Below are 72089 nucleotides of genomic sequence, written 5' to 3' on the forward strand. Positions count from 1 at the left end.
TGCCACCGCTGTAATGCCTCCTTAACTCTGCCCTCTTTGAGCGCTGTCCCAACATGCCAACAACACACTTAGTAGCACTCTATCTTAACGTATGCTACAGAACTCTCTGGGAAAAGAGCATATGAGAACTGTAGGACAAAGCCTAAGACCTTCTCTTTGCTATGGCAAAAAGCGGGTTTAGGTGAAGTGTAGCAAACTCTAAGCTACTTATACTTGTCCTGCACTCAAACACTGAGCCAATTCTATACAAACCACCGCAGGCTTACTAAATGTCATCACCCTTTCACCTTCACTCTTGCTCTAAGGAGTCCTGCTGAGACATTGCCTTCACTTACTCCTCCCTAAACCCTGGAGACCAGTGTCCTATGGGTCTGGTGGCCAACAATCCCCATGGCAAAAAAAAACAAAAACAAAAAACCCCTTGCACACTTCTGTGGCTGCAACCTACAAAACACAGTGCTGAAATGAGGCATAATCAATGCCTCAAGGTACACGGGGACCTCTCATTACCTCACAGTCATAGCTCTGCCAAGTTGCTCCAACCAATCCCTCCACCAGTCAGTAGAGTGACATCTAACGGTGAACGCAACTGAAGTACATGCTGATAAATGCTGCAATTCAAATCTGTGGGCCATAACAAGCAATAACACATTCTACTACTGCTTTCTTATATGTCCTTATTATAGATTCATAGCCAGAAGGGACCGATAGGTCATCTAGTCCAACCTCCTGTGTGATACAGTTAATAGAATTTCATCTAGTTACTGTTGTATTGAGCTGAATACCTTGTGGTTAGCTAAAGAATCTTCCGGAAAGACATGACTTGTATTCTTGTCCAAAATCCATCATTTTGAATCCATTTTATAAAATGCTGGATTCTTGTTTTGTGGCTGAATGAGGTGGCCTGTATCTGAGGAATCCCTTCTTAAGCAACCCCAAATTTGGATTACTAACACTACCCCCATGAGGCATAGCAAAATTCAAGTCAATCCAAAGAAGCATACAGTTTTTAGAGCTCTTAGAACTGTCCACCTTTAAATTGAAAGCAGTGGTGAACTGTAACTCGGGTGGAGTTGGTGCATGTTCATGTTGGTGGCATATGGATTAATTTAATTGAACTTCCCTTTCATTTTAGTGGAAGGTGGTTTCTTTAGATCATGATTTGGGGTCCATTGTGAAGCAGATTGTGCAGAAGCCCAGGAACAAAGAGACATGGAAACTGAACTCCCCCATCATTACTTGGAGAGAAGGTAATCCCTCTAGGGCAGGGTTGAAAAGTTCTCTCTGGTGGGTGTAGAAAGGAGACCCACATTATGTCTGCCTCTCTCATGCTTTTATCTAGCATGTGAATAAATAAGTTTATCTCTCCGGTCCTTGTATTTCTTCACCCAGCAATCTATTCACCACTCAACCTCCTCCGCAAAAAGTAATCAATAAATAGCTATACTAGTGATTCTGATTAAATAATGCAGGGATTGCATTAGTCTGTATACCCAGCGATAGCCTTCATAGGCATTTTCAGTAAGTGGCCACAAGGGGCATCAGTGCCTCCCAGGAGAATAAACTTCTTGTTAAGGCCTGGATTGCGACTTGGGAGACCTGGGGTCAGTTCCCAGCTCAGCCACACACTTCTTGTGTGCCCTTGGGGCAGTCACGTAATCTCTCTGTGCCTCAGTTCCCCATCTGTAAAATGAGGATACCACTCCTTCCGCCTGTCTTGTTTGTTTCTATTGTAAGCTTTTTGGGGCAGTGACTGTCTCTCACATTGTATATATATACAGTGCCTGACAATTGAATCCTGATCTCAGATGGGACCTCTAGGTGCTATCATATTAAAAAGAATATTTGATCATAGTTCTGCCCCCTTAAACCAGCAGTTATGGATGTGAAAAATCCGCCTTTTCCTTATGCACCATACCTCAAATGCTAGCTTTTGTTTTTCATTAAATAGTGAGTGAGATTTGGCTCGTCAGGGAATTCGTGCTCTCATGTTACCCAACAAAGCTTCCTATTAAAGCTGGCTGAAATATTCATAATGAATAAATTATTTGACCAATGTTTCCCTTTTCCTGTGCACAAAGTGTGAGGAATTTCCCAAATGTGTTCATTGTTCAAAGTTGTTTGTTGAGTCAGTCATCCAAATAAATTGCAGCCTGTGGTTTACTGACAAACTGAGCACTAGAATTAGCAGTTCAATGTGATTGGGTGCATAAGTCACATGATAGTGTTTCCATTTCCTAATTGGATGACTGGAACTTCTTAAAAAGGAACTTTTTAATAAGTGGCAAGTAACAAAGAACAAACAATGGATAGTGAATAGCTTCCTCATGCATGAATATTATCCAGATGTGAATACAGATATTTCTATAATGAACAGCATCTCCACAAATATCCATGTGAACAGAGACTGAACTTCTAGACGCTGAAGGAAAAATGAACAGCAAGTGGCAAAACTATGGCTGAATAAAAACATTTGCAGAATCATTTACCCATCTGCCCCTCATCATCATAGTAGCTCTGTACCTCACAATCATTAATGGATTTTATCCTCCCAACATCCCTGTGAGGTAGGGAGGCATTATCCCTATTTTGCAAGTGGGGAAATGCAGCACAGGCTAGATTAAATGACTTGCCCAAGATAATGGAGGGAGACTGTGGCTAAGCCTGGAACCAAACTTGGCTCTCAAGGTCCTGTCCAGCAGCCTGTCCTCTAGACCATCTTTCCTGTCCTCCCTGAATACATTTTCCCATTATTTCAGCATTTCTGCCTCATACTAACATGATTCCTTTTGGGGACAGAAGGTCTGTTTCCATTGTGAACAGTACACCAAAGCATCAGTGGCCATTTGGCCAACCAGCAAAGACCTTCTCTGATAATTTTGGGGGGGTGACTTGGCATTTCTTGCTTTTCATTGTGGTCTCCACCAAAGAACTAAAATGCTAAACTCCCTCTGCACGTGTTAAATTGTACAAAATGTTTCTCTTAAGCCTATCCTCATTAGGGCAATACAGCTAATGGAAGCTGTTTCCCCCAGAAGGAACAGAGATTGATTGATCAATCTACCTACCTAGTTGTTATTTAAAAGGTACCTACCACCTTCGTATCTGAGAGCCTTTGCACCAGATCCTCAGCTGGTGTAAATCACCATTGCACAATTGACTTGAGTGAACCTATGCTGATTTACACCAGCAGAGAACCTGACCCTTAGTATTTAAGAAGTGCCAGGACTAGAGAGAGAAAACCTGAGAGGCTGCAGCCAGATCTTAGGCTCAGAGACTCATACATTTTGTGACAAGAAGGGACCATTATGGTAATACACCTCTACCCCGATATAACGCTGACCTCGGGAGCCAAAAAATCTTACTGTGTTATAGGTGAAACCGTGTTATGTCGAACTTGGTTTGATCCGCCGGAGTGCGCAACCCCGCCCCCCCGGAGTGCTGCTTTACCGCGTTATATCCGAATTTGTATTATATCGGGTCGCATTATATCGGGGAAGAGGTGTATAATATGATCTTTTGCAAAAGACAAGTCATAGAATTTCTAACAGTAATTCCACCATCCCCATAACTTGTGGTTGAATTGGAGCAGATGCTAAGGCATCATACAGTAGATACAAAAGGCCAACAGGTGGGCATGTGGAGTGTGTTGAGGGTAGGGCAGTGGGAAGGGGGAGGCTGAGTGGTACAGACTGAGCGGCACAGAGCTTTGCTGCAGATTGGGATTTGGTTTTCAACATGTCTCCCTCTATTTTTGGCAAGAAATGTCAGTGTGACTGGATGCCGGAAACCCTGATCATTCCTCTGTGCAAGTCTGGATATGTTCAGTTTATTCTTGCCAGGCTTGCTGAATGAAAATGACTATCACATGACCCTCCCTACCATCCCCGGACAACAATTCGGCACCCAGCCTCTTACAATAACGCAGCAGCATACTTAAACGTTACCTGGGGGGGGGGAGGACATTTTCTTTTGATCAACCCTCCCTATTACCCAAATTGATTCTGTGTAGAATTAATTGTTTATTTTCCACCCCTGGGTAAATTTGGTGCTGCTGAAAAGGGCTGGAAAGTAAAGTCCTTTATCCACTGAACAGGTATATCATGGGCAGCTCTACACTACCCCATTCCTCTAATGTCATAGAGGGACCAGCTCTAGGTATGAGAGTAATTCAGATTTTATGGCCAAATCCATTCCTGGACTCTCTGCCACAAGCTATAGCAGAATTAATTGTTTCAAGAAAGATCAGATACGTTCCCTCCATTCTGCCTTGCTGACTCCAGCAGGTCTTCTACCTTTGCTGAGGTTCAGCTTGGGCCTCTGTTAGGCCTGACAGTCTCTTCTGTGCTGGCTAGTATCCTCCGAGTTTACCACTTCCAGGGCTTCTTCAGTCTCATGAATTCACTCTGGGGCACCTCTGACCCTGGAATGCTCTACAGAGCACAAAGCTATGACCACAGTGCCATTACATAAATCCACATCTGGAATGCTGCCTGTAGTTCTCGTTGCTCTATCTCAACAAAGATATATTAGAATTGGAAAAAGGCAGTGAAGGGCAACAAACACAGTTGGGGCTATGGAACAGTTTCCATGTGAGGAGAGATTAAAAAGATTGGGACTAGTCAGCTTGGAAAAGAGATGACTAAGTGGGATATGATGGAGATCTATAAAATCATGAATGGTGTGGAGAAAGTGAATAAGGAAGTGTTATTTACCCCTTCACATAAAAACAAATAACAGGGGTCACCTGATGACCTTAATTGGCAGCAGTTTTAAGGAAATACTTCTTCACACAACACATAGTCAACCTGTGGAACTCATTGCCGGGGATGTTGTGAAGGCCAAAAGCATAATTTGCTTCAAAAAAGAATTAGATACATTTATGAAGGATAGGTCCATCAGTGGCTATTAGCCAAGATAGTCAGGGATGCAACCTCATGCTCTGGGTGTCCCTAAACCTCTGACTGCCAGAAGCTGGGACTAGATGACTGGGGATTGATCACTCAATAAATTGCCCTGTTCTGTTCATTCCCTCTGAAGCATCTAGTACTAGCCACTTTTGGAAGACGGTATACTGAACTAGATGGACCATTGGTCTGACACAGTATGGCCATTCCTATGCTTTTATGAAACTATGACTTAGGACACTGCTTGTCAGAAGCTGTATTCTGATTGGTGAGTTGGCCCTTTTTGATGATGTCACACCCATGCAACAACTCTCAATGGTGCACAATAGGGACTTCATCACTGAACACCTCTGTCTATGTCTGACTGTAGCTTTGTCCAGATTGGAATATCTGGACAAAGATATGGTGGGGTGTGTGTGTGTTTGAAGGGCTTAGAGCAATGGTTCCCAAACTGGGGTTCGTGAAATGTTACAGGGGGTTCTTGGGAAAAAATTCCCTAATGTAGGACAGAGCTGTCCCTAGGGACCCGGCACAGGGCCAGCAGCCCGAAGCCCCTGGACTTTCAAGAGTTAAGCAGATCAGAGCAAGATCTCTATCACACTGAGGAGATTTAAACTTCAAGACTCCTTATAAGAAATGGAAAGGGAGGTGGATATTTTTGCTGTTTTTAAAATTAAACGCGCAGCTAGTATTGTTTTTAAAATATTATGAAGAACAAGTTTAAGCTTTGTTGTAACATGCGTTGTTTGCCTGGACTGCTCAAGACCTGAATGCTTGTGTAGGAGGAACTCTTTGAGTTGGCTTCTTAAATACCTTCATGCTGTCTCACATCTCATACTCCTTGATGAAACATAGGAGCCTTGTCTTATAACAGGCTTATTCAAAGTGATGCAAGCTTCAAAAGTGAGATCTTGGAAGAATGTTGCCATTTTCATAATGTAATAAAAATATTGTAATGATTAATAATAATAATAAATAGTGTGTAATAAGCAGGTCATAAAAACAAATTTTATATTTCCAAGATCACTGCTTTTGTAATTTATACTCAGGTAAAGGAGAAAATCCCTGGAAATATTCATTTTTAAGAGGGAGTTCGTGAGACTTGACATTTTAGTGAAAGGGGTTCACAGGTTGAGTAAATGAGAGAGACTTGGAAATTGGGGAAAGTGAGATGGGAGTCAGGGGAGATGAAGAATGAGAGGTGTGGAGGAGGGTGTAGGAATTCTTTGGATTGGGAAGAGGAAGATAAGTAGATGTTCAAAAAACTGGTGACCTTAGATGTACTTTTGGCTGCTTATCCAAACAGAAGTAAAATTCTCTAACTAGTGCTGGTGGAAAAACTCATACAATTTTCATGAAAATTTCATCCCTTTCTTTCCATCTAATTTTAAATGTCACTGACATTTTGAATTTCAATTTTCAACTTGTAGCCGTAGCTTTTTGAAAAAATGGTGAAAATTTTCATGATAACACTGCTCTACAGCCAAAATGCTTCTGAAATAAATGTAGTCAAACTTTACTAATTCTGGGTCACTGAGAACGAAAATGATGCTTAAAATTGTTGATTGGCTCTGGTTTTCAAGATATGCTATTGGGTCAGTATATACGACCCTTGACTTGGGAATGGCGGAGGATAAGTGAGTTATAAAGGGAAGGGGTCTCAATTTAAACCAGAAATGACTAAAATACATCTTTGACTGGATCTATGAATAAATCTATGACTGGGTTTGGACAGTACTTGCTTTTTAGGCAAAACAATGAATGATGCAATCTGAAGCTGGTATTGCGTCATACATGATATGAATTGCATCACGTTATTCCTAGAAGTCATGGATGATGCAATCATAACGAAGCTTACATCACTCTGCTGAACAAATTGCCCTATATCAGCTCTAGAAATCATACAGTGTCGTGCTCTCTTATTTGTCAGTGTTTGATTCTGCAAAGGGACACATTTCTGTTTAGTCAAAGTGAGCAGAGATGCCTCGTACTTGTGTGAACAGTGCAGATAACTTCTGCTATGTTTGTGGTGAAGTGACTTTTGCATCACAAAAGCACAGTATAACCACTATGGTTAAGAAAGCCTATCACCTTTATTTTGGCTGCAAAATTGGAGATCAGGACAAGAGGTGGGCCCCACACATATAGTGCAACACTTGTGCAACAAATCTTCGCCAGTGGTTGAACAGGAAAAGGAAATCTATGCCTTTTGCAGTGCCAATGATTTGGAGAGAGCCAACAGATCATACCAGCAATTGTTACTTCTGCATGGTGCCTCCAGCTGGGAAAGGTGTGTCAAAGAAGAAAAAGTGGACTGTGCATTATCCAAACATTCCATCAGCTATACGCTCAGTACTCCACAGAGAAGGACTGCCGGTTCCTGATGCACCAGAATCATTCTCACTTGAGTCAGACGAGGAAGAGGATGAAACTTCTGGTCCTGAACCATCAATGTCACAGGACCCACATTTTCTCCCATCCTCCTCCTCTGAACCACACCTCATAACACAAGGTGAACTGAATGACCTTGTCAGGGATTTGGAACTACCCAAGAGTAAGGCAGAGCTGTTGGGCTCCAGACTACAGCAGTGGAATCTCCTGGCAGGTGATGTTAGGGTTTCCATGTTCCGTGACCGTCAAAAGGATCTTGTCCCATTCTTCTTCATGGAAGGTGATCTTATAGCCTGCAACAACATCGATGGTATGATGGCAGCCCTCAACATCGTTCACGATCCAGATGAGTGGAGACTGTTCATTGATTCATCGAAGACGAGTCTTAAAGCCGTTTTACTGCATAATGGCAATGTTTTGCCATCAATTCCAGTTGGTCATGCAGTCCATATGAAGGAAACCTATGACAACATGAAACAACTTTTGAGGTGCATAAACTATGACTAACATCAGTGGCAGCTTTGTGGCGATTTGAAGGTTGTTGCTCTCTTGCTTGGTCTGCAGACAGGATACACAAAGTACTGCTATTTTCTCTGTGAATGGGATAGTCGTGCAAGAGATTCCCACTACATCAAGATAGATTGGCCACTCCGACAGTCATTGGAGCCTGGGAGGAAAAGTGTTCAGCATCCACCACTTGTTGAATCAAGGAAGATTTTGTTACCACCCTTACACATCAAGCTGGGTCTGATGAAGAACTTTGTCAAGGCCATTGACAAAACACAAGCAGCTCTCAAGTACCTCCATGGAAAATTTCCAAGGTTAAATGAAGCTAAGATAAAGGAAGGTGTCTTTGTTGGTCCTCAGATTTGTGAACTTCTTCGAGATGATGCATTTGACCATGCACTGCGTGGCAAGGAAAAGACGGCATGGAAAGCCTTCCAGTTAGTGGCAATAAATTTTCTCGGAAACAAGAAGGCAGACAACTACAGGTTGTTGGTGGAAAACCTCTTCAAGGCATACAAAAGCCTTGGTTGCAACATGTCACTAAAGATACATTTTTTGCACTCTCATCTAGATTTTTTTCCACCAAACTGCGGAGCAGTGAGCAACGAGCACGGCGAGCGATTTCACCAGGACATTTCAACAATGGAGAAACGCTATCAGGGCAAATGGAGCCCATCAATGCTTGCAGACTATTGCTGGACAGTGACAAGAGATGCTCCATTTAATGAATACAAGAGACAAGCCAAGAAGCGCCGAGTAGACACTGAATAGGACTAAACTATGTACATAATAGTTTTTTGCCTTTTGTTTCATAATACATTTTATTTATATAACCCTTTTGCTGATTTTTAAAGTGTTACATAAACAGGACAGGTGAAATATTATCATGTAAAGCAACCATAAACACATGAAAAGACCTAGGTTTACAATTTATGAGTAAAACTCTACTATCTACACAATATACATAGACATAAAATGTAAAAACTTAAATATCTTAGAAACAATAGCCAATCAGTTGTTTTAATTGTCATATTTGAATTCAGCACATCAAAATACATAATAAATAGCACATTTTATCTCTGAAGCAGACGACTTCTCAAAAATTGTAGACCAGTGTAATTTTATTGGTTTTCCATTGACATTTAGAAATGATTAATTATGAAAATTTCACCAAATCCTATTCTGAACTTTTGTTTGTTCCGTATATCTATTTTACCACTTGAGGTATAGCGAATTCAATAGACAAAATGCTATGTCTCTTTAGCCCTAAAGAACACTATCTGCTCTTCCTTCTACTTTGCATCATATAGATCCATCTGGGACCGCCAAGATCCGTTAGAACTAGGCAAGTAAAACGTTTACCGTACCAAGGTGGAAGAGAAGAGTTAGTTTTCTACAACTGGTTGGGCCATTTGGCAACTACCAGTTAATCAAATTGTTAAATATCATGTCCTCTATAACTGAGATCCACAGTCCTCTGAATTTAATGGGAGTCTATCCACTGGCTTCAGTGGGGTTTGCATTAGGTCCTGAAAAATGTATACAATTAAAAATGCCAACTGATGGGGAAGGAGAGGCGAAAGTACAGATTGGTGGTGCTTATATTTTATTTACTTAATGTTTCCTGCATTTTGCTAACTGAGAAGAGGAACCTGGCTGCTGATCTGCAACCACAAAGGGTAATTAATCTCAGCTCTGGCTGGTTTAAATTCTGGCCAGATGAACAGGGGAGAGATTATACATGGTTCTTAATAGTGGGCACTCCCCAAACCAGCCAACAAAAATGGTTCTACTGCTACCTACTTTGCCTGGAATAAGAGGAACAAGAAGACCCTCGATATTTTGCCAACTTCCTGAGTGGAGAAAAACTGGATTTACTGAATTGGAACCTTTTCTACACCGTTATTGCAGTGTTTTGTCAAAAGGTCTTAGCACTTTCCCATTACTTCACATTTTTGGTACATGTTAATACCTCTGGCCTTTTTGGAAGAGTCTGATGGGCAAATGTGTTGGTCTTATTAGCAGACTTCTGCCCCTTTTCTTGTGAAGGACATCTTCATTAGAGAACTGCATGTGATGGAAATCAGCATGTTTTATGCAATTATGTGACAAATCCATTGATTAATTTTATAAGAAAGGTCTTACACTCAATCCTGGATATCACTCCACTCTCCCCTGTCCCACTGCCTACCCTTTGATTCCTCACCCCTAGTGGCAAATGCCTGAACTTTAATAGATGCAATTTACAATTGTCTCCTTGAGCTTCATATATTTCTCCATCACACCCTGAACAAATATGCTTTTTTATTTGTTCTTCTGAACCTTCTGTTGAACAATCAGTTCTCTCCCAACTGCCATGTTTCTGTTTGAATCAAGGACAGATTCTTGTGAAAATACGGGGGGAGGGGTTGTTTGGTTTTTGTTTTGTTTTTTATTTCCTAGAAATGTTGAGATTTGGCTGCCCCTGAGGACTTTCTTACTGGAGTAGGTTTTAAAGGCAGAGCTGGGTGGCCCATTCATTTTCAACTTTAACTGCTTCATTGTTTGCACAGAAAATCTACCTCTCCCTGCATCTCACCCTAGGCAAGGGGGGGAAGGAAATCCTATGCATCTCTCACTATATATGGTACACAGGGCCTGAACTAGTAACTTAGGTACAAGTGATCATCATTTGATAAAAAGTGCAAGCAAAATAAAGTCCAGACCAGTAATATATATTCTTGGTACTTTAAAAGGGCCAATTTCACAGAACTGTGAAAATAATTATCATCCAAATCATCTGGGAGGAAGAAATTAATCAGAAAAAAGTGAATGATAATTGGGAATTGTTTAAGAACACTTTACTAGATGACCAAAAAGCAACATTAAAGGAAGAAGACCATATTGGTTAAAAAACTGACCTGGTTTAGAGAGGAAGGGCTTATCTACACTACCGCGTGGGTCAATCTAAGCTATGCAGCTTCAGCTATGTGAATAGCGTGGCTGAAGTCGATGTACTTAGTCCTACTTCACTGTGGTAAGTCGACAGCTGACGCTCTCCCATCGTCTCCACTTGCGCTTCTCATTCTGGTGGAGTACCGGAGTCGACAGGAGAGCGCTCAGCAGTCGATTTATCGTGTCTATCGACCCCCACTGGATCAATCGCTGCCTGTCTATCCGGCAGGTAGTGTAGACAAGCCCGAAGTAAAGGCAGCTATAAAAAATTAAAAAATAATATATATAACAAATGGAAGAAAAGGAAAGTTGATAGTAATGAATATAAATCAAAAGATAGGAGTTGTAGAAAACTGATAAAGAAAGCAAAGAGATAAAGGAGAAATCTATGCCCAGCAAAGTTCAGGATAGTAAGAAGAAATTTTTTAAAGTTATATTAGGTAAAAAAAAACAACAACCCTGAAAATAGTCTTGGTGCGTTACTAGATGGAAATGGTAGAATTACCAATAATAATGCTGAAAAGGCAGAAATGTTCAATAAATATTTCTGTTCTGTATTTTGGGAAAAAAACAGATGATATGTCATATATGATAACACTCTTTCCATTCCACTTAATATCACAAAAGGATGTAAAACAGCAGCTACTTAAGTTAGACATTAAAAAATCAGCAGGTTCGGATAACTTACATCCAATGTTTTTGAAGAGTTCCCTGGACCATTAATGTTGTTTTTCAACTAGTCTTGGAACACTAGGGTAGATCCAAAAGACCGGCAGAAAGCTAATGTTGTGCCAATTTTAAAAAAAGGTAAATGGGATGACCTGGGTAATTCTAGGTCTGTCAGTCTGATATTGATCCCGGGCAATATAATGGAGCAGCTGATACAGGACTCATTTATTAAAGCATTAAAGGAGGGTAATATAATTAATGTCAATCAACATGGGTTTATGGAAAATAGACCCTGTCAAACTAATATGATACCTTTATCAACCAAACTTGTAATCTCATCAAAAAAAGATAAGAGTTGTTGATGTAATAGACTTCTGTGAGGCACCTGACTTTGTACCACAGGACACCTTGATTACAAAACAGTAATGATAGAAAATTAAAATGGCACACAATAAATGGATTTTAACCTGACTAACAGATAGTTATCAAAATGTACCTGTAAATGGGGACTCATCAGCAAACAGGTATGTTTCTAGTGGGGTCTCACAGGGATTGATCTTGGCCCTATGCTATTTAACATATTAAAAACCTGGAAGAAAACAAATAATGAAGCGGAATGGTCATTGATCTGGATCGCTTGGTACATTGGGCACAAGCAAACACTATGTGTTTTAATACAGCTAAATGTAAATGTACATATATAGGAACAAAGAAAGTAGGCTATGCTTACATGTTGCGGGACTCTATCCTGGGAATCAGTGACTCTGAAAAAGATTTGGATATTGTTGTGGATAATCAGCTGAACATGACCTCCCAGTGTGATGCTGTGGCCAAAAGGCTTATGCAATCCTTGGATAAACAGGGGAATCTTGAGTAGGAGTAAAGAGGTTATTTTACCTCTGTATTTGACACTTGTGCGACGGCTGTTGGCATATCATGTCCAACTCTGGTTTCCACAATTCAAGAAGGATGTTAATAAATTGGAGAGGGTTCAGTGAAAAGCCACAAGAACGATTACATGATTAGAAAAGATGCTTTATATGATAGACTCAAGGAGCTGGAAGTTGAAGCTAGACAAATTCAGCCTGGAAACAAGGCATACATTTTTAATAGTGAGAATAATTAATGATGATATGTCATTGAGTAGTTGCTCTTGTTCATGCTTCTATGTTTCCCCTGCAAAAGTAACACAAAAAGAAACAAAAAACAAACAAACAAAAAAAACCCAACCCACGGTATTCTCACAGTTTTTCATAGTGTGGACCATATCATAGTGGACAGAATGTCTTATGGATACCTCCCTCCCACTTGCAATCATGTAACATCTACATGTGTACAGCATATCTCTTTATATATTAGGGCTAGACAAGAATTATTCCATGTAAGGTTTTTTTACTGGAGAATGCCAATTCATGCAAATCAAAGCTGCAGGAAAGGGGCAGTTGTGACAAATTTCCTATTTAAAAAAATTGTTGTTTTTTTAAAAGGTTCAAAATTGTTGAATGTTTCAACATTTTCTAAGCTAAAGGATTCTGGGTTTTGGGTCAAAGCGACTTTTTGGTTTAAAATTTAAGTTAATTTATATTTTTAAAAATGTAAAAAAAAAAAAAAAGGTAAAATGGAAATAATATGTTTCAGCTGACCTGCCCCACATTTTTTCTCAGATTTTTATTTAGTGAAAATTTGAAGATTGAACCTTTTCTTCCCAGTTCAGGATGGAAAATATTTTTGAAATCCAACTGTGTTGCCAACTCTTCTAATTTCATCCCAAGTCTCATGATATTTGGTGTTTTTCTTAAAGCCTCAATTCCTGGAACAAGATTATTACTTGAAAATCTCAGCTTTATTTAAAAAAAAAAAATTCTAGCCCTTCTGGGTACAGAACAAAGCTTGATGAAAACCCTAAACACTACAACATTAGGAGGAAAATAAAAAGGATCCTATTTTGGCATATATTTTATAATGTAATTTAGCAGGTGGTAACATGGAGGAGAATTAGAACCATGTGATGATCACCTGGTCTCAGCAGACCATCAGTGGCTCACAGACTACCCTGGGGGCATTATTGATATACAGTATTGTAGGGAGTGTGGGCTGAATGGCAGCAGTTGTTTCTCCATCTGTGGGAGAGTTCTGCCACCCCAAGTTTCACTCCATTAAGGGGGTCTTGTATGAGACTGGCAGCAGAAGTAGCTCTCCTGAGACCAAGACGTGCTGTACACATTTGCAGTGATGTTTGCGTTGGTGAGATATGCAGTCTAGAAACCTTAACTCAGCGTTAACAATGTTTTGAGGTGAGGTGTGGGAGGGAATATATAAATTCAAGAGTAAAAAGAACATATAAGATTTATCCTACCAGATCAGACTAATGGTCTGTTAGTCCAGTGTCTTTAGCAGCGGTCAGTACCTAACGTGTCTGACAAGGGTTAATGTTAGAACTGTCTAGAAGATGACAATTCCATTTTGCGGTAGCTCTGGACCTTTCTTTTCATTCCACATTGAAATGAAGCCAAGACCTTTTGAACGTTTTCATGAAAAGCAGAATTGTGTCATAACGTTTGGTTTGGGATCGAAACCAGAGTTTTTTGATTCGTGAAGAGAGGTAGTGATGTGTCTCTTTTTCTAGCTTTGTGTTAGGGCACCAGTCTGGGTGATGGAAGACCCAGGTTAAGAGCAGATTTTTTTCATTCCAGATGACCGAATGAAGCAGAGCAGAAATTTAAACCTAGGTCTCCCACATCTCAGGCCAGTGCAACTGGACTATAAAGCCTCGGGCTCACACTCCCTCTTCCTCCAAAACAACCTGCCAGAGGACAACTTCATAGAAATCAATAGATCTCCACACAAAACCACATGTAATGACAAAATGATGTTCCAACCAGCTCTAGTTAAAACTCCTCCATTTCCCACCTACTTCCTTTATCAACTCCTGCTCACACCCAACATACGCCTGTGGTCTGATTCCTCCCCCACAATATATCAGCCTTTTGGTTGAGTTCCCTGAATTGGACAGCTAGCCCTTTTCCTCTTCCCAGAAGGGATCCCTACCTTTGTTGATATTCCAGTTGCAGGACCTTGGCAGATGGGGCCCAGGCTGGCTGCAGTAGCACATCAAGTACACCATGGTGTGAACCTAATGATGCCACAAAGATGAGATTTGAAGACAGCATCTAGCCCAGGAAATCATGAATGTTAACAGGGTTTTTTGGGGTCAGAATGCACCTCGGATGAAGTATCTAAACCTTTAAATAGGTGCAAGTGCAGTATATGGGTTGGGTTGAGATTCCAGTTGTTCTTATTTTTGCCCATCTAGTGCTCATGTATGCATAGGTGAAAAGCTTGTGCATTTAGCCACTGCATCAACTGGTCTGCTTGTAAGAGCCATTTTGGAAAAATTATCAATGGCTATTTGAAAACTTTTCATTGAACTATACAGTCAGCTTTCTCCATCCTGGTCGCTTTATGTACATTAAACCCCGTTCTCACTCTCCTTTCTTGATGTTAAAGGAAGCACAGAACTGCCTTGCAGTCTTGTGAAGCATAAGACATTTCAGCAGATGGCACCCTTTCTATACACATTTATACCTATCCAGGTGTGTGTGTCTAACTGTGGTAAAGGTCACATTTCAGCATCATTTGGTGACAGGCCATGAATTTTAACCTGATTTTAATTAGACCGCTAACTTCCACTGCCAAAGAGAATAAATTAAACCCCAAAGCAAAATAAAAGTGTGATCGACCCAGCCCTTTAGCAACACAATGAAGTAAACTGCAGTCTCATATACTGGTCTATTTTACTATGTCTGCTAGGGATGGGCAAACTGGAAATGGAAGGCACAGACTAAAGCTGCCCACAAAAAAAACCCTTTTTGTTATTTTTTTTTTAATTATCCAAAAGTCTTTAAACCACCTACATGTTCAAGTTCTGGATGAAGGCTGGGTAGAATGAGGTCAGATCTTGGTTTTACTCCAGGGTATATACACTTAACAGAGACGCTGGAGTCATTCTTACAGGTACTGCACCAGCACCATATATTCAGGAAGTCATCTGGAAGTGGATGGGGGCAGCCAGCACTAGGCCGAGGAGGGAAAGCAGGCTCAGCTCCAGATGTCAATGAACCTTGGTTGCTTTATGGTTTGCTCCAGGTGAAACTGATAGTTTTGGCTGAGTTTTGCTTTGCATTTTTGGAGTTTGCTTTTAAAACTAGAAATAAGCTGAACCAAAACCAAGGATCCAAGCTTCATGCCTCTTTAATGGGGAAAAACAATCTCCTGGATCCAAATACTCCAAACTGGAGGGTTCAAAATCTGTAGTGACTCAAAAATACCTTCCAAACAAGCTACCATGTAATTTGCAAGAATAACCAGAGGTTATGAGGAAATATTAAGAAAATAAACAAGAGTTTGGAAAGGGATATAAACCTTCATGCTTCAGGGCATAAGCTCAACTCTAACTTGTGGGGCTTAGGAGGAAACTGTCCTCGGGGGCAGGTCACCCCATAACTGCCAAGTGAAGGGTTTCTTACACTTTCCTGTGAATCAGCTGGTACTAGCCAGGGTCAGAGTCAGAACACTGGACTAGATGAAGCTCAGGTCTGATCCACTATGGCAAGTCCCAAGTTCCCATGTATGTGCATTAGGCTCCCAACTTACTGCATGCTCATATTATTAGCACCTTTCTCCTCCCTTTGCATGCCCCCTCTGTGTTGTCATCTCCATGTACTGTTCTTGTTTACACTATATTATAAACTATGCACTCTTAGGGGCATGGACCTATACAGGGAATAAATAATAACATAAAATAAGTCATCGTCATAAATAATAATAAATACTATAATGATACACCATTAATACATTCAATTAGTAATAAACTTTCCTGAAACTTTCAAGTATTTAGAATCAGTTTTTGGATTCAGACCATTATACACTTTTGCGCTGAAAACTCAAATCCCAAACCTAGATCCAGGATCAAGGGATTTGGCTGGGGATCATCCATACTTAAAAAACCAGAGTGGGTATGGGGTTTGGAAGCCAACCCATTAAGAATGATTGAAACCCAAGAAATTGTTTGTAGGAATTCCAGCAGAGCAGAACCACCAAGTTTCCAACAGCTCTAATGCCTTTGAGGCAGCCTAACCATTTACTTCTTGTGTCACAGCAGCTTGGTTAGGCTCAGGGTGGAGAACAGCTCTGTAATCCCAACTGCATTGTGGATTCTTACAGCCTCTGTGAAAACCTCACTGGTCCTTGACCTCTTTTGCCTTCTCAAAGCCTTTTAAAAATATCGTATGTATATTTATTTTTCTTGTTCTTTTTCTATACCATGTCTGTATACTTTATATGTGGGAGCCTTCGCCCCTGGGCACTGTTTGTGAATAAATTTACTTGTTTGTCTGATAACTTTTTGGCATCTAGTGTCTCCACCAAATTATCACGCAAATCACTTGCCAAAAACATCTCTGCCCATAGCCCCTCTTTAAGCCACCTTTGTGTTTCCTTTATTCTGGGGCAATGTATGGGCCTGCTTAGCCTCTAGTGTAAGTTAGTCTCAGGTATCCTCTAAATTATGCTCTGCATCCCATGAGTCCCTGTTGGCCCTAGGAAGCAAAGAATGAATGAAACGCATGGCCCTCTGGCCATGTCCCCAGTGCCAGAAGCTGGATTAGTGTAGGGAGCTCGTGCGAGCACTTCACCAGATGCGGTGGGGGATCCTCAGTGCAGGGGTTTTTCTTAAGCGGCTGTTTCTGCCCCCTTTAAGGCCCCTTTACACTGTGGCTCCTCTCTCTGCACCCTTTCCTCAGGAAACTCTACTTTTTCTTGTCTTCCTACAAATCCAGGTCCTTACTGCTACTGTGTGGATTCTGATCATGAGAGGTGCATCTGGCTATGCTTGCTATCTTCTGGTGCAGGTCGCAGGCTCTGTAGTAGCTTGCTACCAGAGGCCAATAGCAACGCTGCACTATTTGAGCCAGACCTCTGTTTTGACAATTGTGTGCATCCAAGAGTATTTCGTTTCTTTACAGAGTACCATCTACAGAGCAACTAGCTCCGCCTTTCTTTCCATCCTGGAGTAGGCATGCACTCTGAATGATAGCCTTAAGCCAGGGCATTAAATTGCTCCCAGAAGTTCAGTATCCCACAGGGTAGGGTGACCAGATAGCAAGTGTGAAAAATTGGGATGGGGGTTCGGGGTAATAGGAGCCCATATAAAAAAAAAGCCCCAAATTTCAGGACTGTCCCTATACAATCGGGACATCTGGTCACCCTACCACAGGGGCACACCATCTGCTATAGACCCTGCCACTTCCCACAAACCTGCCCATCAAGCCTTTTGTTTCCCTCCACCCCTTCCCCAGTCTGCTTTTCCTCCGGGAATTCATCATTGCAATTGTCTCTGTGGTCCCTGGGTATGTCAGACCATCTTTTGGGGGGCTATATGGCCATCATGCCTCTGACGAAGGCCAGCTTTTGAGTTTCTCTGCTGTACATTTCTTTAGACTAAGAGCATTGTCCAGTGTCTTTAATTTGCCAAACTGTCACCATTCATCCCTCTAGCCTGCTCCATCCCTGTACTCTTGATAGTCACTCCTTCTGTAGTCCCTTTTTCTGCACCATCCAGCTTACATGCATTACTGGATCTATCTCCTTGGACGTCAAGTTGTAGTTACCAAGGAAAGATGTACAGAACAGACTTCCCCTCTGTGTTTCACTCCCTGGGAGTAGAATAGTGTTATGGTCTGTGGCTAGTTTGTACTTCCCTATCTGGCAAATTCCCTATTGGTCAACTTTCTATGTGTGCATTTGCATTTTGTCATAAAACCTTTAGGAGTCTGGCCCGCCATTGGCTTGGCAGCACTGGCTGACTTTATCTTAAGCTAATGCTTCCTTGCCTATATCCAGACTTCAAAAAGCCAGAGCTCTATCAGCTTTTCAGTACCAGCAATTCTTCTATATGAGCTGGAATATTGCCTGACCCTGACCCATTTACTAAAGAGCTTTGTCAAGCAGTAAAGCTTGTCAGAAAATGTACCTGTCCCCCCACCGCCATGGAAAATTTTGACAAAAATAAAAAAAATGTTTGTTTTCATAGACATTTTCATCAGACAAGTTCAACTTTTCATCAGAAAACCAAAAATTTTAATCAGAACATCAAAAATGTTTTGGTTGTGGGACAAAAACTTAAAAAAAACATTAAAAATTTCAAGGAAGGCAGATACTTTCTGCAAAAAAATTTCATTTGCCCCAACAGCTAATTTTCCAGCAAAAAAAGTTTCAGTGGAGACTTTGTGACTAGCCCTAGCAAGTGGCTCAATTCTTCTCTTGGGATTTCTGTGTTGCTAATCCCAGCACTACCACTGGAAGGCCTTTGTGTTGGTGACCTATTCTTGGCAGGATTACCTCCAAGATGACTTTGTGCTTTCAGCTTTTATTCTGACTAATAGGGGGGAATGTTACAACTTGGACTCTTCCTTCTCTCCAGCACAAAGACCAGTGCGTGGCTGCTGTTGTCCTCTTCAGGGCTGGAGTATAGTGGTATTGTCACCTCAGACCTTTAGTTAGACTGTTTCATTCTTCAGTTGGCAATCACTGGTTTTACTTGGGGCATGGTCTTGGCCAGTAAGTTAGTCTTTAGTCTGAGTGCGTCATTGCTAGTCCCTCCAAAAGATGCATCCCATTCTTGACAAAGGCTTTCATTGCTATTGCTGCTGCAAAGTGCTCAGAAGCGTCAGAGGAACTGAAAGGCTTCAGAAGCTTGGAAGTCTGGCTGAGAGTGGACAGAGAAAAAAGATCTCTGGGAGGGAGCGAGGGAGGGAGGCAGAGAAAGATTGCTCCATAGCCAATCAGGATCAGGGCCTCATTGTGCTAGGTGCTGTTTGTGCACAGTCAGGTGACAGCCCTTACCCTGATGAGCTTACAATGTAAAGAGTCAGGACAGACTAAGGAAGTATTATTATCCCCATTTGACAGATGAGGAACTGAGGCAGTTGCCCAAGTTCAGACAGGCAATCAGTGCAGAGCCAAGACTTGAATGCAGGTTTCCAGTCCTGTGCCTTAAACAATAGACCATCCTTCCACTTCAATCCAAGCTCATTTCATAGTGCCATCTGGTCCCCAAGAAATCCTTTGGCATTTGTTACCATTTCAGATACAAAGATCTAGTGCAGGGCTTTGTTATTATCCAGGAGCGGCGTTCATTCCATCTAGCCCGAGGGGTGGGGCATTATATTGCTTCATGCTCATTAGACAGCGCCCAGTTGTGAACGTGTGAGGAGGTGGAGGATCAGATAAAGCCTGGAAACATGCCATATATGGGACATGCTCAGGAAGCCCCTGGGATCACTGGAATTAAGCTTTAACATATTCTGAGCAAATATTGTCCTAGCCTGGTTCTGAGAATTCTCTGTGTGCCTTTTCTTGTGGAATCAGAGGCATGGAGCGGGCACCCAGCCAGGGGCTCTGGCTCAATACACTGGGGCTGGCAGCAGGCTCTTTTCAAGGATTTGGACCTATGGCTTTAGCACCCAGTATCTTCTTCTGAATTGGTCTCCAAATGTAATCCAGTCATTTGATAACAACATGGCCTCTTCGCAAGCTGCTGCCACTGCAAGGAACACCTTGAAAGCCACGTTCCTGAAAACCAACACTGCTCATAGGTGTTGCGGGTAAGAGATTACCCCCCTCTCGCCACACCCACTCTTTTGGATTTGTTTTGACTCCCTAAAGTGCAGAACTTTAAAGGAAAAAATGTGCCTTTTCCCTGCTGCTGAGCTGTATGTATTTGCTGTGGTCTGCCCACTCTATGGCATCACCATTGTCCCAGGGTGCCTGAGCCTGTTCGCGCGCCATCTCTGCTGGCCTACGGAAGTTCTAATGGCTCAGTGGTGTAGCTCCCGGAGCTGAACTCATAGGGACATACTCAGCATTGCAAAGGAGTGGGAATTAAGGTGTGTCTCTCTCCCCCCACCCTGCACGCGCACACACAGACACACACTCATAATGAATAACACTGCCAGAGAGGGCCTCTTCACCAGCTCCTCACTGGAACCCCTACTGCATGGGGAACTTCAAGATGGAATGGGGAGTATATACTGAAGGTGGAAGGGGGATGGATCAAGGGCAGAGGAGGTGTGACCAGGGAAGTCTAGTGACCAGGTGATCAGGGCCGGTGCTACCATTTAGGCCAACTAGGCAGTTGCCTAGGGTGCCAAGATTTGGGGGTGCCAAAAAGCGGCGCCCCCAATTTTGTTTTTAATTTAATTTAATTTAATTTTATTTATTTATTTATTTATACCGTGGCCGCTGCGCTGGGAGGGAGAGGGAGTCTGAGCTGCCGGCAGGTTCCCCTGGGTCAGAGCTGCCGCACGGCTCCCCAGGCCGGGGGGGGACCTGCCGCAGGGGGGCGCAGGGGGGCCTCAGGACGGGGGGGACCTGCCGCACGGCTCCCTGGGCTGGGGGGGAACCTGCCGCAGGGGGGCGCCTCAGAGCAGGGGGGGAGCTGCCGCGGGGGGGGGACACCTCAGGGTTGGGGGGGCGGGAAGCTGCCGCAGGGCTGGGGGGGTGCGCAAGGTGGAAGTTTCGCCTAGGGCACAAAACTTCCTTGCACCGGCCCTGCAGGTGATTGTTGGTTGCAGCAACAAAGAAGGGAGGGAGGGTAGTCATGAGCACAAGTTAGGGAAGCCTCGCCTGTGCCAGTGTCTGATCCAGCCTCTGGCTGCTGCTGAATAGAGAAAGCGCAAAGCCTTCTATCCCGGTCCCTGCACTGGCCATAATGCTATATAACTCGTGGATCAGTATGTGTTATATGTTCCCATCTGTCCCTGATCCACAGAGAATGGGACTCCATTAAAACTCTTAGTAAAAGAGGCTGTCTCTTTAGCTGAAGCCACAGATGCATGTTTTTTTAGCCCTGGAGGTCCCCAGTTCAATTCCTCGTGTCTGCCATAGGAAGATTTTCCTCTCCATGTCTTGGAGGCACTCAGCTACTGCATCGTCTCCTTCCTCCTGCCTCTTCGCTGGCTGGTGACATGGGGACGACTCAGGTGGTAGAATATGAAGTGAGACCAGCAGGAGGAGCTGGTGACCGACTGGGGAGTTTCTAGGGTTCTAAGTCTTTCCTCCAGTAGGTGGAGCAGCACTGGCAACTGGTGTGAAAAGAATTGTCCAAGCTGGGCGATCCCTTTCTGCCTCCTTGTGCAGGAAGATTTCTTCTCTCGCTGGTTCTCCCTGTCCTTCAGGGGGGCAAAAGAGGCTGGGGTTCTCAGTCTTCTACAACCAGGACATCTTTTACATAAAGGATCTGCTTCCTGCCAGCACCCCTGAGATCTGGCCAGGCCTCATCTCCCACTTGGCAAGGTGGGAAGGGCAGGGCAGTTGTGACCTCCAGGCAGAGAACATCTGTTTCCCTCTCAAATATTTTCATTCTTTGTTCCCCTGCTCCTTCTGTTTATTTCTATGACTGTGTGCAATGAGATCATCACAACAAAATTAAACCTTTGAAAATAGATTTGTTTAATTTCAGTTTTGAAAAACTGGTCCAAAATGTCCTTTTGATTGGGTGCCATCTGTTTGCTGCTGTTGTCTGAAAAAGGGTGTCTTATTATGTCAAATTGGACCATTTAATTGCACATAAGATTGAATAAGTACTATTTTCAAGTGACTCCCTTGAAATTTAAAAAAATATATATTTTGAAAATTCTTTCTGGGAATACTGAGGGGGTTGGATTTTTTGCCACCAACAGATGCAAAATCTTGAAATTTGATTTGGAAACTGCCATTTGCTAAAAATGCCATTAAAATAGCCTGCAGCAGAATTGCAAGAAATAATTGTAAGGAAAGATCATGAAGGAAGAACATTGCCATGTTCACACAGCCTTACTTATTTTTCCCAAGTGAGGGTGCTTTGGTAGGTATTATTACATCATAAACAGGCTGAAGAATAGAACTGGTTGAACTCTGCAAAAATAGTGATGACCAATATCTCTTCAAATTCCAAATTCCACTTCCAGTCAGAGATGTTCAGAGCCATGAATATTCACTCTAGGGAAACATTCTTCACATAAAATGGGTTTTGTTTGAAAAATGTTTGGGGAATAGTGGTTCTTTAGTCTAATGCCTCTATTCTGTGGGAATAAAGGTACTTTGTAGAGGAGAGCGACACAGGACCAGGTATGCTGGTTCCCCTTACACTCGGGGAACCCCCAACTAGCGGTTTAGGTCTGCTCTAGGGCCCAAAGCAGAACAAAGGGGACATGGTGGGGCTCAGAATGGAACCCCATGCGTAAAGACTATACAGTACCCTAGGAGACTGTGGAAAGTGTCTGAGGCTGAGAACCAGAAGAGGCCATGGGAGCTAGTGGACTTCGGAGGTGATATGGCAGGCTTTGTGGATTGGTGAGTTAAGGCCAAAGAGCTTTATTTTTGAGGATGGTACGGGGGTGGAATAGCTGTGAGAACAATTTTGCTGCTGACTGGTCTAAGGAATGTGTCCAAACAGCTTTAGATGCATTCTCCTGAGCATGCTAATTATATTCACTGTCTGTTCTAATTGGTCCGACATTGAGTTAACGGGGACTATTCGTTCCCATGGGATGTACGCTACAGTAATTCAGAATGGCTTGTAGACTGTTGATTGCAAGAAAAGCTTTGTTAATCATTGTCCCCGGTCTGTGTCCTTTCTCACAATCTCATGCAGAGTATCCAGAGGAGGAGTGGAGTTTGATATAAGTCACAGTGGCACGCCATGGGCTGGATAACTTTCTCCCTTGGCAACAGATGAATGGCAGGGCCTTCCCAGCACAAATAACCAGCACAACATGGTGGGCAAAAATGGTGAGGAAGGTTGGTCTTGTGGTTAAGTTGTCAGCCTGGGCCTGGAGAGATTGAGCCTCAATTCCTGGCTCTGCCCTAATCTACCTGTGTGAACTTGGGCAAGTCACATGGAGCCAGTCAGCTACCCTGCACCCAGGAGATGGGGTCAGGTGTTCAAAAGAACTCAGTTCCCATTCAGCCACCAAAAAAATTGGCAACATTTTCCAAAAAGTGCTGCAACTCCCTTTGTGACACTCATGGCCAGGTTTTCAGAGTTCAGCACCCAGCGCTCATTTAGTTTGGTGCCTAGTTGGGAAAGGGGCTCTTTTGAAAATCTGTCCCTTGATTTTTCTGTGCTTCTGTTCCCCCTCTGTAATAGGGCTAATAAATCCTTCCTTTCTCTCACATTTTGTCTGTCTTGTTTACTTAGATTGTAAGCTTCTTGGGACAAACTGACATTTTCTGTAGGGTAAATACCGTGCTTAGTACAACAGGGCCCTGATAGTGGTGGAAATCTCTATGCCCCACTGCAATACAAATATGAATAATAATAAGTGCATGGAAGCAGGGAGTGGGGGCAGTGGAAGGTCCATAAGCTGATCCATGCAAAACCATTACACCTTCTACATTTTTAGCTCAAGACAAAAACAAGAAGGTTTTTTTCTTTGCAAAGAACATATGTGAAAAAAATTTTCATCCCCCATTAGCGAAACCAGTAGGAGGTGGGAATGTTTTCACATAGCTCTGTCCACTAATAGTTGTCTTCTGTGTTGACTCAACTGGTGGGAGCATGTAGTTAAGCATATAAAATATCCCACTGGCATGCAGCTGAGATCCCACTGAGGGACCATCTTCTTCTCTTGTGCTGGTTTGTCAAAGAGCAGGCAAACAGCAGCTCAAGTTATTGCACGGTGGTCAGTGTTAGTGTGATAAAATAAGGATTTAATCCAAGTTTTAGGTTAATGTTCTCTCTAAAATGTTGAAGACTAAGGAAAGCAGAGCAGGGGGAGGGCCAGGGAAGAATTTTCAGATGTTTTCAATTACCCTAGGAAAAGAGGGAGGGCATCTGGTCTAGAGGTTAGCGCAGGGGAAGAGGAATGAGTTTGACTATACAGTGCTTACCTGCCTTTGAATGAAGCACACTTCAAAAGTGAGCGGCGTTGCTATTTTAGGAAAAGTTTATGCCAATGGCATGATCATTGACAATCACGTTATAGGGATACATGATCAAATAATAAACATTTCGATGGCTTTTTACATTTTAAAGACACTGTACAACTACTGGCCAATTAAGCTTCACAATGGGCCTGATTCTCAGGTACTCGAAGGCCCCTTTACATGGCTTGGGTGGTGCAAAAGGACCTTAAATTGGGGGTAAACCTTAGTGTAGCACATTGATATCCAAAGGCTCTGTCTGGCCATGTGTTATTACCCAGGTGTGGAAATTCCGGCATAGACCAGTGGCCTGATTTTCAGAGGTGCTGAGCTATCCATGTTTCTTTCTTCTTTCCCCACATTGTCTCAGCTCACCTCCTCTTATTATTCTTCTCCATCTCTTTCATCTATCCTTCCGTCCCTACCTCTCATTCTCCTCTCCTCCACCTTAATAATACTTACTCCAATACGTTTCAAAGAACTATGCAAACCTTAACTGAAGAACCCTCCCAGCACCTTGTTGAGGTGTATAGTTTATCCTCATTTTACAACAGAAGATATGGAGACACAGAATCAAAAGACTTGCCTAAGGCCACAGAGGAGATCAGTGGCAGAGCTAGAATTAAAACTCAGGCGTATTTGACTAAGTGTCCCAAAACCAGACCAATGCACAACACATGATAAAGCTTTGGTTATAGGATGTGGCACAAAGAATATCAGGAAGAGTTGTTACATACTTTGTGTAACCCACAAGGATTATTGCCCTCTAGTAGCAGGTCCACATAAAAGGCTAATGAGTCCATTATAGGTGCCTATAATGGGATGTGTTTCTTTAGCTCAACTGATAGAGGCTCATCCTTTTGGTGCTGAAGGTCCTGCTTTCATATTCCAGGGATAGCCCAAGAAGTGCTGGTTGCACATGCTCCTGAAAGGTCAGTTTTTAAAATGTTACTGTTCAGCCACGGCACTTATGTTTAAAGATACTACAATTCCAAAAGACCAATCATGTCCCCATCAGGTTTCTTTGGCTCCCTTCTCCTTGCTCCATTCTGCCTCCCTCGTTATTTTCTTTCCCATCCACTTTACTCCTTCTCTCATTAATGATCCCCCAACCACCTCACTCCATTCTCTGTCCTCCACCCCTCCTCACCAGTTGTCCCAATCAGCACAAGAGGTAGCTATGTGCCTTCTAGCCTGCTCTTATCTAGTCACAGCATGTTCCCCTAAGGGAATTTTTGGCTTGGGATTTTGTGTGTGTGTATGTTTTTATATGCTTTATTTTTATCAGAGAGGGGATAGAGAGTACATAATGTCTTCAGGCCATGAGATTACATAGCAGATAAGGGAGAGGCAGATGTAATACAATCACTCCAGGCCATGAAGTTTATGTTGCTAACATCGAAAGCACTTGGAATGTAACAGGTAAAATTGCTTCCAACCCCTATGCAAGCACCTGATTTGTGTCAACAGATCCAAATTGAGATTTCAATGTTAATGTGCTGGCAGCTAGGAGTAAAATCCATGGCTTTCCCTCAATTTCTGTTCCTCGCCTGCTTTCTTGTTTCACTTGTCCTCCATTCTTTTCTGACTCTTCTCCATCTGCTCCTCCTTCTCTCTTCACCTTTTATCTCTCCATCTCTGATTTGAAGGTATGGTTCTGTACTTGGATTCTCAACCTCTCAACTCAATTGTAATTTCCTCAGGGCAAGAATTTACTTGACTTCTATAAAGTGCCAGGCATGCCTATGGCACTATAAAAATAGTAATGCTATAGCAAAAATAGCAGGCCCATGTTGAGGCCAAGAACTTTGCTAGATTCAAAAAGGGACTGGACATTTATATGAGTAACAAATATATCCAGATTTATATAGTGTGATAGACCCAGACCAGTTGGGAACAGCAGAGTAGTAGAAGGGAGATATGCTGGCCACTGGATACGCAGTTTTCTGTTCCCTGAGTGACCAGAGCAGGGGCTGCTCCAGGCTAATGAGAACACCTGACTCCAATTAACCTGCTAAGAGTCAGGTGAGGCAGTTAAGCGCCTGACTCTAATTAAGGTCCCTCTGATGCTATAAAAGGGCTCACTCCAGTCAGGCCAGAGAGGAAGTGTGTGAGAGGAACTGGGAGCAAGAGGTGTGCAAGAAGCTGAGAGTGAGTAGGTGTACTGCTGGAGGACTGAGAAGTACAAGCATTATCAGACATCAGGAGGAAGGTCTGGTGGTGAGGACAAAGAAGGTGTTGGGAGGAGGCCACGGGAAAGTAGCCCAGGGAGTTGTAGCTGTTGTGCAACTGTACCAGGAGGCACTCAAGACAGCTTCAGTCCACAGGGCCCTGGGCTGGAACCCGGAGTAGAGGGCGGGCCCGGGTTCCCCCCAAACCTCCCAACTCCTGATCAAACACAGGAAGAGTTGACCTGGACAGTAGCTTCTACCAGAGGGGAAAGTCTCTGGACTGTTTCCCAACCCACAAGGTAAATCTGTGAGGCGAGCAAATCTGCCAATAAGCGCAGGACCCACCAAGGTAGAGGAGGAACTTTGTCACAATAGTTAATGCTAACAATATTTTTAGAAAGAGATTAATAAAAGCCTCTCATGCCATAGGGTTTAAGACTATCTCTAGCTATTAGAAATTAGGATTATTCCACATCTGCTTAGTGTAGAGGCTTCATCAACCTTCCTGTGAAGCATCTGGTGCCAGCCAGTGTCAGAGACAGGTTATTGGACTAGCTGGACCCTGGGTCTGATGCAGTGTGGCCATTCCAATGTTTCTGTGTTCCTAGAAATAACGTGCTTACATCTGTGACAAAATTCTGTGTGTTTTAAATTTTATCCCAGGTCTCCAGCAAGTGGGCAGACCAGCAGAGGTTCAATATGTTCTCATGGGTTAAGGATTACTATGTTTCCCAAATATTGTGAGATGACAGATTAAATGGGGCAGTCCAGAGTACTCCAAACAGGGTGTGCAGAGTCGTGGAAATTCCCTAAACATGATATCAGACCAGCACAATGTCATCTCTCATTGTGTTGTTAAGATTGCTTTGCTTTGTGAAGCAAAATCATGATGGCGCGAGGATGAGTTTGTTTTCTTGTGTCAAACATAAAAATGGCCCTTACTACTTCCCGTCATCTAAACTAAGTTGGTAGGTCTAATATTCTTCTAAGCATGCCAGATTTTACAGTGGCTCTGACAGGACCTGATGTAGTGCCCCTTGAAGCCCTTTTGATCAGGCTGACAAGGAGAAATTGTGGTTCTACTCCACCAATATACATCAATGTAGTGATCAAATCTGACTGGTGTAGTAGAGATAAAGTTGCTGTAACCAAACAATGTCACAGGATCAGTGTGTCTCAGTTGAAAAATATTGTCTTATCTCAGAGTCCTGTGGCACCTTTAAGACTAACAGATGTATTGGAGCATAAGCTTTCGTGGGTGAATACCCACTTGGTCAGACGCATGTAATGGAAATTTCCAGAGGCAGGTATAAATATGCAGGCAAGAATCAGTCTGGAGATAACGAGGTTAGTTCAATCAGGGAGAGTGAGGTCCTCTGCTAGCAGTTGAGGTGTAAACACCAAGGGAGGAAAAACTGCTTATTTCCTTGTGTGGATATCGTAGTTTTGAGAATGCTTAGTGAAGATCTTGTAGGTGTTGGTTGTACCTCAGTTATCCACACAAGGAAATAAGGAAACAAATCAACAGAGCCAGACATGTACCCAGAAGCCTCCTGCTACAAGACAAGCCCAAGAAAGAAACCAACAGAACTCCACCGGCCATCACCTACAGTCCTCAGCTTAAACCTCTCCAACGCATCATCAGTGATCTACAACCCATCCTGGACAATGATTCCTCGCTTTCACAGACCTTGGGAGGCAGGCCAGTCCTTGCCCACAGACAACCCGTCAACCTTAAGCATATTCTTACCAGCAACCACACACCGCACCATAACAACTCTAACTCAGGAACCAATCCATGCAACAAACCTCGATACCAACTCTGCCCACATATCTACACCAGCAACACCATCACAGGACCTAACCAGATCAGCTACAACATCACCGGTTCATTCACCTACACGTCTACCAATTGTATATATGCCATCATGTGCCAGCAATGCCCCTCTGCTATGTACATTGGCCAAACTGGACAGTCACTACGCAAGAGGATAAATGGACACAAGTCAGATATCAGGAATGGCAATATACAAAAACCTGTAGGAGAACACTTCAACCTCCCTGGCCACACAATAGCAGATGTAAAGGTAGCCATCTTACAGCAAAAAAACTTCAGGACCAGACTCCAAAGAGAAACTGCTGAGCTTCAGTTCATTTGCAAATTTGACACCATCAGATCAGGATTAAACAAAGACTGTGAATGGCTAGCCAACTACAGAAGCAGTTTCTCCTCCCTTGATGTTCACACCTCAACTGCTAGCAGAGGACCTCACCCTCCCTGATTGAACTAACCTCGTTATCTCCAGACTGATTCTTGCCTGCTTATTTATACCTGCCTCTGGAAATTTCCATTACATGAGTCTGACGAAGTGGGTATTCACCCACGAAAGCTTATGCTCCAATATATCTATTAGTCTTAAAGGTGCCACAGGACACTCTGTTGCTTTTTACAGATCCAGACTAACACAGCTACCCCTCTGATACTAGTCTTATCTCAGGCTCTAGCTTTTATCTAGCATCAGGAAACTGATCTTGGAATGACGATGTTCTAGACCCCTTAGACATTCTCTCTCTCTCTCTCAAATATGCAATGTGTATTTTCCAGTCACCAAACTGGCTGATTTGCATGACATTTAAAATATATTGTATATACGATGCGTCGGAGTATTCTGTCATAAATATGTATTAACACAAACAAAAATTGCATTTAGTGACAAGCATAGGTTTCATCACACCACACCCTGCCCACCAGAAACCTTAACAGCACAGAAATATGAAGTTAAGGGGAAAATCTCTAGCATTTTTTGTTTGCCGCCTCCACATCGCCTACAATGCTATTAATAATACACTCCGGCACTCCATAAGGCACTCACAACCAAATTGTGCACTCATACAAAACCTTAATGGTGAATTTATAGATTCTAAACATATTGTGCCACATTAGGAGTCAGCACATTCTACAATAAATTATGTTAAAAAACTAAATTAAAAGAACAGTAAGGTTGCAAAGACGAGCCCTCCAGAGTTAGGAAATGCCAGACTTAAGGTTGCTTCCTTCTGTGTATGCATTATGATACAGTCTTTAATTACACGATCACATACTATTTTTTCCACAGGACTCCTGCCTTATTTAGCAAATGAGTAGTTATTCGAATTTTTTTTTTATACTCTGCATTCAGTATATGGCCCCAGGCCTTATTTTCTATACACTGTCCAAACTCTGCACTATTGATTTTCCTTTTGAGCATTTCTATGGTGCTCTCACCAAACTATCAGAATACATCACAAGCACTGACGCAAACATTAATTAATTTATCCTCACAACATATCTCTGAGATTAGCTGTTATAATTATCCCCACTTTAGAGCCGGAGAACTGAGGCACAGAGAGATTAAGGCAAAAATTGTCAGACATTTCTACAAATGTTGTGTGCCCAATTTGAGATATACAGGCTTTGATTTTTACAGAACACTTACCTTTTTTATCGCCCTTTCTACGTTCCAAGAACAGCTCCCATTGACTTCAGTTACAGTTGTGAGTGCTCAGCACCACTGAAAATCTAACCCGATGTATTCTGGGCACACAAAAATTGAGGCACACACACTTAGTGGCCATGGACAAGCTTAATTCTGGCATTTCTTATCTTCTGAGTGCTTGACCTTGAAGTCTTAATGTTCTTTTAATGTAGCTTTTTATACAATATATGTTAAAGGCAAACATTTAGTTTAATGTAATGTGCAGCATGCACAATTAAAAATCACAAATGAGCAGGAAGTTAAGATTCTAACAGCAGGGTTAATTCAACCACACCACAAATCCTGTATTCTTAGAGTATATGAGAAAATAAAACAACGTGTATTAAGCTATATATTTAACCAGAAAAAATATGTATACAAAATACTACAGCACTAGTCAAGTAACACCATGTTGGCATCTTAGTGTTTGCACTCCCTGACTTCTCATGATTTTAACTGGAGGACGGGGAGGGGGAAGGGGCAGAGTGGACCCCTGTTGGACATTCATGTGTCCTAGGGACTGAGGGGCAGGAAAATCCATGAGACCCTTATAGAACTTCCTCTGCATATATCCTTCAGGGGCCATCACTTGTCCACCTCTCCTTCAGGAAGTATTTAGGGGTCCAGGTCACAAACCCTGTGAAATCCTCAACATACACTGGGGTGTAGATCATCTGCTGAGACTTTCCATGCCCCTGCATGGTCCTGTCCCCACTGTGGCTCTGCTGTCCCATTGGAGTTTTCCCTGGCCTCTAAGATCACCCATTTAAAGGAGTTCCCTGGTGCACAAGGTGCCCTGAAGAAAAGTTAATACAGCTTCACCAGAACAAAAGTTCACTTTTTGACAGAGAGTGAGTCTGGAAAATGTCAGCCTAAAAGGTGAATCTAGCAAAGGAGCGTGTGAATTCAAAGAGTTATAGTGGGAGTGACCAACACCAGCTATAATACTTAATCAGTTCAATGAATCAGGAACCTAGCCTAAGCTCTGGGCATCTTATATCAGTTAACACACATAACGACAATCTTTTACATTTTCACTATACTAATTCAGTCCTTCCAAATCCAATCTCACAATTCTTCAGTTAGCCAATATCCCTCTATCCCTCCACACCCCCCCAAGAAAACTGAAAGACTGCACCTATATCCATCTCCAACATACAACCCTCTTCTTTTGTCTACAAACCCCTGTCTTCTCCAAATGCCTGTGAAAAAAGGGAGGCTTTGCAGGGTGCCTGAAAGGTCATCTATATGGTCATGTTCTATATGTTTGCAGTCTGTAAAGAGAACATGGAAAGTGCCATGATTATATTCAGCGTTGTGAATGGGGTTCCCGCCAGGTGCTGCTGAACCTCGGGAGTTATTTGCACGGCATCTGCACTGCAAACATAGATATTCATGCTTCCCCAAACTTGCTGGCACTGGGAGCCTTTCCATCTTACTTCGATGGCTTTGGATCGGGCCCATAGCAAGTCCAACTTCCCTCACCACACCTGCAGCATGAGCCCTGCCTTTTGAGCCCTCCCTCACCACACCCTGCTCAGCATGAGACCTACCTCACCCATGATGCAAGACCTGCCTCCTCCTCTTCCAGCATAAGTCCCACTTCCCCCCCTCACCCGCAGCAGGAGCCTCACCTCCGCACCTACATATTGTGATTCCCACCTCTCTGATCTCACCTGTGCTCACTTGCAACACCGACAACAGCAACCCTACCTCCCACTTCGCACCAGCAGCACAAGCTCCAACTTCCCCACTGAGAAGATTTTTCCTTTCAGTCTGCTGCTATATTGACTGAGCTCTCAGGGACAGCATCAAGCATACAGAGAGTGTCTAATCCGGAGAATATCCTCTGACATCACTATGATCAATATTCCATGGGGATAATCAGGGCCGGCTCCAGGCACCAGCTTGCCAAGCAGGTGCTTGGGGCGGCCACTGCGGAGGGGGGCGGCACGTCCAGCTGTTCGGCGGCAATTCGGCGGACAGAACCTCACTCTCGCTCAGAGCGAAAGACCTCCCGCCGAATTGCTGCCGCAGATCACGATCGGCTTTTTTTTTTTTGCGCCGCTTGGGGTGGCAAAAACCCTGGAGCTGGCCCTGGGGATAATTACACTTTCCCACCTTTGTTAAGACCTTGGAGGCCCACAGATCACATGAAAGGGACAGGGAGTGCAAACTCTTATTATTTACTACTGCTATTAACATGGGGAGGGGTACAGCAGAGTTTCCCATGCCAACAGCAGCCTACTTTAACTACCCCAATTCACTCACCTATGGTGCTTGTGAGTCTTCTGTTACAGTTGTGAAAGTGAATGTTTTGCAGCATAGTCTGCTCCAGTGCCTACTTTCCTTTCTCTTCCCACATCCTCACCCTGGTGTTGATTTGTTCAGCTGCAGAAAAAAATCAGGTTCAAAGGTCACAGAAAGGACAGTCAAGCCAAAGTCTCACAACAGGCCTATCTCACTATCTCTGCACTGTGTAACAGCCTGGAGGAGGCCTTCTCGTTTGCTTAAACAGTGATACTGTCTCAGAGGTCAAGCCCCCAAGCCCATGCCCCAACTGCCTGTGGCACTTGCGTGTTAACTGGAGAGACCAATGGGTTGTCTTGAATATAATCGGTGCTTTATTAATGAAAATACTATTCCATTCAGAGAGGAAAATATTTATTTTAGCAAGGACTAACAAAACGTGACACTCTTTGGTACAATGAGTAGTTACTCTGCTCAAGAGAGGGATGGACCTGGAATAGTATGTAGAGGTCTGTACCAGCAGAGCCCCGTAAGGAGGCCCAGAGCTGGAGATGGAGGGGTGCTGCAGGTCAGCGTTGAGGTCTAAGCAGGAAGCTACCACTGTATTTGTTTTTGCATGCCTTTCTTGGCCCCGGGTGACACCAGCACCGTAATATCTTGAGAATCAAATTCACTTCGGTGCGGTGGTCAGAAAAAGAGTTGATCTGTTAAGATTGCCAGTCTGTGATAGGTGCACAAGAAAGATGGAATGAGAATGCGAGAAAGAGGAAAGGGGGTAAGCTAGCGGAAAGAAAGAATGAAAAACTGAGAAAAGAGGGAGATTAAGAAAAAGTGACAGAGAGATATATCTTGAGAGAAAAATAAATAGCTAACTGCCCTTTCCCCATAAACAATAGTATCTGAGTACCTTTAATGCATCCTGTGAGAAAGAGCTATTGTTCCCATTTGATGGGGCCAGGGTTAAGGGGTAGCAAGCATGGCATTTGCCCAGGGCACCATATCACAGGGAGCCCTGTGAAACTAAGTTGCTTAGGCTTTGGCTTCAGCCCTGGGTGGCGATGGTCAGGATCCCAGGCTTCAGCCCTGCACAGCGGGGCTTCGGCTTTCTGCCCTGGGCCCCAGTGAGTCTAATGCTGGTCCTGCTTGGAGGACCCCCTGAAACCTGCTCATGGCCCCCCAGTGGGCCCCAGGCCTCTGGTTGAGAACTGCTGCATTAGTCCACTGAGGTTCTGACTGGGCTCCTTGTGGCTGGCTCCTCCCAAAACTAAAAGGCCTAGCTGGACAGCAGGTTTGCTCTTTGTGGGTCCTGGGAACCCACAGTGAAATCAAATCTTTCCCCTTCTCCTCTTCCCAGTGCTGGGACTGTCAAAGCTGGTACATTTTTGAGTCTGAGTATCTCCTCATGGTTTAAGGAGTTGGGATGATGTAGGCACAGGTTATACCATCTTATTCTAACTCTTTGATATCACTGCTCCTCTGTTTAGTCACTCGTATGTTACCAAAGATAGAATGTAAGCTTTCTGGGCAGGGACTCTCTCTCACTAAGTGTGTAGAGTGTCTAGCACCATGGGGCCTTGAACTTAGCAGGGGCCTGTAATAATCATTTGCATTATGCTATTGTTATTTGTTCATTATTATGTTCAGTTAGGCATAGGAGAAACTGATAGGTCTTTCCAGAGTAAATAACACTGGAGTGGATACAAGTGCCAGAAAACCGATGGCTTATTGTTGCTACCGAGGATGCAAAGCTTCCCCCTCCCCAGTACTCCCCAGCATAGCAGCTTGACAGGGTAGCAGAAATGCTTTCATTCGGGCTAATCTGTGTTTGAGAGCTGTTTTCTTTTTATCCTCTTTCTAATTTTAACCCGCAAGGAAAACACAGAACTCTGAGCCCAAAACACACAGTCCAAAGTCTGGCAGACAAAGATAGGCCTGCCATTTCAGGAACTGTATAAACAGCAATGTATAACTGTATAAACATGCCTCTCCCTACCCCAAAGCCTTTGAGCATTCTGCAGGTGCCCAATTCAGCAGGCTGTTGCACACCCGCAAGTCGAATGGCTCCCATAGAAGAGGGGATCAGCACATCATTGGTTCGAGCCCTATCTCCACATTCACTCACTTGGATTCAACTCTGATTCCTGTTATTCATTTACTCTGTTTGCACCAACAGAAAAGAAATCTCAGGCCATGTTCTGCTGCAGCCCCTGCTCGGGCAAAGTTCCTATTAAAGTCACAGACGAAGGACTCGGGCAGGGCTGGTTGCTAGACAGTCCGACACCAGAAGCACAGTGTGGAGTAGTAATAATGGGTTACTCTTAAAGCTGGGCTAGAACCATGTTGGAGTAGTGGCTTCCAACCCTGGCTGCTGCTAATCCCAGCTGGCATGGGACCAGTGGGAAGGCCCTAAAACTTCAGCACCCTAGGTATATGCCGCCTACTTGTAAACCCAGCCCTGACTGCAGGGTTTAGCACTTGGACAGAATACAAGAAGAAAAACAAATAAACAGCCAGCCAATAATCAACTACAAAGTCTAGCTTTTCAAGTCAGCACCAATGTTTTTAGGAAGTTCAGTGGTAAACACCAGCAGTGAATGTGATTTTGCAGTTTGCTGTGGTAAATTACTTCTCATCATCATCAACAATAGTATCTTACATCCATGCTGTATCTCAAAGGATATCGCAGCAGTGTACACGCTTGATACAGATACCGCATAGGTGACAGTGTCATCCATCTGATGAATTGTTCCTATGGCTGCCTCACCTGCATTCTGCCTACCTCTCCCTCCCCAGCAGCACCACTGTTAACATTCCCAATGTCTCCCTCTTCAGCTGCTTCAAACAGCTGCCATTTTTCAAAATCAACCTGCCACGGAAATGTTTCCTTTTCCCATCTTGGTTCTTTCTCCAAATCACAGTCACCCATACATTTAGCCGGATGAAAGTCAGTCCAGGGCAACGGGAAGTTTTGCACCTGATTTTCAGTGGTTCTAAGACAAGTTGCCACTGAAGTCAGCCCCCTTTCCTCTGCTATGCTCACAGCACAGAAGAGAAGTGGTGACATCAATTCTAAGGGCACTGATGCAGCTGCACTGATGTAGCACGTCTGGTGAACACGCGCTATGCCGATGGGAGAGCGCTCTCCCATCAGCAGAATTACTCCACCTCGGCGAGAAGCGGAAGGTATGTCAGAGGGAGAGTGTCTCCTGCCAATATAATACCAGTGTGGACAGCGCAAAACTTGCGGTTCTCAGGGTGGGGGGAAAGCTTTTTCACACCCCTGGACGTCATAAGTTAGATTGACTTAACCAGTAGTGTAGAGCTGCCCTAAGTCACAGGAGGGTGGGGTCACCCCTTAACTGGAGCAATCCTTCCTGGGCTGTAGGGCCAGAAGATACCAACAGCATGGTGGAAAGTGGCTGCACTGGAGAATCTGTCAAGACATTAGCTCTTATGGTTTGTCCTGATTTGGGGTTTCTTACCATTAGCTGTACTATTTAGTTCACCATTGTCCCAAAGGTAAAAGTGCTGCCCATAATGCTTCCTGCAGCAACTGGATTTTCCTTTAAGGTCTCCCATAAAATTACTGACGAGACTTGCTCATGTAAGTTGACCAGATCACCTGCCAAGGTGCTAGGGCCGGGAGTCACACAGTAGCGGACATATGTCTAAGAGCTAGGTTTGTATTGCAATAGTCTGTTCAAACAACCCAAGTGTATTAGTATTAAAAGGACTCTATGGTATGCTTCTGCATGGTGTTTGAGCTGATATTTGTTACATATTAGGAAATTGATGAGGATAGGAATGGCTGATTCACTGACCTAAAAATGCCAAGCCATCTGTCAGCTGAGTTCAACAGTGGGTGAGCAGGAGGGTTGCAGCTGGTCAGCTCTGCCTTCCTTCACCAAGTCAAGTTGGCATCTTTGGCGAAAGTTTCATATTTGTGATCAGAGAAGTGACTACACACTCTCCACATCTACTCCCTCTGTGCCTCTTGAGTAACATGAAAACTGCTCCAAATACTGCAAAAACAGGTTTTCACTCAAGTCACTACTCCAGAGCCCATGCAACTCTAGAAGGGGGAGCTGTGTGCCAGTCTGCTTTCCCCATCAGCAAAGCTACTAGCTAAGTCCTATTCTTGGCACCTTCACTGTGGGGGATGACTGCAGAGCAGAAGGGGTGGTTAAAAGAGAATGAATAAAATAAGAACCACCCAGTGCCTTTGCTCAGAATGTAAATTAAACCCAAACTCAATCATTTGCGAAGTTCCGTCCAAGTTTGCAGACTCAAAAAGTTTCATATAGTTTGGAAACATTTGGAAATACATTCAGGCTTCTGAGTTACATACATGGCTGGAAGGAACCTATCTTATCTTTCAGATACCAGGTGAAACTTGCAGTGCTGCCAGCTAGAAAGACCTTGGTTCAACCTATAAATACTGAGCAACTTTGATACTGGGCAGAAATCATAAAAGGGGAGTAGTCTGATATGGACCACAGAGTAGTCATGCTTAGAGACCCTTTACTGACCGTAACCTCACTCCATAAGGGATTCTCTAAAAGTATGTCAGCCACAAGGAACAACCTTTTCCCCACAGAAACCACCAAGTCTGTGAAAACCTGGAAGAAATCCCAGCTGGAGTAAACTGATGAAGCTCCATTGACGAGAATGGAGTTGCATTGATTTATGCTGGCTGAGGAACTGGTCCCCATTTTTGCCAGTGCTATTTCCCATGATTGTTTCTCCATCACCCAAGTGGGAGCATGAAGGGGCCTGTGTCTAACAAAGAACAAAGAGACTGGTGGAAACATTGTCAAGCTGTGGCACACGTTGAGAGAGCGAGGCATTGTCTATTGGAGATGGGCTCTGCTGACTTCCTATCTCAGGTCTAATGCTTCTCTTCTGGCCTTGGGCAAGCCATTAATCCTCTCTGCCTCAAAAATGGAGATAACTCCACCAATCCCACCAGAGAGTTGGGAGGATTAACTAGTTAGTGTTTCTAGAGCACTTTGAAGAGGAAAAGTGTCAACTAGCGTTACCGTCTACAAACAGTGATTATACTGGACAGAATCTCCATGTCCTGCACAAAGTTCACATTTTCCCAAATCACAGCCCAAAACCCAGGGCCGGTGCTACCATTAAGGTCAACTAAGCGGTTGCCTAGGGCACCAAGATTTGGGGGCTCCAAAAAGCGGTGCCCCCAATATTTTTTTACAGCGTTCCTCCCCAAGCGCGTGGTTGCCGCTCCACTTCTCCCGCCTCCCAGGTTGCAGCGCCAATCAGCTGTTTGGTGCCACAAGCCTGTGAGGAGAATTAGAGCGGGGGGGCGGTGTGCTCGGGGAGGAGGCAGAGCAGAGGTGAGCTGGGGTGGGGAGCTGCCACATGGCTCCCTGGGGCAGGGGGGTGGGGAGCTGCCGTGGGGGTGCCTCAGGGCAGGGGGGGAGCTGCCGCAGGGCTCCCCACCCCAGCTCACCTCTGCTACGCCCCCTCCCCGAGCACGCCGTCACTGCTCCACTTCTCCCGCCTTCCAGGCTTGTGGCGCCAATCAGCTGTTTGCCGCCACAAGCCTGGGAGGGGAGGAGAATTAAAGCGGGGGCGGCGTGCTTGGGGAGGAGGCGGAGCAGAGGTGAGCTGGGGTGGGGAGCTGCCGCAGGGGGCACCTCAGGGCAGGGGGGGGAGCTGCTGCGGGGGGAGGGGCACCTCAGGGCGGAGGGGAGCTGCCGCAGGGCTGGGGGGGGGCGCGCAAGGTGGAAGTTTTGCCTAGGGTGCGAAACTTGCTTGCACCAGCCCTGCCAAAACCACCCACCATAATTTCAAATATTTGCTACATGGTCACAGTAACTACATCCATAGTTACAGTAGATAGGTTAATTAGCTTTATAAGGGATAAAAAAGCCTCATGCTGCAATACATAAGCCAGTCACTTATGGGGGTTTGAAGGAAGCTTTCCCTGTAGGCAGCTTTATCCCATAACTAACCACCAACCAGCTTCTAGCACCTTGTTCTAAAGCACCTGGTACTGGCCACTGTCAAAGGCAGAATATTGACTAGCTGGACCATGTGTCCAACCCAGTCTGGCAATTCCTATGTTCCTATAACTACGAGATATAATGGTGAGGGCAGAGCAAGAGCACCTTGCTGGTGTTGCTTTAATACTAAGGAGTATACCAAGGCTGGCCAAGTAATCCTGTAGCTAACAAACGGAAGTGTCCAATGAAGGCTTGGGTTTGATTCCAACCCCTTGCCTCTTGCACTCTGGGTTAGCAGGGGCTACAAGTGTCCTCACAGGAGCAACTTGTATTGCTCTGCAGTGCCTCAGCAAAGTGTGATGGTGATGGGCTCTGAAAGAAGTTCCACCCATTCCGTAGCCAAGGCAGGTCACATTCAGGAAGTGACGACATGAGGGGAAAGGGAACTCTGCTGTGGACGCATACACAAAAAGAAAATATATGGATAACTTGTCCTAAGGTCAGACACTTGTAGCTCAGACAGGTGGGCCAGAGGGAATCTCCTGGGAGAGCTGTTCTTTGTCACCCACAAGGATCCTGGTTGGAGGCTCAGCTTTGGGAATGCACAGAATATGCCCATACAGTGAGTCCAGCTACTTAATAGGGATTTTCACCAGTTTGTTACATTCTCTGGCCATCCACTGGAAGGCACAACAGCAACAAATGCCAGAGCATCCATTAGAAATTTGTTATCTGTCCCCTCCCCTCAGCTGACTGGAGTTTAGACAACTGAATAGGAGGTAGAATGTGCTGAGTGGAAACTTTCTCAGAACCACAGTGCAAGTTGCCACTATTGGCTCCTTCGGTCCTGCCTGACAAAACAAAACAACGAAAACATTTTCAATCATTTCCTTTTGCCCACAGGTAAATTAGCCAACCAAGCCGGGTGTCTGAGCCAAGTCTCAGTTGGATAATTTAATTACATTCTTCCTACATCAATTACCCCCTTGGATGTGTCATTCCTCTGTACTTCCTGTTATGTAGTCGGTAGATTTGCTGTGCACAGTTAAACAGCAGTAACATTCCCATTCAGTGCACATCAGTGATAGCTGAGGAGATGATGTATTTTGCATGTACGTAGCACATATACAATAGGACATACACGTGCACACACAGCTGTATCTATCCAGATCTAAACTTGGGAGAATCCATTTCTTGGATTTTGGTTTGGACTCGTATAGAGAAATTGGCCAGTTGTGAAGTCTAGCTCAGGGAGTTTTAGTTTGGATCTATCTATCTATCACGAGTGATTAAAAAAAAGGTCTTTCTGGCATAACTTCAGGATGGGCACAATATTTGTGAGTGTTGAAGCCAGGGGTGGTTTCTGCAGGACATGCCAAATGAATGCCAATACGATCATATTACCACACCCCACCATCAGGTATAGCGTCTGTGCCCCATGCTTCAGAAAAACTGTTTTAGGGATCTTAAAAAATGTAATGGACTTATTTTGTGTATCCCTGTAAGCACATGTGCATTAGTCACCAGCAGTCCCACTGTACAGGGCTCAGAAGGGAGGTGGGGTGGGCAGGTCACAGTTTTAAAGTGCATTATCTTGGGTTTTTCTAGGGTATATCCCTTTGGGAAAGTGAGACTGTCCCCTTTCAAATGGCATAAAGCACTTGCTTCTTGCCATGATTTGGGATTCTCCTATATCACACCAGTCCTCTGCTGTGTTTTCAGCCCCTGTGGCTGTTGCAGCCTGATGTAAGTTGGGGTATCCATTAGGCTGCTCTAACATGGTGCATGGGTGCTGGCTTGCACATGGCGGCAGCAGCAGGATCCAGGAAGTGCAATGGAGTGCTTTAAAGCACCTTTGCTTAGCACCGCTGGGGTTAGCCATAGACGAGGGTCTGACCCGAAGTCTTTAGTCTAAGGACCCGAAGTCTTTAGTCTAAGGATAGCTCCCCCCTGACCCTAATACAGTGTGACCACAGTTTCCCCCAAACCATGAACCCCCCCTGCACCAGGCCAAGTTCTGTAACCCCACTGCCTGTATGTGTTCCTGATGCTAAAACTGAGGGTTCAAAAGAGAGCCCCCTGGAAAATGAGACTCCTCTGGCTCATTAACTCTTGAAAAGACTTTAACCAGCCCCGGCCTGCCAAAAATAATTCAACTACACTGAGACAAGAAAGAGGCTGTTAAGTTACAGAGAACTTAGCCACATCCCTAATCATTGTCCACCCTCATTAATGGTTAAGCTCGCTTTTCTTAATCGTTTGTTGTTTCCCCGCAGATGGGAGCTGTTTGAATAAGAACCACCACCTACTCCTTCAAAAAGCTGTTTGCGTCTCTCTACAGCTATAGGCAAGCAGCCTGTTAAAGCAGCACCTGAAGTATCCTCTGAGTGGCACATCCTCCCTCTCTAAGATCTATTATATGGCTTGTGGATAGGTGAGTTCAGAAGCATTTTCAGTGCATATGAGTGGAAAGGGCTATGGACACTGGCTAGAAATAAATATAGTGTGGGAGGAGCTGTGTAGGTCATGGAAACTTGATCAGTGATGCCCCTGCTATTTTAGTCCTGGGCCTCACACAGTCCTGCCAATGTACCCACATCCTAAGTCTGCAGCACCCCTTTTATTTCAACCCTAGGCACCTACAGCTCCACTAACAGATATCAATCCAAACTGCTATCTCCCCTGCAATTCCAGTCCTAAGCCCCACATAGATCCGCTAAGATATCACAGTCCAAACCTGCTATTGCAGGCCTGTTCCTTTAGTCTTGGGCCCTGATCGGACCCTAGCACCAGCCTGGAGCTCGACATGTGCGTTAGGATCTAGTGATGTGCCATCAGTTGTGGGGCTGTGGCCCTGATCTGCTATTGCAGATTTAGTCCTCTATTGGACCCAGACTGCTGGTAGTGGCAAATTTGCCAAACTGAGTGTTGGTTTTCCTATTAGTCAAATGTTCAGTGAGGGCTAAGTTCAGTCCAGCAGCTCACTATCACTTCTGACTAATAATCATGAAGTTCTGTTTGAACTAGGGATGTGTGAACCTGCTCAGATAGAGTAAGATCCGCATTCAACCTTAACCTGAAACTTGAACTGCTCTGAACTTGACCCTTCTTTCAAGTTTGAAAAGTTCAGTTAACATTTAAAAAAAAAAAAAAAAAACTTTCACATTCCTCTGCCCTCTTTGGGACTTGACTGGAGGTGAGAGCACTGAAATACCCTGAGGAATGCTGTCTTGCAGTATTTCTGACCCTGCTGAAACCAGTATTTCTGACCCTGCTTAACTCCGTTAAGATTTCCAGCTTGATCTCTAGGCCGAAGAAGTTCAGACAAGGTTTAAATAAACATCTAGAGTCAGATCCTCACTGATATAAGTCAAAGTCGCTCCAGTGACTTCAATGGAGCTATGTCAATTTGTACCAGCTGAGGATCTGGCCTCTAAAGTTTTGATTGCTCAACGACACCAAACTGCTGAAGCTTTTGAAATCCATTCATTACAGTATTTCACATTAATTGAATGTTAACAGGGTACTCAGCACTAAACAAAAATATCAAATAGGGACCCAAAGAATTTACAGTCTAGTCCAGAGTTACACATCCCAACTGGTTTTGTCTACCTTGAACTCGTGTGTTAAACAAACAAAAAGTCATTCTACACTAGGGCCTGAATTTTCAACAGAGCTTCCTACTCATGGTCAGGACCAGGTTTTCAGGAAAGCACAGCTCCCGTTTAGCCACTAGAACAAGCAGCCAGCATGCTGGGTGCTGCGATCTTTGGAAAAGCTGGCCATAGATGTCCCAATAAGAGCAGCTAGGTGCTGAGCACATCTAGAAAGCTAACTCTGATTTAGATCCTGGATAGGGTCTGAGCTCTCAAAAATCTAGCCCCAGCTGTGGCCCTGAGCTCTTGTGGAAATCTGTTCTTAACCTACTGTGCTAGTAATAGTAACCAGCTTTATGCTTTCTTTTTTTCCTTCTTCTTCTTCTATTTTATCAGACAAGAACTGACTCAAGATTCCCTTGATTCCACCTTGGCTTATGTGAATTTGTGCAGAGAAATGATGGGTCATTCTGATTTTCCTGTATGCAAAGGAATGAGACCTGCTCTGCATTAATCCCCAGTATAGATGTGGCTAGGTTAATGGAAGAATGAATCCTTCCACCTAACTACTGATTCTCAGGGAGACGGATTATCTACAGCGATGGAAAAACCCTTTCCGCCATTGTAAGGAGAGTCTACACTGCAGTACAACTACAGTGCCGCGGCCTGAGTGCAGTTTAGTGATTGGGGCATGAGTCAGGACTCCTGTGTTCTTTTCCCTAGTGTGCCCCTGACTCACAATAAATTCTTGGGTAAATCACTTAACTAGCCCCTTCATATGCTGCCACTCTGTCTTGCCTTGAGAAACACCTTACTCTAAGGATAGCCCCACTGATGGAGTAAGGTAGGTCTAACAGTAGCAGAATTGACCCTATAGAAGTGTCAAGTCTCCTCAGAGGACCCTCAAAACAAAACAATAATCTATTATACAGAGAGATACTGTACAGTCTATAGAAAATTAAAAACAACCTAAGATGTTTCAGCCAACCAGGACTGCTTGAATGGATTCCACCTTCCTAACCCTATAATTGAGCAGATTAGAGTCCCTTGTGCTACAGACAAAAAAATACAGAAGGAAAATCCCAGTTTGAACATCTGTTAACGAAAGAATATTTCATCAAATGTAAAAACAAGAATACTAGTACCTCCAGCTAATTCTCACAAGCACATTCCCATGATGCCACAGTGCTCATTGGCAAGCTCCATTATAAAGATTATACCCAGAGGGAAGGAGATCATTTTAATTTCAGTCAGGCTATTGTAGGCTGATATTTGCTTATAGCAGTGTGGGCATATACCCAGGGGCTGATATAGCACTTAACAGCATCCCATGCAGAGGGCCTTATTCTCTTCTCACTTACACCAGTTTTGTACTCTAGCGTATATCTATTGATGGCAGTGGAGTTACACCTGATTATTTACTCTGGAGCAGAAGAGAGGAGAGAGAGGCCCTGTACCAGTTCTGATTTAAAAATCTATTTTATTTCTTCTACAACATTAGTCACAATAGGATGGTGTCTTTTCCTACCCATCTACCCTTTGCTCTTGATTTCCTTTTTGGTAGAGGGTTCTTCTCTCACTGAGAACCCCTCAGGACTAGAAGCTTCACTTTCAACTTAGACTCCACTTCCCCTGCTCCCAGAATGCAATGGGAATAGGATGACCAGTCATCCCGATTTTATAGGGACAATCCCGATTGTTGGGTCTTTTTCGTATATAGGCTCCTATTACCCCCCACCCCGTCCTGATTTTTCACATTTGCTGTCTGGTCACTCTAAATGGGAAAGAAGGTAGTGAGCACCTCTGGGACATTTACTCATAAATTATCCAAACCTCAAGACTTCAGCATCAAAATCTATGGAGCAATGACCCTTAACTCACGATATCACTGACTTGGCTATGCTTTAGATAAACTATACAAAATTCTTCTAAACTTACTAATCTGAAGAAGCAATGACCTAAAAATGTAACATTTGCAACCAAGTGCATCTTTCTTTATCTAGCTGTGTTTTCTTATTTGCACAAGCTGAAGAATGCAGTGGCACTGGGAGGTCTATGATGGAAGTTCTGTGTCTACTGAAATTCATTTGGACCATACTGCACCTGTGGATAGGGCACTGGACCGGGGCACTAAGTTGCTGGGTGACTTTGGGCAGGTCACGTCACCTCTGTGGGCTTGTGTTTCTCCTCCCACTTTTTGTCTGTTTAACCTCTTCAGGACAGGGATCATTTCTCACTCTGTGTTTGCACAATGCGTAGCATGATGGGATCCCTGTCAGAGCTGGGACCTGCAGGCACTACTGTAATAAATAATAAGAATTAATACGCATTTAATAGAAAGTTAAATACTTGGTTTTTAATGCTTAAAAACAAGTTAAATACCCTATGTAAATTAACAGCCCATCACTGTTACTTTAGCGCACCGGTGCTGGGGCACTGACTGCTTCCCCCTCTGCCTTGGCTGCACAGAATGCCTTATCTACCCCACCCCATGTATCTTGGCATGTTCCTCACAGCTGCCCAGCTGTGGAGTGAGAGGAATGGGAGGCATCTGCCAGATAATGGGAGTGTTTGTTAGAGGTGATGAAGAAGGTTCCAATCAAATTCCTCCCCTCTTGAATGTCTGGACAGATAACACTGCTTCAGAGGAAGGTTTAAGAGCAGGTCAGTCCTCCTGGAAATCTCTTAAAAACACTCCATTTAGAAACAATTCAGAGCTCGGGGACTGGAAAGCTCAGGGATTATGAACAGGATGACAGTGGCTTTCATCTGTAGACCAGGGGATTGAATTCAGCCAAGAAATCTTAAGGTTAGAGCCTGTTTCCATTGAAATCAATGGTAGTCTTGTGGTTGATTTCAGCAGCAGCAAGATTGGGCCCTAAATGTATAGTATTTTAAAGGCCTGATTCTGTGAGGTGCTGAACTGTATCAACTCATATGGCCTTTGTTGGAAATTGAAGGAGTTGCGCATCTCTTAGGAGACACATGTCACCTTGTAGGACTGGTAGGTATGTATCTCAGAACTGAACATAGAGCCTGAATTACCCAATAGACAATTGCTTCTCTTCCAAAGTGTGGGCACATTAGCATGGTGATACTGGGGGCTTACACAGTTACTGCCCATATTATATCGGATCTGTGGATAAACAGAGGATTTCAGTCAGTCTCCTGTGCTGTGTCAATCTGGTGCCTTTCACATACACTCATTTCCAAAAAGATTTCAAGAATCCATCAACAATTAAAATACTTGTCTAGAGCTAAAGAACCACTCTTCACCCTTTAGGGGTGATGACAGCCCTTTAACTGGGCATGAGCATAAATTCTATGGGAAGCTCCTCTTCCAGAGTTTCCCATCTTTGCTTTGTGGGGACACTTGCCAGCCATTCAAAAAAAATAGGGAAAGCTAAAACCACTGAGGGGCGGAACCTCAGCTGGTGATTGTCAGTGCAGCTACACTGGAGTCAATGGATCTCTGCTGATTTATACCAGGGACCCAATCCAAAGCCCCCTTAAGTCAAAAAGCGTCTTTCCATTGTCTTCAAGGGGTTTTAGATCAGTCCCCGGCTGAGGATCTGGCTCTGAAGTTATTGAGTTGTTCACCCTTTTTCTCCCCTACTCAAAGCTTTACCCCCACGTGGCTTATCAATAGGCACATGTGTCCAGAATCCATGCAACAGCCCGTTCCCTCTCATCCAGCTCTTGCTGGGGGCATGTAATTCTGTATGATCCTGCAGTGACACTGGAATACAGCAAGAAGCAGCATCACTCACTGGAAAGGTATACAATTCTACAGCAATGGTTACTATAGTAATGTTCTGGTAAAGCGGTGGGTATTGGACCATTACTATAGAATGCTGGAAGACTTTTCATAAGGGCAAAAGCCCAGCCATTCTTTTGGCCTTAGTGTGCATCTTGAGGGAAAACGATAAAGCACAGCAGCTGAACCTTCTTTATATACTGATTCAAACAATTCCAGCTAACCTGGGATATTTTTCTCAAGGGGTGAAATTCACCCCTATCTAGTGAGCCAGCGCAAGACCTATGTGTAACCCACACACCGTCTGGGTGTGGTGGTCTGTCCCATCTAGTGGCACCAAGACCACTTAGAGAAACAGATAAAATGAGTCTGCTCTATAGCCTTAGCTAACAGCCAGTTGGCTTTTAGCTCATGCGGTAGAGGCTCGTTCATAAGCTCCAGAAGCCCCAGGTTCAGTCCCACCCGCCGATGATTACATATGCACCACTTAAGTCCTATAAAAGCCCTGTTTGAAGGACTTAAGGGGTATGTAGCCCTCTGTACAGGGGTAAAGTTCAACCTTTGGGAAAAGTATCCCAACTTAGCTGGAATTGTTTGAAGCAGCTTGGAAAGAAGCCGTGTTTTTTTTTATTGACAAAAATTGAAGGATGCATTGTCTGCAGCCATAGAAGTAGATAAGTAGAAGAGATGGAAAAAACTAATAAGCCATCCACTAGAGGCCAATGTAGGATTGTTCCATACAATGTGTTTTTTCAGTGCTTTGTCCAGTGCCATCTCAAATGTGTCAGTCAATAGGACAGCCACAGCTTCCCATGGAAAGTCCTTTTGATGCAGGTAGCTATAGAGTGTGGGAGAACTTTAGCCCACCTCCTCAGATTATTTTCAGCCAGGAAGCCACCTTTCCTGTTTACAGCTGGGAAAACTGCTGCACAGAGAAGTTAAAGGCAACATTTTCAAACATTTGGGTGGGAGCCTGGAGACTCAAATGGGAGTTGGATGCCATGGGGAGTTTCCAAAGCTGGAGTTTGGCTCTGCCCAAGTTGCCTGAACATCCAGTGGCTTGTGAACATGAGTGGGGTTGTGGTGTAGCCCCAACCACATTTTCCAAACCACCTGGGGGCATTCAGGTGCTAATGGTCAGTGATATCTAGCAATATGCATTGCAAACACAAACATCAAGGGGACCATCCAGGAAAGGAGATAACTCATACCCTCCCCCCCCTACAACTATAACTGCTTGGGTCACACATCAGCAGAAGTTGAATAGGTTCTGAGGTGGGGAAAAGTATATGTGCTGTACTGAAATAGAGTGGAGTTCAGACTATGTTCAGATGCTGGGTTAACTGGAGTGAGGTTCTGTTTGCGCACTGAAATTAAGGGTGTTTACAGCCCTGTGTTTTGTCATCCGATACAATTTACTGCACACCAGAGACCATGACTATGTAAAATAGAATGAGGGTCACTGGCTGCACATTAAAAAGAAAAAAACTTGTTTTGAAAAGATCGCAGGTTGCGGTTCACCATCTGCTCCTTTCCCGCGGCAGTCACTAATGCCTGGAGACCGCAGCAGACTACACAGTTGCCAGGGTCTGAAGGGCAAAAATTCCTGCATGTCAGTCTCTGAATTCCTCCATCCGATTCCTGTGTTTTCACAAAGACGTGGCCTGCTGCTGGGTGACCTGGAAGAAGCGATGTAATGCTTTGTCAGCACACCCGGCTCGCTGCAGAAGCTAAGGACCAACTTGTCCTATTAATCATTTAAAAAGTGGAGAGGAAAAATAAAAAATAAAAGCACAGTTCTGGCTAATTGTAGAAAAAATGAGGTCAGAGTTCATTTCTCTCTCTTCTGTTGCTTCACAGTTCACTGACTGACAAGGAAAGTGAGATAACAAGAGAGGGGAGAGACATTTCATGGAAGACCCTCCATCCCTCACAAGGGAGTTTTGGATGGGGTGTAGGACTCTGGCATACAGGGGAAATCCTGCAGATCCCCTGTGTTGGGCTTCATAGTCCCAGGATGTTCAGAAGAGAATTCTGCATGTCCCCTGTGTGAGGATTCAGAGCTTTGGAATTGGTTGGTCTTGGGATACAATGGAACTGTACTCACTGGTGCCTCCACAGAAACAGAGTTACATCAGTATTGTCTAATGTTGCCATCTCTGAGGTACAAAGAAACAGAACATCTGGGATGACCCTGAGCCCATAAAACTGGACAGCTGGCAGTGTGTACTGAGCACCTGTAGAGATTTCCCATGACAGCTACCTCAAAAAAGGGACAGTCATGGGAAAACCTGGACAGGTGGCATCCCTAGTATTGTCCACAATTATTTCTTGTCGGGGAGTCTGGTATGGGAACAACTGTGAGCTCCCCACAGCCAGTAATCCAATAGCATTCTCACTAGTTACCTCTGAAGGCCATACAAGGTGGGTTCCCAGCCTGTGAGTTGCACCTGGCCTCCCTTTTTTTATGGCTAAGGGGAAGAAAGGGAGCCATCCTGAACCTCCTTTCTATTGTAACATGGGTCACAATATGGAAAAGGGTGAGAAGTATTCACTGCTTTACAGCATTCCCTACCATGATTTCTAGTATGGGAGGCAACCATTGAAGTATCTATGAGCTCATTGTAGCCAATGCCCCAGAGTCATTAATGCAATGAAATCCTACTGGGCATTTGTTATACTAACTTCTGCTGGGGAAACTCTCCCACAGCCAGCGTGTGAAATAATACAGCATAGGTGGCTCTGACATTCAAGCTGGGTTTTCTGAGGAGTGTTCTGTTCATGAGGCCCACACTGCACAACCAGAATAGTAATAATAAGGGCTTGCCCCAATCTGACTAGTTACATGCTAACCCTAGCTTGAAATTACAGAGCTGCAGAGCAAGGTAAATGTGCTAAGTCTGACTTGAGGGGCAGTGCAAACAAGCAAAAAACAGGCTAATCTTTGTTTACCTGTTGCCAACTCTCATGATTTTGTCATGAGTCTCGTGATAATTACTGTGTTCCTTAAAGCCCATGGAATCACGTGGATGCGTGATGATTCCCGCCTTCATTCTTAAAGAAAAAGTAAGTGTCTAGCCCTCATGGTTGTGGAGAAAGCTTCAAAATGTGATCTCAGTGCATCCTAAAGGCTCAAAAAGCAGAAGGCAAATAAAAAGAACACCAACTCTAGTCTCTTTACATGATCTCATGATTTTAAAGACAATCTCATGATTTTTGGTGAGCCTGACTCATGATTTTTGAACATTTGGGGCTGGCAATACTGAGAGCATCTCTTTCAGAAGGACACCCCGTTGTTGATTTAAATCTAGAGATGCTGACTGGGGGGCGGGGGGGGCAGGGTATGTGGTGACCACCGGGAGAGTGGGAATATAGCTAACCCCTCCCACACGATTTCCCAGGGGTGATGGCCATGTCATAGCAGCAGCACTGAACACCATTTCTAGACTCAGACCGTACAGCAATGATATCACAATACTCAGCATGGTGAATGTACTAATAAAGGATCTCCTAAGGCAGCCTTTCTCAAAGGCTAGGCCTGGCTGTCAGACCCTGGTCAGTGTCCGGATGGGACCTGAGTTTCTTGTTTTAGTTTTTTAGATGCACTCATGAAAATAAGAAAATGCAAGTGGCTGTCTGAGTGTCAGATTCCTCTATGCACTAAAGAACCAAGCTCCTCTAGCTGGGGCTGTAGCAGATTTACATCCTCTGTGGATCGGGCACAGATTGGGACCTGTAACTCACACTCCCCCAGTGCGTTTCACATAGATTTTGGCCAGAGCGCTATGGTTGGGGAGAAACTTGAAAAGCACATGTATGACTCTAGCCAGAGCTATCAGTGTTACATTCCCACAAGCCTCAGATTCACCAAACATATGCATGCATTCCTGCACCCGCTACCTCTTATGGAACCCACAAAGTGGGGAGTAATATTTTTATAAGTGCAGTTCTGAGTATGTGCACAGAAAATTTGACTTGGTACCTTATTGAAATGTCTTGGGATGGATCAAGAGGACACAGATGAGCAAAATAAAGATTAACAGAGAGCCAGACAGGCTAGAACCATGATCTGGCAGAGAAAGAGAGTGAGAGCCAAAGGGCACACAAATCCATTTGCCCCAGCATTTCCCTGTGCCAATGATTAGCTAGATAGGGCTTTATATCTAGAAAAGGAAGGAAGGAAGGAAGGAAGGGTAGGATCTGGCTCTCAGTTGGTATCTTTGAATATGATGAACATAGAGTCAACTTTAGTTTTATAGGAGCCAAAGTAGACCAGTGAAGAAACAACCCACTACTCCAGTTAGCAGTTGTTTATTACCTTGTTTGCACAACAATATCCCTGTAACTGAATCATCTCTGAGTCTATTGAAGCAGGAAAATACAGTCAGTGCTTCCACGTTCCCCTCTCAAATGTCTGCAGGTGATTTCAATCACCACGCAGTTCTGATACCTTCTCTCCACATGGCTGTTTGTATCCACTTTCTGGACAACAACAGCAATTCTCTGGCCTGTGTTATTGAGGAGGTCAGAATAGATGAGCATAGCGGTCCCTTAAAAATCTATGACTCTGTGTTCATGCTGCATACAGGGTTACTTTGTTTAGCAGAAGCTCATTATAAGATGGTGCCTAAAGCAAGTACAAAAACATGATGCTGCAAGTTTTTTTTTTTTCTTTCAAGGCTGAAGTGGGAAGTGGAGACGGTGGAGTTCATGGGGAGATTGTGAAGAGAGAGTCAGTCACCAATTCTCCCTTTGACTTTCTGTGGCTTGAAAGAATAGGGACACCTCTTTCCTTAGAATAGCACAGATCCTAATCAACATTTCCAGCAGAGTGGAAGCATGAATGGATGAGCAGGTAAAAGGCAGGTGCCCGGATGCTGGATAGCTAAGAACAACTCCCCACCAATTCCACCAAGCTCCAAAACATAATCTTCAGCCCAAATCACTAACTAGCTAATATATTGTATTGCAGCTACATGTCACAGGGAGGAGCACATAAATATTTCTGATGAGAGACTTGATCATTGGGAAATAAACATCACCAAGGGCTCAGCTTCACCCACTCTCCTTTATGCTCCCTCCTCAGCCCTTTTCATTCTGTCTGTTTCAGGCCCATTTTTGTTCTGCTGTTGCTATTGAAGTGATAACATTTCATTTCTCTTGTTTTGGCTGGGACATCAATAAAAACCTCTCTCGGCTTAGACAAGACAGAGGGGGAAAGAAAATAGTCTTGTTTTCAGTAAGATGAGGGCTGTGCATCAGTCATTTGGCCATTTGTACAAGGCTTTCTGGCTTTGTAATAGACAGTTTCCCTGGAGGGAGTGATTGGGATGGGGGAGAAAAGGAGAGTGTTGGAAGGTAGCCTGAGGATAACAGGCGTTATAAAGAGGATTTTTTTTTTCCTGATGCTTTTGTTTGTTTTACTACAGAGGCTCAGTGGAGCTGGCCAGCAGCCTCACGCAGCAGGTGGTGCCTGGAAATGCAAGGGGAGAAAAATTCCTACTAAATGGAAGCATTATTTGACACCACTGCCTTTCGCAATGTTTTCCTTTTGTTTCAAACAAACTCCAAAGCCTCTTGGGCATCGTGGTCAAGGCTGTAGCTGGACTTTTCTGGAGTGGGGGAGGAGGAGACATGGTGGTGTCCCAAGCATGCGAGAGAGTTGGGTGACAGGCCTAGAATTCTGGAAATAATGTTGTGAGGTTTCAAAGGCACAGGTGAAGGGCAGAAGGAGAAAAAAGACTTCTGCCTTGGCTTCTTCGTGGCTATTTTACAACCTTTTCTTCTAGAGATGGGCCTGAACTGGAAGGCCCAATCCAAGCCCCCTCAAAAGTTGGAGAAGTTTGGAGCCAGGTCCACATAGACATTTCATGGTGTTTGGCCCATCTCTACTCTCTTTTCTTCCCTGGGTTATCTGAAGGCTGAGGAGAAAGGATGGTTCTGTGGTTATGGCATTAGCAGGAGATGCAGGTTCAATTCCCTGTTGAACCACAGCTTTCCTGTGTGATCTTTGGCAAGTCACTTAGCTTAGCAAATTCTTTACTGGTAACTTCTGAGGATGGCAGATCCTACAGGACCCTCTGTTCTCTTTGGAGAAGGCAGATCCTCCACATTAACCAAACAGGAGCTAGGACTCTGGTGCAGAAGATTAACAAGGTTTAGGGGGATTATGTACATGAGGAACTGGGAGAGGCTAATGGGCCCTGAGGAGCACTCAGATCAAGCTAAGACATCTGCTGGGGTTGTCAGTAATACAAAGGTAACTATGTACCCAAGACAGGGCAGTAATTACAGCTGAACTGCAGGAGGGACAAGTTGAGATCCCAGAAGTCCATTCCAACAAAATAACAGTTTGTCTGCTAAAGGAGTTCAATCAAAAAAGGCACATGGCCAAAAATACAAATGTTAAGGCTGAGATTTTCAAAACTGCCAAGGGGACTTGGACGCCCAATTTTAATTAACATTAATTCTACTTTAAATGTCAACGTATCAGTAAAATCATCTTAAAAGTAAAAATTAGAAAACTAGAATGCCTGGCAGTGGAAGAAGACCTTGTGGCATTAAAATTGAAACATGGTGGAATAAAAAAAAATCAGCAACATCAACAAGAAACTGTATAACTGGGTATAAAGTATATAAGGAGGACAGATTGGGTCATGCAGTTCAGACCGAAGCAGTCTACCTAAAATATTCCTTAAAATTGAATGAGATAAAATTTCTGACTGGAGAGGATCATTCAGTCGAAGCCATATTGAACAACAAGTTGATTGATAAAGGTAACTGTGTAGATGTAATAGACTTTTGTAAGGCGTTTGACATAATATCACCTAACATTCTGATTTTCAAATTATGCACATCAGTAATCATATGTCAAAAGGACTAAGAACTGGCTGAGGGATCTCAGAAAGTAACAGTTAATGGGGTGTTTCTAGTGGGGTTCTGCAGCAATCAATAGTAGGCCAGGTGCTATTCAACCTTTCCATCAATGATCTGGAAGTAAATGTAAAATCAGTGCTGATGCAATTTGTGGATGACACAAAGTTTGGCAGAGTGGTAATAATGATAAGAACAGGGCAGCCACACAGAGCGATCTGGGTCCCTTGGTAAACTGGGCCTATTCAAATCAAATGCATTTTAATACAGCTAAAAGGAAAGTTTGATACCTCCAGGAATAAAGAATGCAGGCCATGCCTGCAGAGTGGTGGACTGCATCCTGGAATGCAATGACTCTGGAAAAGGATTTAAAGGTCATAGTGAACAAGCAACTGAATATGAGTTCTCAGTATGATGATGTGGTGAAAAGGGCTAATGCAATGTTTTAATGTATAAGTAGGGGAGTAATGAATAAGCAGCAGGGTGGTGATTTTTTTCTCTGTATATGGGATTGGTGAGACAAAGACGGGAATATCATCTAGTTCTGGTGTCCACATTTTAAAAAGGATGTTGAAAAATTGGAGAGGGTGCAGAAAAGAGCCACAAAAATTATTTGAAGGCTGGACAAAATGCTTTACAGTGAAAGTCGTAAGAAAAGTTCAATCAAAGAACAAATCAAAAAGATTGAGATGTGACTTGATTACAGTGTAAAAGTACCTTAATGAGGAGAAAATACAGGGTACTAAGAAACTCTTTAAACTAGTGGACAAAGGCATAACAAGAACCAGTGGCTGGAAGCTGAAGCTGGACAAATTAGAAATTAGGCATACATTATAACAGTGAGGGTGACTGACCTTGGGAACAAACTGGCAAAGGAAGTGGTGAATTATCAATCTCTTCATGTCTTCAAGAAGTGGGTGAAAATTAATGGCCTCAGATTATGACATACAGGGGGTCAGACTAGATCAGGGGTCGGCAACGTTTGGCATGTGGCTCGCCAGGGTAAGCACCCTGGTGAGCCGGGCCAGTTTATTTATCTGCTGACGCGGCAAGTTTGGCCAATCGCAGCCCCCATTGGCTGCGGTTCGCTGTCCCGGGCCAATGGGGGAGGCGGGAAGCGGCGCAGGCGAGGGATGTGCTGGCCACGGCTTCCCACTGCCCACATTGGCCCGGGACAGCGAACTGCGGCCAATGGGGGCCGCGATCGGCCGAACCTGCTGTGTCAGCAGGTAAATAAACTGGCCCGGCCCGCCAGGGTCCTTACCCTGGAGAGCCGCGTGCCAAACGTTGCCAACCCCTGGACTAGATGATCTATTGGTTCCTTCTGGCCTTAAACTCCACGAATCTATGAATGAATCTATGAAATCCTAAACCCTAAGAATACAAACATACTCATAGGGTGTTATACTTCTGGCCTCCAGATCGGGGGGAAAATATTGAATGTGCATTGCAAAGATAGATCAAAGAGGCAGCTAAATCTAAGCAGTAATAAAAGATGGCTGCAGTAACTTACACATAAAATAGTCGTATGTCCTGTCATGGCAAGGTTCAGAGAAGTGATTTCTCAGCATCTTAAATGAATACATTTGGAATGGATATTTCCAGAACACACAAGAGGAGAGGCTGCTCTTGGCTTAGTCTTAAGTACCACAGAAGTTAGTTCAAAAAGTGACTGTAGTTAAGCCACTAAGTAATAGTGACTACAACATACTTAAGCTGAACAACCTTGCCATAAAAACTTGCACTGTGGCATTCAAGCTCAGCAAAGGTTTTTGTTTTGAGGTATAAAACATAAAAACAAAAAAGGGAAGCTAGTCATAAGTGAGGAAATTAAAATCCATAGACTCAGCATGAAGGCAACTTAACCATAGCATAACTGAGTCACATAAGACACGCACATCCCCAAACAAAATAAGGAAGCAGGAAGGCAAGAAAAAAAAGCAACGTAATGATTCTGCTCTTGTGAATTGGCTTTAGTAGTACTTTGCAAAGGATCCCATGGACTTCAATAAGGGTCTAGCGGACTTGGGTTTTAGTCCCAGCTCTGAACTGACCTGCTGCCTGATCTTGGACAAGTCAGTTCACTTCTTTGTTTCCCCTCCCTCCCTTTGTCTGTCTTGTTTCTTTAGATTGTAAACTCTTTGGGGCAAGGTCTGTCTCATGCTCTGTGTTTGTCCTGTGCCTAACATAATGAGTTCTGATCTTGGTTGGGGCCTGCAGGCATTCCTGTAATACAAACAAATAATAACCATGGAATAAGGTACTATTCGGTGTGAATAAGGGTATCAGAATCTGGCTCAGTAAGTATGTTTACATGAGCTATTTTGAGAAGCTATTTGATCCAAACAAGTATCCTTCAGTACCAGGGCCGGCTCTAGGTTTTTTGGTGCCCCAAGCAAAAAATTTGCCGCTCCAAGCTCCGAGAGCGCAACTGCCTAACCAAAAAAAATAATAAAAATGGCCAGAATTGTGCCACCCCAAGCACGTACTTGCTTTGCTGGTGCCTAGAGCTGGTCCTGTTCAGTACATAGAAATTCAGCCCAACAGAAACCAATGAAAAAAGAACATACGCTGGCTAAATTCTCCAGAAAAGCCTTCTCATTATATAATAGCTAATCCAGTATACCATGAAAGCTACTGAATTTTATTACACAAAGCACACAGATATTATAATGTGACAAATATGGCAATGTCACAGACCCAAACATAATGGCAGTGACAGCGGAACTAATGTACAGGCAATTATTCTTACATTATTCAGTACTTTCAATTTCTTTTCTTTTTAAATGGCAACATGATGTAATAATGTATAAATACTGTAAGGGAGGGTTTATTTATAGTTGTCCTTAGTGATAACAATGAAAATATTAATGCATTTTCCCCACACTATCTTCATTGACTGCAGTAGGACAATCCGTTTTTAAGGTAAGAAATGCATTCAAGCCAATCTGATCCAATGCATTAAAAAGAAGAGTAAATGTAGGATAAGGAGTGGGGTTTTTAACATGTGAACAAAAAGAAAACAGGGGTCAAGGCAAGAGGCCACATCCAATGGACGAAGAGGGTTAGCATGCTGATTGTAAAGATACCAGCCACCTTTCAACCAGGAGGCCTTCTTCTGTTAATGGGAAGTTTTAGCTGAGAAAGAACTATTCAGGTGAGTGAGAGTTCGTAGCACCAGACTGTTAGGTAACCTTGTGTCCGTTGATCAAGGAAAGCCACTTAGCTTTTCCACAAGCCAGGACTGCATCTGAGATATGAGTGAAACGATCGCAGAGCTGGGCAAAGATGCAAAGGCAGATTCTAGTCTCAGAGTAAATCTGGAGTGATTCCATTGACTTCATTAGAGTTACTCTGGATTTATAACAGCATAATTAAGTACAGCATGTGGCCCTAAAGTGAGTATACTTACAAACCACATGGTTTATAATGTATCCTTGGAGTTTTCTTTGGGAACCACATACTCAGAATGTTTCCTCTTTATGGATGTTGATATTACACTGGAGGAAAGACCCCAACATAGGTTAAACTACAAACACCTGACTTTGGGTAACTGCAGTCTGAGAGAGACCTGGGTACTGCCTGATCCAAGAAACCACTTGTTATTGCCCATAAGGGCTGCTGTGTGTTTGTTTGTAAAGAGAACACAGCCTTTCCTTCTCCCTCACCCTTGTAATAATGTGCAATCTTCAAAGCAATTCCTCCCTAGTTCTGACACTTCTGGAACTCAGTGAAAGTGGGAGAAACCAGGGAGAACAATGTGTCCTTTGCCCTGGCTGCTTACAATAAAATCAAATCTCACTATTGTAAGATGCTGAAATCACTTGTAAAATATAGATGTCTCTGTGTATGGGAGGAGCTGCCTTTAGCATGAAGGGACAAAGCACTGAAGGCCCAAAAGGAGTTGATTTCAATATAAGTGAGGATCCTAAATGGAAGCTATGAGCCTCATTTCTTCTGAGCATTCAGCCAAAAGTGGCAAAGACCGTGCTTAGGATAAACAGTGTTGAACAGCTTGATTCTGTGCTGGGCCCATGTCTCACTCTGCAGTCTGTGCTGCTTCTTGGAATTGCAATCCCACAAGCCCTAGCAAAATAATCCTGAATCTACCCCCGAAAGGACTCCCTTTGGGAGACTGAACTGGAATTTATCTGCATCCTCACCATTCCTGGGACCACCTCTTCCAGACTTTTCATTTACAGGCATTCATGTCTTATGGTTCTGTCAGAGAACATATTGTGGATCTGCAGCTGGTGATGATCTGAGAAGGTCCTCTTGTTTGTGATGGGGATGCCAGAATTTCTCATATTAATAGAGGAGATCCCTCATCCATTTATCTTGCACCCTTCCTACTCAGACAACATCGTAACTCCCTCCAACAGCATGTGTTACAGCAGAATCCCCTCATGCTGGAGTCATGTTGTTCTCACAATAAATTCAGCAGAAGCAGAGATATATTTTAACTGGAATGTACGCGTTGCAATGCATTGAAAGAATTCATTAACTTTATTCTGCTTCACTACAAACAGCGTTTCACTGTAACCAGAGTATACTATCCAGGAAGTATATGCCACTTAGAATACTGGAGGGGAAACGTATTTGCAAATATTCTTGCAAATAGAAGACATTGTGACAGGGCATTGAGCAGGAACTGCTGAGCCAGCCCTCTATCACTCCAATTAAGGGAGATGAATTGGAGCTGGTTAGACCACCTGGCCCTAATTGGGGAAGCAGAGACAGCTGCTGCCTAGTTAGGTTGGAGCAGTATAAAAGCCTCAGGGGAAGGGAGCAGGGAGAAAGGGAAAAGGCAGGGAGTGGAAGTAGGGAGGTAGCTCTCCCCTCCTGCCTGCAGCTGTTAAAGGGCCACTTGTATGGTGAAAAGGTGGTGGGAGCACAACCTGTAAATAAACTGCACTGGTGATTACTGAACCGAGGGTCTCTGAGTGACTTTATCAGCGGCAGGAGACAACAGGGCCCTGCAGCACCTTGTTAACCGTGGGGGCTTGTCTGGGATATCTTGTGCCAGAGCAAGAGTTTGGCAGCCTAGAGATGGAGGAGACCCTGCAGTGGCTGGTAAAGCATCAGGCAGAGGTGCAGAAGGGTATGCAATCCTTTCAGCAGTCCCACCAGCTGGAGAGGCAGGCCTTGCTCAACAGGCAAGTTGAGCAGCAGATGAGGCTGCAGGACTTTATATGAGAGCAGGCCAACATACAACAGCAGCTCCTCCAGAAGTACAGGTATGGAAGGGTATGTGCTGTTTAGGAACGACCGGAACAAAGGTAAAGGTGGGCGAGTAGCATTGTATGTCAATAATGAGGTAAACTGTAAAGAAATAATAACTGATGGAATGGATAAGACAGAGTCTGTCTGGGCAATACTCACACTGGGTAAAAGAACTACTAGAGCCTCCCCTGGGATAGTGCTTGGGGTGTGCTATAGACCGCTGGGATCTACCCTGAATATGGACAGAGAACTATTTAATGTTTTTAGGGAAGTAAATACTAATAGGAACTGTGTAATCATGGGAGACTTTAACCTCCCGGATACAGGTTGGGGAACAAATGCTTGTAACAATAATAGGGCTCAGATGTTTCTAGACGTGCTAGCTGATGAATTCCTTCATCAAGTAGTAGCTGAACCGACGAGGGGGGAGGCCATTTTAGATTTGGTTTTGGTGAGTAGTGAGGACCTCATTGAGGAAATGGTTGTAGGGGACAACCTTGGCTTGAGTGATCATGAGCTAATTCAATTTAAACTAAATGGAAAGATTAACAGAATTAAATCAGAGACTAGGGTTTACAATTTCAAAAAGACTAATTTTAATAAATTAAGGGGACTGGTAAGGGAAGTGGATTGGGCTAACATATTTATGGATCTAAAGGCGGATGGCGCCTGGGATTATTTTAAGTTGAAGTTGCAGGAGCTGTCGGAGGCCTGTATCCTGAGAAAGGGAAAACGGTTAGTAGGAAAGAGATTTAGACCAAGCTGGATGAGCGAGCATCTCAAAGGGGTGATTAAGAAAAAACAGAAAGCGTACAAAGAGTGGAAGAGGGGAGGGATCAGTAAGGAAACCTACCTTATTGAGGTCAGAGCATGTAGAGATGGAGTGAGAAAGGCTAAAAGCCGTGTAGAGTTGGACCTTGCAAGGGGAATTAAAAACAATAGTAAGAGGTTTTATAGCCATATAAATAGGAAGAAAACAAAGAAAGAAGAAGTGGGACTGCTGAAGACTGTAGATGGAGTGGAGATAAAGGATAATCTAGGGATGGCACAATATCTAAATGAATATTTTGCATCGGTCTTTAATGAGGCTAATGAAGGGCTTAGGAATAGTGGCAGCATGACAGAGGGGAATAAAGGAGGGAGGATTGACATTACCGTATCCGAGGTAGAAGCCAAACTTGAACACCTTAACGGGACTAAATCGGGCGGACTGGATGATCTTCATCCGACAATATTGAAGGAACTGGTGCGAGAAATTGCAAGCCCGCTAGCGATAATTTTTAATGAATCTATAAACTCGGGGGTGGTACCATTGGACTGGAGAATAGCTAATGTGGTTCCTATTTTCAAGAAAGGGAAAAAAAGTGACCCGGGTAACTACAGGCCTGTTAGTTTAACATCTGTAGTATGCAAGGTCCTGGAAAAAATTTTGAAGGAGAAAGTAGTTAAGGACCTTGAGGTCAATGGCAATTGCGACAAATTACAACATGGTTTTACGAAAGGCAGATCGTGCCAAACCATCCTGATCTCCTTCTTTGAGAAAGAACAGACTTTTTAGATAAGGGAAATGTGGTGGACCTAATATACCTCGATTTCAGTAAAGCGTTTGATACGGTACCGCACGAGGAATTATTGGTTAAATTGGAAAAGATGGGGATCGATATGAAAATCCAGAGGTGGATAAGGAACTGGTTAAAGGGGAGACTGCAGCGGGTCATACTGAAAGGTGAACTGTCAGGTTGGAGGGAGGTCACCAGTGGAGTTCCTCAAGGTTCGGTTTTGGGTCCCATTTTATTTAATCTATTTATTACTGACCTCGGAACCAAATGTAGGAGTGGGCTGATAAAGTTTGCGGATGACACAAAGTTGGGAGGTATTGCCAATTCGGAGAAGGATCGGGATATTCTGCAGGGAGACTTGGATGACCTTGTAAATTGGAGTAATAGAAATAGGATGAAATTTAATAGTGAAAAGTGTAAGATGATGCATTTAGGGATGACTAACAAGAATTTTAGTTATAAGCTGGGGACGCATCGGTTGGAAGTAACGGAGGAGGAGAAAGACCTCTGAGTCCTGGTAGACCGCAGGATGACTATGAGTCGGCAATGTGACGTGGCGGTGAAAAAAGCCAATGCGGTCTTGGGATGCATTAGGTATATCTAGTAGGGATAAGGAGGTGCTGCTTCCGTTATACAAGGCACTGGTGAGACCTCATTTGGAGTACTGTGTGCAGTTCTGGTCTCCCATGTTTAAAAGGGATGAACTCAAACTGGAACGGGTACAGAGAAGGGCCACTAGGATGATCAGAGGAATGGAAAACCTGTCGTATGAAAGGAGACTCGAGGAGCTCGGTTTGTTTACCCTAACCAAAAGAAGGCTGAGGGGGGGATACGATTGCTCTCTTTAAATATATCAGAGGGATAAATACCAGGGAGGGAGAGGAATTATTTCAGCTCAGTACTAATGTGGACACGAGAATGAATGGATATAAACTGGCGGTGGGGAAGTTTAGGCTTGAAATTAGACAAAGGTTTCTAACCATCAGAGGGGTGAAATTTTGGAACAGCCTTCCAAGGTAAACAGTGGGGGCGAAAGACCTCTCTGGCTTGAAGATTAAGCTTGATAAGTTTATGGAGGGAATGGTTTGATGGGACAACGTGATTTTAGTCAGTTAATCAACAGCGTGCCATCGCTGGTAAATAGTATCAATGGTTAATGAGGGTCTGGCTGGAGAATCTTGCCTGCATGCTCGGGGTTCTACTGATCACCATATTTGGGGTCGGGAAGGAATTTTCCTCCAGGGTAGATTGGCAGAGGCCCTGGAGGTTTTTCACCTTCCTCCGCAGCATGGGGCGGGGGTCGCTAGCTGGAGGATTCTCTGCGTCTTGAAGTCCTTAAATCACAGGATTTGGGGACTTCAACAGCTGAGTCAAGGGAAAGGGGGGGGGGTCAGCTTTTGTGGCCTGCATCATGTGGGAGGTCAGACTAGATGAACATACTGGTCCCTTCTGACCTTAAAGTCTATGAGTCTATCTATGAGAAGATGGTGAGTCCCGTGATAGGGGATGGCATTTGGGTGCTGGGCTTGGGACTTTGTAATATGGGCCTTGCAGGTGACCCCAATGCCTTCCTAGGCACTTTTGAGTGGGCAGCCATAGGAGCAGGATGGGATAGGGCAACCTGGACCTTGCGGCTGGCTCCCTACTTGGCCGGCAAAGCCCAAGCGGCCTATAGGGCCCTGAATGAGGAACAGGCCAGGAGCTATGATGTGGTAAAGGCGGCTGTCCTAAAATGGGTGGGGCTGTTGGCCAAAAAGTACTGCCAGAGGTTCCGGGAATCAAAGTGGACAGGGGCTTTGCGACTCTGGGCGTTTGCCCAGAAGTTAATGGACTGGGCCACCTGGTGGCTGAGACCTGACACCCAAACAGTGCAGGGGAAATCCAGGACACGCTTGTCCTGGAACAGTTTTTACAGGGCCTCCCTGAAAACACAAGGGTATGGGTGAGACTGCTCCAACTGAGTATGGTAGAGGCAACGGTAAAGCTGATGGAGTATGCAGAGGCAGACTTCCCCAGGAAGGAGGAACACCCATATAAGGAAGAGGAAATTGGGAGAAAATCCAGGGAACCCCTGACCAGGAAGGATCCGGAGGAAAAAAACCGAAGACCCACTGGGGAGCTCCCACTGGGACCGGGCCACTTGCCTGCTGGCACTGTGGGTGACCAGGACATAAAAAGGGGGACTGCCAGGACATGGAGTGTGGCTTTGCAGAATTTTGCGGGTGGAGGCCAGGGGAAGGGGTGGAAACTGTCCACCATTCCCGTGATGGTGGGGAGGAGACCCCAGCGGGGTCTGGTGGACACGGCCTCGGCCTGCCCTCTTGTAAGGAGGGGGCTGGTGAAGCCATAAGCGATGATTCCTGGCGTCAAAGTGAATTTAGGATGCATTCATGGGGATAAGAGGCAGTGCCCAATGGCTCAGTTGCCCCTTGAGGTCTGGGGGGAGGTTCTGTTGGAAAAAGGTTGGGGTAGTGGAGGGCCTGCTGTACCCTGTGGTGGTGGGCATCGACTGGAACCCCTGACCAAGAGGGAAAGGAGGTAGGGAGAGGAAATCCATGGTAGGAAAAGAGAGAGACCCGCTCCCCGAGGAAGGGGAAAGGGGTCTCTCTGAAGCTGAAAACTCTAGACAATGCAGCTCGAGCCAGGAAAGACAAGAGAAGAAGGAGATAGAGGAGGTATCCACCCCAGAGCCCTCAGCAGAGCTGAAGAGCCCCACTGAACTCCCTGGAAGATGAGACCCAGGTCCCGCTTGACGGGTTTGGGGAACCTGAAGCCCTGGGTGTCCAAGGGAGAGCTGGGGCCAACCCTGCACCCCCGTTGGAGGCAAAGGGGGCAAAGGAAGGAGGACACACCTGGGGGTGTGAATGGTGCAAGGACCTGTGGGTAGCGGCGGACCTATGGGGGCATCTGCCCATGACGCAATGTGGTTTCTGTGGGTGGGAAATGGCTGAACCCTGCAAGGAAGACCTAGCAGGTCACCAGAAAGATGAGGGAGGACTCCCCCGTTGGGCCACACCCGGTAGGGGGACAAGGGGACACGGACAGTCAAACTTGGTGGTTCAATAAGGGAGGGAGGTGTGTGATGGGGCACTGAGCAGGAACTGTTGAGCCGGTCCTCTGTCACTCCAGCTCCAATTAAGGGAGGTGAGTTGGAGCTGTTTGCTTCCCCAGTTAGAGCCCCCCGGGGCTCTAGAGACAGTTGCTGCCTAATTGGGCTGGGGCTGTATAAAAGTCTCAGGGGAAGGAAGCCAAGGGGGCAGGGAGAAAGGGAAAAGGCAGGGAGTGGAAGCGGCAGGGAGAAAGGGAAAAGGCAGGGAGTGGAAGCAGCAAGGTAACTCTCCCCTCCCTCCTGCCTGCAGCTGGTAAAGGGCCATTTGTATGGTGAAAAGGTGGTGGGAGCACAACCTGTAAATAAACTGCACTGGTGGTTACTGAACCCAGGGTCTCCGAGTGACTATCAGCAAGAGCCAAGAGGGCCCTGCAGCACCTTTTTACAGACATGAATTTACTTGGACAGTATTTGTGATCCTTTAAATTTTCTCTGGTGAATGATGGAGCAGGCAACATTTTGTTCAAGAAAATACTCATGGAAAGGAAAAGTGTCGCAAACTCTCGTAACTATTCATTGACACACAAATACTATTTTCGCGTGAGTGTTTGTGCTGGTAGTATTTATGTAACCATTTTGAAAGCTCTTGGTGGATTTGGGAAGCATCCAATCAAGGAAGAGAAATGATACCATGTGAAGCACAACTAAAGAATAGCAAATGAGGGTTTTTTGAGCAATAGGTGAATAGTTTACAAACAACCCATAGGCTGAAATGTGGTCACATAAACCATTCATGGAATAACGGAATATCAAACACAGCTGGAATGTCTGCTCCTGGATAATTTGAAAACGGAGGCCCCAGTTCAGCAAGATACTTGGGACTACCTGTGTGCTTAAAATTAGACATGTGCACAAGGATCTGTCTGAAACAGTGCCAGAAAAAGGAGTTACATTTTTTTAATGAATTATGTTCTGTGAATAGTTGGCCCAGACATAGTTCCTCTGTTATCAATATGTATAATCTATTAAAAAAATTAAGTATCAATATCCCATGAATAAAAGTGGCAACTGGGTCGCTCTTTAGGTGAGCGAATTGGATTGCTATTTGGGCATACAGCTGTATTTCCACACTTCTAATAGTTTCCAGTGGGTGGCCCTTATAAGCAAAAAGCTAAGATGAAGAGGTGATTTGGATGTGCGTGTGGTCACCTCTTTAAATGCTGAATTGTATTTTCCCCAACATAGATACTCAATGGAATATTTACATGTAATCATGTATTGGAATGTATAAGCAGCTATGATTTGCCAGAAAGCATTGTGTTCTGCTTTGGTTTGGGTTTTTTGTTTTCATTTCCTACCAGAACCATTACTGAGGGATACATTTAATGAGATGGAAACATTATTTTGAACCATACCCTCTCCATTTTGCTTGATTTTCAAATATTCTGAGAAGTCAGTGATTACAAAGTTTAAAATACCACCATGTGAAAGCACAACCAGAAGTGAACACACAAGACAAACAAAAAAATGAAGGGTTACAAAAAAAAAAAAAAAAAAAAAAGACAGTGAAAGGCAATGGGTCTGATTTCCTTTTCTGTTACACTAGCGTTTACTTTAATGAAGTTACCCTGGGATAAAACTGGCATATTGGAATGGACACTCAGGCCCAACATATGATCGTGTAATTCATGTTGTTTAACAGAAAAAGGAAGATCCTTTTTCCATTGAAATCAGTTGCAAAACTCCCGTATACTTGAGTGGTCCAAAATCAGACCCTCATTAACTGTAATGGGAGGTGAGTTTTCCCAACAGTGTACCTCTCCAGACTGTGCTATTTGATTTAGGCTATGTCTACACTTACTTGCTTTCAGTAACGATACAGCTGTGCCGCTGTCAGAGCTCTTGTGCACCCGCGTTATGCCGATGAGAAGGGGCTCTCCTGTCTACATAAAAAAACCACTCAAGCAGCGGGGGTAGCAATGGCGGTGGAGAACATCTCCTGCCGACATATTGCTTTGGACACAAGCACTTATGCCAACAAAACTTATGTCGCTCAAGAGTGTGTTTCTTCACACCCCTTAGCGACAAAAGTTTTGCCAACATAAGCGTTAATATAGACGTGGCCTTAGTTATCTATTAACGTTTTCCTCTTCTTAGAGCCATATTCAAATTGCCCCTCAAGTTCAGGTAAATATTTAAAAAGCTGCCTATACACGATCAAGAGTTATCAGATATATAAAAGCAAAGACAGAAGGTGTTCTTACCTTGCCAAGCAGTGTCCTTTCTTCTTTTAACTCTTTCGGAAGAATAACTATTTTAGAGACATGGGCATCACCATTGTGCTGAGTAAGAAGGGCTTTGCACAGAACATAAGAATGGCTCTACCAGATCAGACCAAGCGTCCATCTAGCCCAGTATCCGGTCTTTCAACAGTGGTTAATGCCAGAGGGAATGAACAAAACAGGTAATCATTGAGTGATCCATCCCCTGTCACCCATTCCCAGCTCCTGGCAAACAGAGGCTAGGAAAAATGTGTGAATACTTCAAGATAATTAGCAGCATTTTGGTCCCAGTACCAGAAAAAATAAATGCGGCTTTTGCGTGTTACTGATTGCTTTTTTTGGTTACAGAGATGGTTGTTTGTTTTTAATGACGGGAAAAGAGAGCTGTCAGAATACATTTGCATAGTGCAAATGCGGTCACAAATAAGGGAACGTGTATGTTATTTAGCAATTAATGGGGCAAGGGTGAGTATGTAACTATGAGAACAAAATTGTTTCCTGGAATATGGTGAAAATCTGTTTCCCCCCCTCCCCCATGTGCAACTGAAGGCTCAGCTAAGTAACCTGCTTGCTTCCTATTTGCATCAGGCTCTTGAAATGATCTCATGAAGCTTTTCTGTTTGTTTATTTTTATTCCTGCCTGCTTAAGATGCATTCTTTGAAAATATAGCCGATACGTCTGTTTGTATAGACTGTGCTGCTGGTGAGTTAGACCAGGGGTTTGTGTTCATTTGGGAAAAGGAAAAGAATCCTGGCCATCAGAAATGTTTACTATATCAGGAAATGAATTCACTACTCAAGGGTTCCAGTGGATATAAAACAAAAATTAAAACAGGAGCCTCATATAAACGCACTTGGTATTGTTTCCTCCACAAACAGCCCCATACGTGACAAAGCTCAGAGAGAGAGAGGTAGTTTTATTGGGTTGTGGAAGGGGAAGTTAATTGTGTTTGGGGTTCTTCATGTTGGTAAGTTTGAATAAAATTTGGTCGTCTTTCTCCTTCCTCCCGTTCCAAAACTTCACTAAGAAATATCACTAGGCAAAATCATTTCAAGCTGTCACCATTACACAATCTAAATTTTATTTCTTCATTAATGCATTACAGAGGAAGGGAAAAAAAAAACAACAATGAGAGCATTGCTCTGGAATGTGTGTTTATTGAGCACAAAATGATATGTTTACTGAAATAGCAGTTGCTGCCGGGTTACCCAGTGGGAGAAAGCTTTCTCTTTCCATGCTATCCTGATATCCCGGTGTCACTCTGATCCGGAGCGTTTCACTCCATAGCTGGAAAGATTCTGCCCTCCCTTGCACCTCTTTGGTTATGATCCGTGTTACGATAGCCATGCCCTATTGTGAAGGGGAGGCCAGGGGGAGGTCATCTCTTATTGTGCAATGGGATGGTGAAGAAATAAGCAAGGATGGTGTGTCTATTCAATGGGAGCCTGACCCTGGGCCAACTGAAGCTGATGGGAGTCTTTCCATGGGCTTTGCATCAGGCCCTCAAGAAAGAGAGATCAAAGGGAAAGAAAGGTCAAAATATCCTGATGGGGGGGAAACCAGTGAGTCAGATGACAGGGAAATAGGGCTGAATCCTTGCCCCTTTGAAGTTAATGGCAAAACTCTCATTGGCCTGGGATTTGCCCTTTAGGTGGAAAAAGAGAATGAAAAGTATGAAACATAAGCATGCAGAGAAAGACGGTGTGTATCGTGATGGTAAGAGACAGACAAATAAATAGATCAGCTGAAGGAAGAGAGGAAGGGAAAGAAATAGATGGAGGCAGACATGTACCGACAGAGAGAGTAAGAACAATAAATGCATGTACAGAGAAAGGGAGGCTAAATACAACTCTTTGGTGATGGAACCCTTCATCCCAAGAGCCCCGGAAGAGCCTAAGGGTATAGCTACCCTTAGTATGCTATAGCGGTGATGCTGCAGCACATCACTGTACACACCACCTACACCAGGGTTCAGCAACCTTTGGCATGCAGCCCACCAGGGTAAGCCCCCTGGTGGACCGGTCCAGTTTGTTTACCTGCCACGTCCGCAGGTTCGGCCGATCGCGGCTCCCACTGTCCGCCGCTTCCCACAGCCCCCAATGGCCTGGAGCAGCAAACTGCGGCCAGTGGGAGCTGCGATCTGCCGAATCTGTGGACCAGGCAGATAAACAAACTGGCCCGGCCCACCAGAGGGCTTACCCTGGTGGGCCGCGTGCCAAAGGTTGCCGATCCCTGACCTACACCGACAGGAGGGATTCTCCTGTCGCCTTAGGTAATCCGCCTCCCCAAGAGACGGTAGGTAGGTGGACCGAAGAATTTGTCCGTTGACCTAGCACTGTCTATACCAGGGTTCAGGTCAGTGTAGCTACATTGCTCAGAGGTGTGGATTTTTCACACCTGTGAGCGATGTAGCAATACAGATGTAAATTTCTAGCGTAGACCACGCCTATGGCTGACTGTCGTCAGGCCACAAGACCCATCCTTTTGCACAAGCCTTCCCTCGGTGACAGGGGCGGAGGAATGGCTCGGGAACATTGCTCATGGATAAACCACAATAAAACCTTCCCATAAGTAACAGCTACTGGAACCAGGACTGATGGAGAGTAAATTTCCTTTGAGGTCAAAATAATGATGGTCTTAATGTAGTTCTTGATGGCCTGGGTGTGATGGGCACATTATAAATGCATCATCAGGCAGGTAGATGAGGGGTGAAAGGAAGGAAGGATGAATGCATTAGATAGATAAATAACGAAGAGGAAGGGCCTGATTCACTGCTGCATTACCCCAGGTTCAGCATAAAGCCAGACTAACCTAGTGGTAAATAGGGACCAAAGCAAATGAGGGAGAGAGAGAGAAAGATGTGGATAGATAAATAGATACTCTAAAGCATAAGGCTCACTTAGGGCTGGTCTTCACTGAAAAGTTAGGTCAACCCAGCTACATTGCTCAGGGATGTGAAAAATACAGTAGTTAGGTGCCATGAATAAACCGACCTACCTCCCGGTGTAAACCGTGCTAGGTCGATGGAAGAATTCTTTTGTCAATTTAACTACCGCCTCTTTGGAAGGTGGATTAACTACAGTGATGGGAGAACCCTGCCATCACTGTAGGTCAGTGGTTCCCAAACTTGTTCTGCCGCTTGTGCAGGGAAAGCCCCTGGCAGGCCGGGCTGGTTTGTTTGCCTGCCGCATCCGCAGGTTCGGCCGATCGCGGCTCCCAGTGCCTGCAGTTCGCTGCTCTGGGCCAATGGGAGCTGCTGGAAGCGGTGCGGGCCAAGGGACTTACTGGCCGCCGCTTCCAGAAGCTCCCATTGGCCTGGAGCAGCGAACCGCAGGCACTGGGAGCCGCAATCGGCCGAACCTGCGGACGCGGCAGGCAAACAAAGCAGCCCAGCCCTCCAGGGGCTTTCCCTGCACAAGCGGCAGAACAAGTTTGGGAACTACTGCTATAGCGTTTTAAGTGTATACAGAGCCTCACGCATCTACACCACAGCTTATGTCGGCATAACTTATGTTGCTCAGGGGGGTGAATATATCACCCTCCTGAGCGATGTAAGTTACAGTGACATAAGTGCCGGCGTGGATAGTGCTATGTCTTCAGGAGAGCTTCTCCCACCAACATAGCTTCTGCCTCTCGCAGAAGTGGTTTTATTGTGCCGACTAGAGGGCCACTAGAATGATGTAAAGGTTTTTTTGTAAATAAGAATCAAGTCTTCTAGTTGATGTGAAGCACTACTATAATGATAGGGCGGGGTGTGTGTGTGTGTGCTTGTATATACTGTGGCAGAGCTCCGACCGTGTTCCCGTGGGTCCCGCGCTTCTAGGCGGTTTATGCTAGCCTCAGTGGCTCACTGCGACCCTCCACATAGCCCTTCTCTCTCTAGGGCCAGGGTTATAGTCTACTGAGACCTTTTCATCATAAGCCAGCAAGGAGGTTGGTGAGAGAACTCCCACAGTCTCTGTTGTCCCTAGGGGCTTGTTTCAGAACAGTTTAGCCTCCTGTCCTGACAGGGGCCTGACTTCCCCTCCCAGGAGGTGTTCCTGTAGTGGTGGGTTGGGGGGAACCCGGGCCCACCCTCTACTCCGGGTTCTGGCCCAGGGACCCTAATGGTAGCAGCTGTTGGCAGCTGATCTTTCACTGCCAGAGTTGCTACATTTCCCTGGACCACTTCCCCACAGCTCTCCTGCTTCTCCCTTCTTCAGCCTTACCAATTACTTGAGGGTGTCTTTATTAACCAGCCCTTCAGCCGCACTTCCTCTCCTCTTGCTCCCTGGCTCTTCTCTGCCTGACTGAAGTGAGCCCTTTTATAGTATCAGAGGGGCCTTAATTAGAGTCAGGTGGTCACATTAGCTTAATGGCCTCACCTGACTCTTAGCAGGTTAATTGGAATCAGGTGTTCTCATTAGCCTGGAGCAGCCCATGCTCTGGTCAGTCAGGGAACAGAAAACTGTTAATCCAGTGGCCAGTATATCTGCCTTCTGCTACTCTGCTGTACCCAAGTGGCCTGGGTCTATCACAATACATATACAAGCATATATACATATATGCACACACTCTCACAGGCCAATAACTACAAAGGAAACAAACATGTTTTCTTATTATTACACCAAGATCCAGGCAGCAAAAACAGTCTGCTGTATAATTAAGGAGGCTTTTGCTCAGGATGGCTGCCAAGCAGACATCTGCATTGGCTACTACATTGCCTAGTGTGGATTCCACCACAGCTCTCTAGTGAGTCACTCACCAGCCAATCAGAACATAGCTTGTCAGCTCCCCAACCAACCTAAACAAAACTTCAGTGTTTTCTGTTCATTCCTTCATCCTTTAAAGAAAAATAACTCTCACACACACACACACACACACACACACACACACACACACACACACACAATGCTTCCTGCCATTCCTAACTGGTACAGCATATTAGTCTAATGAAGGGATACTGCTGCTCATGCATCACTCACAATGCTGCCAAAACAAGGAACAAACAGTCCCTACCATTTGGATGGAACTGCTTGATCTGAACTTTTCAGAGGCTTATAATATGAAAATTCTTGAAAGGAAACATTCTTTCCCCCCTGCTACCTCCCTGCTGTTTATGAAGCTATGGCAGATGTGACTAGAACAATGAAAGAGGAAAGGGCCATAAATAGTTCTGGCAATCGCAGCAGATCTACCTCCATGACAAAGCAGTGGGGCAGGTAGTAACACTGCTGGCTTGCAGTTATACTAGGCCCCAAACATTGACACAGGGCTCCTCATGCTCTGCATAAGATCATGAAAACTGCACTCACTTTAAGCCCTGGATCCACTGAGGGGCCTACAGAAACCTACGGCCGGCCAGTGGAAGTAAAATTGGTCTCCCACAATTGTTGCAACAGATACTAATTAATTATCCATTTCTCCGTGATTATCTTAACCTGCTATGCACCTGGGAGATAGATAGATATAATCAAATCCAAATTAGCATAAATATCTGCTCATCTGGGTTTGGTAACCTGGTACCAGCTAGGTGGTGAGCTGTGATTGCAGCTCCAGATTGGCTAAAGTTCGCACACATCCTATTATTTCTGTTACCTGATCACTCCACCCTCCCATCCCAGCCTGCTTGTTTGTTTCATTCCCCTGTTGTAACTTGTCTTTTAGATTATGGGAGGGTCTGGGAGTGTCATTTTTCAAGTTTGTACAGCGCCTCGCACAATGAGGCATCAACTGGTTGGCCTCTGTGCACAATAAATAATAATAATAATAATAATTAATTGCAACTCTGAAGCAAACATCAGAATTTAGGCCAGAGTTAGTGACCTAACAAGTCATTGCACTGTGAAGAATTAACTTCTTGCTAGCACCAGATTTTCCAAATGTTAGCTGAAGCAAGAGCCTTGGGCCCAGGTGGAATCCAGATAATGACATGTGAGCTTCTCTCTTATTCAAATTGGGATTTTATCTGTCTAAGGTGCTTGTATGACTCCCATTACTGTAGTACCTGAGCATCTCGCAACCTTTAACGTATTGATTCTCATGTCTGTGAGGTAGGGAAATGCTATGATCCCCACTTAGGGAACTGAAGAGAGTCTAAGAGGAACATTTTCAACAGGACCTAAGTGATTCAGAGACTCAGTCCCATTTTCACAGCTGACTTAGGCAAATATAGTCAGATTTCTAAAGGTATTTAGGTGCCTAAAAATGCGGACAAACACCTACCGAGATTTTCAAAAGCATCAAGGTGCCTAACACCGTTTGATTTCATCCATCTAATTACGAGCCTGATGTGGCCTTCAGCGCATCAACAATGCCAGCCTCAGCTACACATTATCCCCTTCTCCCACAAGTTGCTTCCTTCTGCATGGGGAAAACTCCTAGTTAATATCCGTACAGCCCTTCCCCGCCCCCCATTTTCTCCAAGTCCCTCGGTAAAACTCACCTCTGCCATAATGCATACAGAAAACTGTCCTCAATAACAGGTAGGCTGTTGAGTACTCTGATTACAGCTAATGACTGGCTACAAATTGTTCACATTATTATTTGGTGCTAAAACATCTTCTTATTTTTGTTGTTCTTCCCTTTTGCCCATCCACTTGTTTGTTTTTTCTACCTATTATGTTTTGTCTTTAGAGTGTAAGCTTTTTGGCTGAGGAATGGTCATTTACAATAACTATGAGCCACCTGTACACTTGAATTGTTATCTACTATACAAACAGTGAGATGCTGACTGAAACTATTAATATTTATATTCAGAATTAATTGCAGGTGCAAAAAATATGGTCATAGGTGCTTAAGGGTGCGAAACTGCTCACAAGAACAAGAGGCCAGTGTGAGCCCCCCCTGAAAACTTTTCCTTTATGTCTATATAGAGGCTATCACAGACTCATGGTTGTAATTAGATAGTTAAAAGTGAAAGGTAGTTAACACGGCAAGCCATATTTTTGACCCCTTTGTAAGTACAATAATTTTAGTATGTGGAACTCATTGCCACAAGATATCACGGAGACCAAGAGCTTAGCAGGGTTCAATAAAAGTTTGGACATTTTTATGGATAACAAGAATGTCCAGAGTTTCAACAGTAAGGATTATAAACAAAAATGTGAGTTATGGAAGAGATGTAAATCCTCCTGCTTCAGGACATTAATTCCGACTATGAAGGGCTAGGAGAAAATTTTCTCTGTGGGTAGGTTAGCTCAACACTATCTGCTTCAGGGTTTATTGCATCTGCTTCAGAAGTATCTGGTGCTGATCACTGTCAGAGAGAAAATACTGGACTAAGAGGACCACTGGCAATTCCTATATTTCTTTGACCTTTCTTATGTTTGTTCTTAGGACAGAGGAGAATTCCTTTGGGAAGTCTGAATGAAATCTGATGTCATGTCTGAAGCCTGGAATTTAAGGCAATTACCATTTTGGCCAAGTCTTTGCCCACTTATAACACGAACAAGGCTGGTTTGTACATGCTTAGATGTGGTCTGCACATATTCC

General features: G+C 44.3%; 2 long non-coding RNA genes across 3 annotated transcripts; one reads left to right on the forward strand and one right to left on the reverse strand.

Annotated features, from left to right (window-relative positions):
* Positions 1-12532: 12532 nt before the first annotated feature.
* LOC128835291 (uncharacterized) lies at positions 12533-34491 on the reverse strand. The gene is made up of 4 exons (XR_008444628.1): positions 34430-34491; positions 32329-32448; positions 14457-14541; positions 12533-12584 (listed from the first exon to the last, which is right to left on the reverse strand). It is a non-coding gene; the product is annotated as an uncharacterized LOC128835291 (long non-coding RNA).
* On the forward strand, positions 19761-48800 carry LOC128835290 (uncharacterized). Of its 2 annotated transcripts, none has more exons than XR_008444627.1 (3): positions 19761-20071; positions 40553-40710; positions 42269-42947. It is a non-coding gene; the product is annotated as an uncharacterized LOC128835290 (long non-coding RNA). The 2 variants fall into 2 exon arrangements; XR_008444626.1 differs by lacking the exon at positions 42269-42947 and adding an exon at positions 47490-48800 and having other exon boundaries at positions 19763-20071.
* Positions 48801-72089: the final 23289 nt, after the last annotated feature.

The sequence above is a fragment of the Malaclemys terrapin genome, chromosome 4, assembly GCF_027887155.1.
Source record: "Malaclemys terrapin pileata isolate rMalTer1 chromosome 4, rMalTer1.hap1, whole genome shotgun sequence".
Classification (NCBI taxonomy): domain Eukaryota; kingdom Metazoa; phylum Chordata; order Testudines; family Emydidae; genus Malaclemys; species Malaclemys terrapin.